Genomic DNA, 58,632 nt, shown 5'->3' on the forward strand with positions numbered 1-58,632 from the left:
TTTATCTCAGATAAGAACACAGAGGCGCTAATTACCCCAAAATTGTATTAGATTGGGCTCGGTTCTGTAATGAAGGCATGCAGTACATACATTTAAGTTACAGCCGCGTTTTAGGTTCCGTCAAGTAGCTTCTACTCAGTGACGAATCTACTGGGGGGGAGGGGGGTAGGGATTTAAATTCCCCGTCCAATCCTCTGGCCGCAAAAAAAAAAAAAAAAAAACATAAGCAAAATAATTAGCACGTGCCTAATATCTTTACAGCCCGGCCTGGAAAAGCATCAGGTTAATACTATATCAGTACAAATTGGATATAAAAGTCGAGCCTAAATATTGAGGCGATGGGTGGGCGGCTCCAAACTTGGGAAATATACTTCAACTCCCCCCCCCCTCATGTATGTAATTATGAGCAAAAGCAAGTTGGGCCCAGTGCTATCACATTATGCATTCAGCTGTCGTGTTTACGAGAATGTAGTGCGCATTATTTTTCAATGACGATGAAGCCAATTTTATAATTATGCTTCTTATTATACCGAACCCCATTCCCGCCTGTATCTGTATCTGTATTATTATAGTCGGTACAGCATCCCAGGGGAAACATCACACCAACTTAAGAGAGAAGACAATGTGAAGAAGTTACAGTTTTAGATGTGGAAGGAAAAGCCCAGAAGATATTCTGGCGAACACCCACGGAATCAGGTATAGGACTGAAAACCCAATCCACATATTGGCCCAGGCGGGATTCGAACCTGGGTCACATACTACACTGCAAAAACAGTAGTGTTAATTTAACACCATTCGGTATCTATATAGGACCAATCGTGTAAATTTAACACTGCAGTTTTTGCAGTGTACGCCAACCTGACTCCTCGATATATTTGACGTTATTTGTTTTGGCAGCCCGAAAAATCTTATCTTAGCGACAACTAATTACTACAGATAATGTGAATCTGTAGACTACGGTGGCCCACAACTGTCACGGCAAAAGCAAAAGCGCCACGGCAAGCGCAAAAGCGCCGCGGCAAGCGCAACAGCGCCGCGGCAAGCCCAACAGCGCCACGGCAAGCGCAAAAGCGCCGCGGCAAAAGAAAAAGCGCCACGGCAAAACAAAAAGCGCCGCGGCAAGCGCAAAAGCGCCACGGCAAGCGCAAAAGCACCACGGCAAGCGCAAAAGCGCCACGGCGAAGCAAAAGCGCCACGGCGAAAGCAAAAGCGCCACGGGTTTATTGGGAAGGGGCGTAATCATACATGCCGCTACTACATCAAAAAATAAAATGGTAAGGAGAATGGCCGCCACCAGGAATTCTTTTTTAAGCACAGAATTTAATTCTTTGAGAAGTGATTTTATGGCTGAGAAAATAGCAAGGAAAACCGGTCAGTGAAGCAACGTTCAGGGACTGATAAATCGTCGATATTAATTTGTTGTAGGATGATTCCAAGATTATTCCAAGAGAGTTCCTGCCGTGAATCAGAGTTTATAAAGGAGAGGGAAAGTAGGACTCGCTATATCAGCACCATCAGGGCCGTTCCTCATTTCTTTACATTTCGTGGGTTGCAAACAATTACGAGGACGGGAGGCTCTGTGAGCTGATGCATTTTTGAAGACATTTTTTCCCCTTCCGACTAGCATGCAGAGAAGAGTTCCGTTAATTTGAGCCTTTTTTTCACAGGTGTGTATACCAGTGTAGGCACGCAAGTGAGCTGCCCAGAGTGTATGAGTTAATTTTTTTTTCTTTTTCAGTATATCATACACATCTAGGAAGTCGATTAAGGCTCTCCTGCAGGGCTGCGGCAGTGGGTGGGTAAGGCTTGTCAACACGTAACTCGCCCGCGGGCCCATTAGGTTAGAAATTCCCAGAGAGCGGGAATTTCAAAACTCTTCGCTGAACGTTGCTTGCACTGACCGGTTTTCCTTGCTATTTTCTCAGCCATAAAATCACTTCTCAATTCATGGTGGCGGCCATACTCCTTTCCATTTAATTTTAGATGTAGTGGCGGCATGTATGATTACGCCCCTTCCCAATAAACACGACTGAGTTGAAGATAACTCACAAATCGAGAAATGGATCGTTCTATTAGACAGTTGCAACGCTTTCGACAGAGGAGGTTAGGTCGTGGATTTCATGTAAGGAACGTAACACAGGCGAAGACTTTGGATATAGAATAAGAAATAAATAAATTAACTTAAAAAAAAGGGGGGGTAAGGGAGAGACACTAAACAAAGGAGAAGTGTTATCGTTGAGATGCACAGTTCTAAGCTCTTCTATGAAAATTTGGTGGCTCTAAAAGAGCCGTTTGCTTTGTTTCGAGTGAATACGGAACTCTTTGATGCCGGAAACAAGCCCTCTTTCTGCCCTGCAGGCTGATTCTGCGATGATGTGGAAGACTGTCCACAGGGCAACTCATCATCGCTATCGCTAAGCATCATGAGGTCTTGTTCGGCTTGTTGGTTTCTTGAGCCGGGGGTGGGTGGGCCAATGAGTTCTAGGTTCTGAGTTAATTTCTTTCTTTCTTATTCTATATCCAAACTCTGGGCAGCTCAATTGTGTGCCTACACTGGCAGGCGCGGTTGTACGGGGGGGGGGGGGCTAGGGGGGGCTGTAGCCCCCCCAAAATTTTGTCTAGCCCCCCCAAAATAAATTCCGTAAAAAAAAAAAACTGCATTAGCATAAAGAAGGATTGTGATGTACATGCGAACGGTCTCCCCCTAAAGAAGAAATAGCCGTGACAAGGGTGCATTAGTTAATATAGTGTGAATGAATTTAGGATTTTGTTGGCGCTCCCCATTGAAAATGTGGCATGAACCCAAGGGCGGATCCAGGGGAGGGGGGGGGGGGCCAAAGGGGGCCATGCCCCCCCCCCCTCAAAACGAAACCATTTTTTTTTTTTTATGTGACATCGCAATAAAGGCAGGCAATGAGTACACCACAGTCTTTTCCTCAAAAAAACATTGGTTAAAGTGGTCAGAAATTGCCTCAGATCGCACCACAGAGCATCTAGAATCCAAATTTTTTCGGGGCCCTTAAGCGGGCCCCGAACCCCACGCCGTATTTTTTTTGACCCACTTTTTTCGGGGACCCAAATTTTTTTTTGGCCCCCCTCAAAATTTTGTTTTGGATCCGCCCTTGCATGAACCCCCCCCCCTCCCCACCTATTGATTTTCGGAGGCCTAAGTGTCTGGAAAAAATAACCGGTCAACATTTCAGCACGCCTTCCTGAAAAAATTCTGGATCCACCGTGCTAGCCCCCAAAAATATTGGTTCTAGAACCGCGCCTGTACACTGGTATACACACCGGTGAACTCATAGGCGTCGCCAGGATTTTTTCTAGAGGGGGCAAAACATATTTTTCCCAAAAAATTCTTGTATTTCTGAACAAATTCTCGATTTCTCAGTTTTAGACGGGGGCAGGGACATTTTGCCCCCCCCCAACTCATTCAATTTACACCACTATGACTTCGCGCCTCTTTTTCTTTTCTTTTTTTCTCTTTTTTCCCCTTCCTTTTTTGTGTGCTATTCCGGGGGGGGGGGGGGGGAAAGCGCCCCCTTGCCCCCCTCGCGACGCCCATGGGTGAACTAAGTCTCAAATTAACGGAACTCTTCTCTGCATGCTAGTCGGAAGGAAAACAACTCTTCAAAAAAATGCATCAGCTCACAGAGCCTCCCGTCCTCGTAATTGTTTGCATCCCACGAAATGTAAAGAAATGAGGAACGGCCCTGATGGTGCTGATAGTGAGGTCCCACTCCTTTATAAACTCTGATTCACGGCAGCAACTCTCTTGGAATAATAATTATCCTACAACAAATTAATATCGACGATTTATTTCCTGACCGGTTTTCCTTGGCCTTGCTATTTTCTCAGCCATAAAATCACTTCTCAAAGAATTAAATTCTGTGCTTAATAAGAATTCCTGGTGGCGGCCATTCTCCTTCCCATTTTATTTTTGATGTAGTAGCGGCATGTATGATTACGCCCCTTCCCAATAAACCCGTGGCGCTTTTGCTTTCGCCGTGGCGCTTTTGCTTTCGCCGTGGCGCTTTTGCGCTTGCCGTGGCGCTTTTGCGCTTGCCGTGGCGCTTTTGCGCTTGCCGCGGCGCTTTTTGTTTTGCCGTGGCGCTTTTTCTTTTGCCGTGGCGCTTTTTGTTTTGCCGTGGCGCTTTTTCTTTTGCCGCGGCGCTTTTTGTTTTGCCGTGGCGCTTTTTCTTTTGCCGTGGCGCTTTTGCGCTTGCCGTGGCGCTGTTGCGCTTGCCGCGGCGCTGTTGCGCTTGCCGCGGCGCTTATGCGCTTGCCGTGGTGCTTTTGCTTTTGCCGTGACAGTTGTGGGCCACCGTAGTAGACTAGACCCCCGGCCATCCAACCCTGTGCAACTAGGCCTAAAAAAAAAAAACAATTCAGAAATGCCTCCGAGTCAATCCAAGAAATAATCGAGGTTTTCTTCACGCTCGAATGGCCAATATAATACTAATGATTCGTAGCGTACTCATTTACATTTGTTTTGTCCCTATTGTCATGCTTTACCGTGGGTAGAATTCTCGCCTCACGACACTAGGGCTTTCTTAGTTTGACATTTCCCGCCCCTATTACGTAACACATTGCCCCCCATATTGAGTCCGTCTTTCAGTCGATTTAATTCTGCCTGTCGGAAGATGTTCCCGGGAGCAAAGGTCCTCAGGCTCCCCCACTAGTACGTACCGTACTACATTTGTACTTGCATGATCATTCGGCCGGACAAGATGCGCAGCGCAAGACGCTTGATCGGTAAGCCTTGAAGTTGAGTAATACGGCAACTTTTGCGATATTTATTTTGTAAACAGTGTTGTTGACAAGCCAAGCGTTATTGCTCGCCCGCTGAGGCAACTTAGAATGGATTTCAGTTCAAATTTTGGATGGATTTTTTTTTTTAAGTTCCTGTCATATCTCATGTTCAGACTGGGACCTTGAGTGCAGAAACATGCATGCAGAAACAACTTTAGGGACCTACTCACTATTTAGCTGACAAAATTTTCCAAAATGTTCATGAGGCAAAGACAAGGTCCTCATATTTCACCAGCCAAGTTTGAAGTAATTAAGTCTCAATTCAATTTTTAAGGGAGACTTTTCTTCAACATTTTGCACCTGAGAGTGAAGACAAGCGATTTCAATTTGAAGCCTATAAGACTATATATGGTAGGCCTACATGTCCAAGTTTTTGAAAAGACTAACCTCTTCAGTAGTCTAGTGGCAGACTTTGGATAGATGTGTAGAAATAGAGACCGGTACCAGATGTTTCCTTTTGACACAGTTGACTGATGCAGTACTTTAGGGGTGGTGGACTGGTTGTTTCATGCGCCAGTCTATTTCATATACGTTGCATGAGTACCTTAATTTGGGGACACCATGGAGAATGGAGGACACAATATTGAGAGTCCCAAATTTTTGGACTAGGCATGGGCCGGGGTAGCCCCATAAATGTGGCCTATTTACTGGACTGCCTCCGTAAACATAGGCCACACATCCACATGTACAAAAATCGTGTCGACGGAGCCAAATTTTGATTTTCACATTTAGGCTTAGTTTGTAGGGTTTTTTTGCTTTAGAAGCATACTCACCCTCTTTACAGGCTAATCAGAAAGTGCTGCCTTTTTCAGATGTCTAATTTTTGTGAAATTTCATGTTGAAATTTTGATACGCAAACGTGTAAAAATGAATCTGGAAATTTCACGAAAAATATACATCTGAAAAAGGCAGCACTTACTGATTAGCCTGTAAAGAGGGTGAGTATGCTTCTAAAGCAAAAAAAACCTACAAACTAAGCCTAAATGTGAAAATCAAAATTTGGCTCCGTCGACACGATTTTTGTACATGTGGATGTGTGGCCTATGTTTACGGAGGCAGTCCAGTAAATAGGCCACATTTATGGGGCTAGGGCCGGGGCTGATTTATATCGGTTTTGTCTTGCGTCCGTGACTTTTATTTGTATCCCTGTGGAGACAATCGGATGCCTTTTAAGGAAAGCAAAATCCCTCAGCTTCGATATCTGCCACGAATCTTATGTGAGAGATTTTATATTGAGTTTTGCCCTCCACTTTTTGTGTAATCACCGTATATACTCAGTGACAGCAATAGTGTGGCGGAATCTCCCGAGGTCAATTGAAACCAGAGGTCAGGGAAGGCAATCACCGACTGAGGCGAAAGTTCCCCTAACCCCAAACTATGTTTTCTGCCTCGAACCTAGGGAAGTTTTCGAGCAGCCTCTAGGCCCAGGGATGCAAGCTCGTTTTGGTGGAAATCTACCGCCCAGTTGGATACTGATTACCAGGCCCTGTTACTCTAGTACAGAACAGAACAAACAGACGAAGAAACTGCAGAAATATTGGACACTGGGATACACAATTCTCTTTGTGGAAAGGAAATGATTGGTTTATTTAATCACGGACAATTCTGACTTGATTGGGAACTCTTTGATTTATAAGGTTATTATCGTTGGATTGTTATGATTGTATAAGTTTGAGCGCCTTAGCTGATCAGTATGCGACAAAACCCGTGTGACAATAAACTTGACCGAGTGCAGTTATTGACTACCTGTGACTATTCCTCCCAGGCCTCTATGTCAACCTCTGGGTCGACCCTCTATGTTATCGCACGTCTCTGTGAACCCACGACAACAATCCTTATGCCTGTACTTAGTCACCCTACTCTGTAAGTCAAACACTCAACTGCAACAATGGTACAAAAATGCACTGAATTACACGATAAAGCAATTCGGTCCTACCAGGCTAACTGGGTCACACCACGGGGCTCTGCGCTCCGTACAATCGCTCAACCACGGTACGAGAAGTCAGGCCGAAACAGCGTCAACACCGGTACACTGCACCACACACGGCCTCGCCAAAGCAAACGCTAGCTTCGTCACGGACAATGGCAATTTCACTTGTACACTACTACTGAACCCGCTCCATACACAGAACTGAGGAACAACTTACGCAACTCACGCAACTGAACTACGCAACTGGACTACGCAACTGAACCAACTGAACTCCGCAACTGGACACTGAAGCACGCCCGGCCGACCATGCGCTCAAGTACCACGGCAAGGGTAGCGGGGCCACGCCCAATCACGCCGTGATTGGCCGCCAACCTTTCACCTCTGCCCGGTAACACCAATCGCGCATACGCGGATACAGGAAAACACAGATTGCAGTGCGGTCACGGCCTGCCTCGCCCCGCCCAGCAACAGCGAGCGCGCTCCGATTGGCGGCCACTCCCGCCAAAACCACGAGACATTGTCCGCTGACACGACCTGACTTCCTTGCCAAGAAATTACAAGTAAACACTACCAAATAAGGGGAATTAGACTGGTGTCGGCCCACCCCATCACGCCACACAGGACCGAGCAGAGCTTGGACTGTCCCAGTCCAAACCAGCTCAAACCCAGTCACGAGATGGGTGACCGGCACCAGTCTAGCTAATTAAATATGCACAAGCTTTTTAAACTTCACGTAAAATTCACTCTTATGTTTTTCGTTATAGAAAACTAAACTTATGATTTCTCTTTATACAAAACTAAACTGATGTGTTCTTTTATACAAAACTAAACTTATGTGTTCCTTTATACAAAAATAAACTTAATGTTTTTCAGTTACACAAAAACCAAACTATGTGTTTCTTTGGCACAGAATGAAGCTTATGTTTTCCTTTATACAGCATTAATCTTATGTTTTCCTTTACACAAAACTAATGTTATGTTTTTCTTTACACAAAACTAAGCTTATACATGGTAAAGTTTTCCTTACAATGAATTTGAACCACACAATTTATTTAGAAATCATGAATCCTCGGCAAAGATAAAAGCACTTTTCCTGATTGTTTTTCTTTTCGTACAAGGAAATGTTTTGTATCAACAGATTACAATTTATGCAGATAATTTTAGGGATAAGACAGATGGAAAATCACACTTAAACTCGAATAGTATCCAAAATTAACTGGGAATCATTTTAACCAATGGACGGATTTCTTTTCAAACAAGATGAAGGCAATAATCACTGATTTTAAAACTGTAAAGATAAAAAAATAACTTCTCTTTTACACACTAAATAGCACCGACAAAACTGTTAAAACTAAAAACAACTACTAACACTAGATAAACTTTAACTGGCCCTAAGGACTTGCTAGTTGGGTCCCGTCCTCCTGAGGATCATCCAGTGCAGCGTCCAGCTCTGTCTCTCGCAGATGCTCGATGACCTCGTCGTTTCTCTTAACGACCCTGTTGCGGTAGATCACTTCGGTGGTCGTCCTTACTCGGATTGTGACGAGTCTCCTCATCTTCAACGGAGGTGAGTCACGACCACTTCGGGAGGGGGAGGGGGTCATCTCTTCTAGGGGTGGCATAGATGAGTCAAAGTCTGCCACTCTAACGGTATCTTACAGGCAGGCGATGCTCTCTCCTCGGGTTCCTCCGAGACATACTGGTCCTCTCTGGCACTCTGATGGGGTCAACCTCTATCTGAACATCCCCATTTTCTACCGGAGCTTCTATTTCCGGTTCTTCTTGCTCTATTTGCTCTGTTTTCTCTGTTTCCTCAACATGAGGAGTCTCTTCTGTCACTTCGACTCGAGGGTTTTCTCCTGCTCTATCAATCTGAGGAGCTTCTTCACATGCTTTTGGAGAGTGACTCCAGGGTACCAGTTTCTCACCCTGGTATGGCTTCAGTCTGTCAGAATGCACCACTTTCATTTTTCCCCCTTTCCGTATCTGTATTCGGAAGGTCACATCTGACAATCTCCTAACTATCAGCCACGGTCCCTCCCATCTCAACTGCAATTTGGGGGACAACTGTTTCTTCTTAGCCGGGTTGTGCAGCCAGGCAAACTCTCCTTCTTTCAACCCTTTATGGGTGGCTTTTCTGTCATAGTTTCTCTTCTGTCTTTGGGAGTTTTTTCCTAGACAGTCTCTAGCCCTCTGATGTGCACTCTGCAAATTTCTTCGCAACTCTTCTGCAAAGTCTGTCCGAGTGTCAAACCCTGTCTCTGGACTACCGGTGACCAGGTCAACTGGTATACTGACTTCTCGCCCCAACATCATTATATTGGGGGACTCCCCTGTGGAGTCTTGTGGGGTGCATCTATACGCAAAGGTTGCATAAGGGAGGAATTTATCCCAGTCTCTATGCCTCTTCTGTGGGTCAATCAGCACAGCCACCATGTTTACTAGTGTCTTGTTAAACCGTTCGACCATACCATCCGATTTAGGATTGTATGCTGTCGTTCTTGTCTTTGTGATTCCTAAGACCTTGCACATTTCTGTGAAGACTTCTGACTCAAAATTGGTGCCCTGATCAGAATGGAGTTCTTGTGGTACTCCAAATCTACACACGAACTCTTGCACCAGTTTGAGTGCTACTGTACCCGCCGTTGCGTCAGGCAATGGATAGGCCTCCATCCATTTTGTACAGTAATCACCCACTACGAGAATCCACTGGTTCCCACTCTCTGTTTTGGGCAGTGGCCCGAGCAAATCTATGGCCACTCTCTCTACAGGCACTCCCACTCTATATTGTTGCAAGGGTGCAATCCCTTTCTTCGCAGGGGACTTTCTTCTTGCACAGAGGTCACAACCCCTTATGAAGGAGCGAACATCTGCGGACATACCTGGCCAAAAATATCTTCTCTTTACTTTGGCAAGGGTTTTCTTTATGCCCAAATGACCACTAAGCAGTCCACCGTGCACCTCCCTCAGGGTTTCTTTCCTCAAACTCTGTGGCTTCTTGTTTACCAACACTACATTGGCTGCCCACGGACTATCCGAGGGTTCTATCACACCTCTTTTCTCCAGGTCAATGACCTGTCTCTGTATCTCTCTCTGGACACAGTCGGGGTGTCGTCTCGGTTTCTCTTTTATTGGTCTCGCTTCTCCAGTATCAATGTGATGCCTCACGGCATCAGTTGCACCAATATCCTGCTCACTGCTGGAGAAAACATCCTGAAACTCTATCAAGCACTCCTTAACTTGACCATGATAGTTGGTCTCTACATGGTTTCTACTCCTTGCATACAAGTCTTGCAAATATGTGGGCAAGCCCTCCTTTGCCTTTTCAGACTCATGTGCCTCACCTCTTATTGTCTCAGGGTCCACGGTGGAAATTAATCCCACAGTGGTCCCTTTTCGCGCCACTCTTTTCTCTTTTCCTGGGTTGAACAGCCGCAACGGAACAATTTGGTTCCCTGACTCCACTAGTGACCTGGCCAAGACCAAGCCTTTCTGGGCTAAATCTCCGCCCCCCTCTAGCGGTTCCACTATGGCTGGGCCAGCCCACTCTTTTCCTCTGTGAGCAATAGTGCCAGGCACTACTGCCTCAGAACCAGATGGAATCACGGTTGCTTCAGCAATTACCACTCTCCCAACAAATGGCTCTCCAGCACTACTAGTGCATTTAATTCTCTCGCCATTTATTCTCCATTCTTTGGTGTGGAAATCCAAGTTACCCCCTGTGGGCAACAAGAAATCCATCCCCAGAATTCCGGGATACTTCATCTCTGTAAAAATCGCCCTGACTGGGTGCGTTGTTCGTCCAGCTTGAACTTCGACCCAGGCGACTCCTAACACCGACAGGGAACGTCCATCCACCTGTCTCACTTTCACATTGTCTGACTCTAAGACTGGTCTCTGTTCCTTGGGTATCTCATAATACACTGTGCTACTAATTAATGTATCTGTGGCACCAGTGTCAACCAAAAATTGGCACTTGGTTTTTCTCACTACACCCTCTACAAACAAACCAAAGCGGGCATCACTATTTGGGTTCGGTAACGTAATTACCTTTCCCTCCTCATACTTTCGCCGCTTCTCTCCTATGGCCCCCTTGCAATCTCTCCATCGTTTCTTTGCCCCTCTAGCACTTCCGAGGTGCCTACGGGCCCCTCGAGCAGCTGGCTCGACTTTTCCTGCCCCAGGCTCTCCCCCTGAGGGTCTGTTACAGTCTCTGGCAATGTGGCCGTGTTCTCCGCAATTGAAACACTTCCAGCCATCACGCTTTGGACTACTCTTCTTTGGTTTCTTGCACTCTCGCGCAAAGTGACCTCGCTCCCCACAATTGAAGCATTTCCTAACACTTTGCTCACTCTTTTGTGACTTCTGGTCAGCAGGTTTCCCCACTAGGTCACTCTTTTCCTGGATTTGTTTCGTTAACTCTGTTAACAGTCCAGCCAAACTTTTCATTCCATTCTCCAATTCGTGGATCCTCTGTTCCACCCCGGTATCTAACACTCTAGCCAACCTCGGAGGCTTTCCATCGAGCATTCTCTGTTGCTCGACTTTTTCGAAATTCTCTGTTTCTATTGCAGCTCGAATGGCCTCATCTAAATTTTCAGGACGAGCCCTGTTTATGCCCTCCCGAGTTGACCTACTTTCGACCGCATCTAGAAAATGGTTCTTAGCCAACCGGTCACGTGACTCTTCCTGTATGTCAGGGTACGCTTTAACCGTCAACTCTTGTATGGCTTGGCCTAACTCTTGCAATGACTCTTTTGGGCCTTGTCGGCGATGCCGCAACTCGACAAGGTAATTTTCACTCTGGCGGCCTGAGCCAAATCTCTGTTCTAACAACTTCAACAGCCCACTGTAGGACTGTGTCTTTTCAGTGGGAACGTCACCCAACAATCTTAGGGCATTGCCTTGCAAACTAGCTACCAAATATTTAGCCGCTTGCTCTTCGCTCCACTGATTCACCAACCGGCAAGACTCGAAGTGCCTGAAATACTCTTTCCATAGCACCTTGCCATTGTATCTATCAGGAGTGATATTTGGCCGTCTACTAATTGGCCGCTCGACACTCCTCTCTTTCTCTGCCACTACTTTGGGCTCACTTGTCGGCGTTAAGGGCCCTGCTGAGGTCTCTAAACTACCTGCCAAACTGTTGGCACCTGTGCCCACTGAACTCGGGGCGAAACTCAGCAAATCTCTATCTACTTTCTCAGGAGAAACTGTTTCTCCCCTACTCGGGTTCTCTACAGTGCTATCCGTGCTCAACAGAAAGGACTGGAGCTCCTCTATTGCACTGCTCCCCGTTAAAATCTCTGGACGGGTACTTCCTACACCACTACTCTTAAGGGGTGTACTTTCCCCAAACTTCACTCTTTTTCCCATCCTTGGTCCAAGTTCAACTTCAGGCGACCGTGCGGTCACCGAGGGACTCGCCCCTCCCTGGGAAAAATAACCAGAACTCTCTCTTGGCATCAGGAACTCGATTTCCGAATCGATCCGCACTGGCCCCTGTTCTTGGCTCTTTTTGTCTATACTTCCCACCGGGGAAGGTTCCTCATAATTGGCTCTCATGGCTTCTAATTTCTTAGCCATCAACTCTTTCTCCCATTGCAAAAATTGAGCATCTAATCTCAGCTTCTGCAGTTCACTCTCAATACTCGAAGTATTCTCTTGACTCATGTTTGTCTCTTTCTATGATTACTCTTCAACCACAGAAATCACTGTACTCAAAATCCTGCTTGATTTCTAGAACAAGACGCAATTTGTTTCTACTGGCCAACTCTTTAATCAGTACCAACTATCCCACTTCTGACACCATTTGTGGCGGAATCTCCCGAGGTCAATTGAAACCAGAGGTCAGGGAAGGCAATCACCGACTGAGGCGAAAGTTCCCCTAACCCCAAACTATGTTTTCTGCCTCGAACCTAGGGAAGTTTTCGAGCAGCCTCTAGGCCCAGGGATGCAAGCTCGTTTTGGTGGAAATCTACCGCCCAGTTGGATACTGATTACCAGGCCCTGTTACTCTAGTACAGAACAGAACAAACAGACGAAGAAACTGCAGAAATATTGGACACTGGGATACACAATTCTCTTTGTGGAAAGGAAATGATTGGTTTATTTAATCACGGACAATTCTGACTTGATTGGGAACTCTTTGATTTATAAGGTTATTATCGTTGGATTGTTATGATTGTATAAGTTTGAGCGCCTTAGCTGATCAGTATGCGACAAAACCCGTGTGACAATAAACTTGACCGAGTGCAGTTATTGACTACCTGTGACTATTCCTCCCAGGCCTCTATGTCAACCTCTGGGTCGACCCTCTATGTTATCGCACGTCTCTGTGAACCCACGACAACAATCCTTATGCCTGTACTTAGTCACCCTACTCTGTAAGTCAAACACTCAACTGCAACAATGGTACAAAAATGCACTGAATTACACGATAAAGCAATTCGGTCCTACCAGGCTAACTGGGTCACACCACGGGGCTCTGCGCTCCGTACAATCGCTCAACCACGGTACGAGAAGTCAGGCCGAAACAGCGTCAACACCGGTACACTGCACCACACACGGCCTCGCCAAAGCAAACGCTAGCTTCGTCACGGACAATGGCAATTTCACTTGTACACTACTACTGAACCCGCTCCATACACAGAACTGAGGAACAACTTACGCAACTCACGCAACTGAACTACGCAACTGGACTACGCAACTGAACCAACTGAACTCCGCAACTGGACACTGAAGCACGCCCGGCCGACCATGCGCTCAAGTACCACGGCAAGGGTAGCGGGGCCACGCCCAATCACGCCGTGATTGGCCGCCAACCTTTCACCTCTGCCCGGTAACACCAATCGCGCATACGCGGATACAGGAAAACACAGATTGCAGTGCGGTCACGGCCTGCCTCGCCCCGCCCAGCAACAGCGAGCGCGCTCCGATTGGCGGCCACTCCCGCCAAAACCACGAGACATTGTCCGCTGACACGACCTGACTTCCTTGCCAAGAAATTACAAGTAAACACTACCAAATAAGGGGAATTAGACTGGTGTCGGCCCACCCCATCACGCCACAATAGTATAAAAACATTACGTCAGTGAAGAGCAAAACCGCGGCATTTACGTCTTCGAAGCTTCCGATGGAATACGCTATGCAATTGACGTTCACCGACGAAATATAAAAGCAAAACGGTATAGACTCTCAATGATACTCACTTCAAATCAACTTTTGTCGTTACAGAAACTCGACTTTAAAACAATGGTGTCGTCTACATATCGGCGCAATGAATGAACCGCCTCAAGACCGACAGGATCCGCTGGACCATTTACCGGTGGAGGTGATTTCCACAATCTTAAGTTTCCTTTCTGCTGAAGACCTGTGTCACCTTGGTGCTTGCAACAAGGCATGGCAGCAGATCACCTCCAACGACAACTGCTGGTCCAGTCTATGTAAGCTGAAGAACTGGGAGCGTTTTGGTGTAGTACGCTCAACTTCCGAAGCCCCGTGTGCTACGACCAGCAATTGCTGTACCGTTGCACCATTCTCGCAAGCTCCTTCGGTTGACGGTTTTGACGAGGCAGAGGGACCAACTACCAAAAGCTGTGACTGGAAGGAGGTGTACGTGAAGGCCTGGCACCTGGAGAGGAGCTGGTCCCGGGGTCGGCGCCAAGTGAAACACATCACCGAGTCGTTTGTCGCGGAATCGGGAATAACTTTCGTTTGCAATGACTGTAGCAAGACCATCGATCATTTGCCAGAGTTGTAACGAGTCACTGATTTTTGTGACTCGAGTCGAGTCGAGTCATTTTAAAGAAATGACTCGAGTCGAGTCGATTTGAGTCAAGTATTTAGCTCGAGTCAATTCGAGTCACAATTGAACACTATGCAATAAATAAACACAAGAGAGAAAGTCATTTTTGGGGCTTTTTTAATTTTGCATTCGGGCTACTACATGTGGTGACACCACATTTGACTCTTAATGAAAATACAACGGGGGTGCCAGCTGATCGCCATTCAACTAATGGAGACACTGATCAAACCACGTAGGCCTATGTATACATTCTAACGTGACGTGAACAAAAACCGGCACCAGCATAAGCCATTGCAAATAATTTTCGCAAAGCCACCTTCCAATAAAAACAGACGAGTGTCGCCAAAAACCAAATTACACAATATAGACCAGCCTGAAGAATCTGCTTTGAAAAGTCTACGCAACCACGTGATTTTTAAAGCATCTATATAGGCCCGAACATCTATCATTCGCAGCCCCCCCCCCACCATAATCTTGGATCATTTGGTTTCTAGCGACACGATCGTGACCTTTCCAAATAAAATTGAAAAACATAGTATTTAAATCCTTGATCATAGTACAGGGGGGATCAGGAATGGTTAACACCAGGTAAGTAAGTTTGGACAAAAGCAATGATTTCACAACAGCAATTCTGCCTAGCACAGTCAAATGTCTTAGACCAGTTAAAAATTTGACCACGTAAGGATGGAATAATCTTATTGTAATACTTTAACAAAACCATTGAGAATTAAGATCTGTGGAGAACTCAACACCAAGAATGTTAAAGGTATGCTCGGCCTCAACCCAGTTCACGTTAATCTCTTCGCAAAGCTTCTCCCTACAATCCTTCATTGAACCAATTCAAATGGCATTCGTTTTATCAACGTTAATTTTCAAACCAGACATACCAGCAAATAGGCCAAGAATTCTAAAAGCCGCCCGCATTGACTTCTCGGTACCATTTAAAAAGAAAACCGTATCATCAGCGTACTGGGATAATCGAAATTCCGTTCCCTCGACCTTTATGCCCTTAAATTCTTTGTCATTACATACCATCATGGATAAAACTTCTGCACACAAAAGGAACAAATAAGGGCTTAACCCATCTCCCTGCCTACAACCTCGCCCGATCTGGAATGATTCAGAAAGGAATCCATTGACTAAAACTGAGGAGGAGGCTTGGTTATAAAGTACCTTGATCCATTTTTTGACTGATGGACCAAAATTGAAATTGTCCAGAACTTTAAAAATAAAACTATGTGAAATAGAGTCAAATGCTTTTTCAAAGTCAATAGAAAGAAATAAACCCGGAATATTGTTGGAGTCAGCGACATTCAGTAAATCATACATTAACCGAATATTTTCGCCAATAAAACGATTAGCCATGAAACCTTTTTGTCTTTCATGAATAATATACGGGAGGCATGATTTAACTCGCTCTGCAATGCAGGCGGAAGCGATTTTATACGACGTGTTTAAAAGCGAGATAGGGCGCCAATTCTTCAAGTACTGACGAGGCTTGTCCCCTTTTGGTAGAAGAGTAATAATTCCATATCTCTGAGTGACCGAAAGTTGACCAGAAGTATAAGCACCATTCAATGAACGCAAAAGGTACCAGGAGAGTTCTGAGGCAAAACAATTATACAATTCAAAACTGAAGCCATCAGAGCCGGGGGACTTTCCGTTCTTTGCTTTTTTTAACACGTGCATAAGTTCATCATGGGATAGAGGCCCCTCAATGCTATCTCACATGGTATCGGAAAGGATAGTCTTATCAGCAGCGGCAAAAATTGATTGAACATCAATATTATCATCTACTGTTTGTGTAGAGTAAAGCTTCTGATAAAAACTCCTAGCCTCTTGCAAGATATCATAGGAGCTAGTATATCTACAGTTAGCATCATTAATCGATTTATTAACAAAGTTACGCTTTTCTAGGTTTAAAAAATACTTGGAAGGTTTTTCACCTCCCTCCATCTATCGAGTCTTGGATCTGATTAAAACTCCTTCCATTTTAGCTTTACGGAGCTCAACAAGATCTGCTTGCTTGGCATTTAAATGATCAACTGAGTCAAAATCACCCTCAAAAATCTTATCAGACAAAATACTTATCACCTTCTCAAGCATAGACTCTATTTTTCTGGTATTTTTCTTCTTCCAGGCTGAGTAAGAAATCGTAAGTTTTGCTTTTATCATTGGGACTCGAGTCTTATTAGCCTGAGTCGAGTCGAGTCGAGTCATTCTGATGAGGGACTCGAGTCGAGTCGAGTCATTTGCTCGCACTGACTCGAGTTGAGTCAATATAATATACAAATGTGAATTATGGATGCACGTCTTATATAATACCGAAAATATGTAGATTTTTTAAAGATATCTTTTGAATCTATGCACAGCCCGAAAGAAGGGTATAGGTGTAAGCTGATTCCAGAGAAGGGGGCCTTGGTGTCTAACTATTTTCATGAATGATGCAGTCCTAGCCTTACCAATGTGAATTTTTTTGGCTGATCTTGTGTTATGTAAATGGACATCTAGATTCCTCACAAACATGGACCTGATATTTGTAGGTAGTAGGTTACCTTCGAATTTAAACATAATGATTCCTAGATGGTATTACAGTTCAAAAATAGTCAGTGTTTCATATTGTTTGTATGTAGGTATACCGGGGAGGATCCACACGTCCTACAATCAGAAACTCAACCCCTGTCCATAACCACGGACGTACAGCTTGCGCTCACTATAAGCCCACATATTTTACTCTCTGCCTTTTCCTATAAGAAACATTAACGACTTGGTCAACATCGATCCGTTGTACCCTAGGAGAAGATCATCCCCTCCATTGCCCTTTGGTACGAATTAGGCTGTTTTAGTTAAATAAAATCCAGTTTACTCTCTACACCCAATTCACTGTACCTAAAAAACTTTAACGACTTGTTGGTCAGCATCCAGTCAGGCCATTGAACCTCAGGTTTTAGGGTCATTGTGTTTAAATGGTGATATTCTTTGAACGGATTGCACAAAGCTTTTATGCGGCTCCACGACTCCACGGTCGATTTTCGGAGGTAGGTCGACTGCGGCTCCACGCCTCCACGCAGCCGTACGGAGGCGTGGATGTAGAGTAAAGTGGCCCTGCATTCTATAGTTGTACCCAAACGAAATATCAACAATGGGTGCGTTTGATTCTACGTCACCTCCATTACGTAACTCCGAGACCATATGAGATAGCGCCCGCCGCCCAGCAGATCATTGTGCTTGAAACCCAGCCGAGGATCAGACGGACGTAATTGTTCCAGCGCGAATTTCAATTGTACTTAGCACACGCTGCGTTACATGTACATACCATGACTGAAGCCTATGGCGACAGCGTGTTGGAGTTGGATACCTTGTCTGCTATGTCAGACTTTTCTCCGCATGCCACACCTACTAAAGGTGAGAGAAACCAACCTACTATGGAGAAATCTCCGGACAGTCACCCAGTGCCACCCGCTGTTAAACAACAAGGTGGTAAAGGCAAAGGCAAGGGTACTGCAAAAGGTAAAAAACCTGCACCTAAAAGGACTTGAGGATCGCGGGCAAATGCCTCAGATTCATTATCTACTCAGCAAGGCGATAATTCGCTTAATAATGCTGAGATGTGGCAGAATTTAAATGATTCCTTTATGGCTAACATGCAACAAGGTTTTTCCCAAATAGCGGGTGCTATGACAGCTCATATTGCGGGGTTAAATAACCCAAAACGCAAAGCTAAAACCGAAAGCGGTAATCCTGTGGGGAAAAAAGTAAAATTGCAGGAAAGTAGTGCTGAAGAAAATTCTGACGCACAAATCGATGATTTACTGATTTCTGCCAATGAAGCATCAGATGAAACTGATTTTCTAGGGGACATTCAGCAGGAGTATGAGGCTGAGGACAACACTGGGCCAAAGGTTAAGGACAAACTGGCAACACTAGTGGACAGAATTTTGAAATCAAAAGTTTCTGATGAAAAACTAACAACAAAGCAGAACTCATACCCTCGCCCACAAAATTGTGAAAATATCACAAAAACTGTTGTTAACCCAGAAATCTGGTCGCAACTAAAACCCAGTACAAGATCAATGGACATCAAATGTCAAAAAGTGCAAGGATTACTGATAACATCCTTTGTACCACTTGTACAGCTAACTGACAAACTCTTGACTAAAGAAAATTCTAAGGAAGAGGTTAAACTTGCAATTGATGCAATGACATTGGTAGCACATGCCAATTTTGAGTTGAATAATCGCCGAAGAGAATTGATTAAGCCAGATCTGAATTCATAGTACAGGCAATTATGCACCCAAAGCATTTCCCCAAACAAAACAACTGTTCGGCGATGACTTGCCCAAGAAGGTGCAAGACATCAGTGCAACTAACAAAGTTGGAAATAAAATTGGAAGATTGAATGCACAACATGGCTTCAACAAAGCAGCATCTACATGGCCACCCCGTAGAGGGCAATATTCTCACTACTTTGCTGCAGGACGTGGCTCCTCGTCAAAAAACTGGCGTGGCAGCAGCCATTACAATGCAAATTACCAAAGGGGCAACTACTCATGCGGCCGAGGCAAGAAAGGCCAAGGATACCGCATGTAAATGCAATGCCTTATTGAAGCCCAGGTGAGCACTCACAATAATACTAGTGCACAAGCAACCCCATTTGTAGCGGGTAGGCTGAATATGTATCTCCCAGAATGGAGGAAAATAACCTCAGATCCCTCCATACTGGACATAGTTCAGGGATTACACATTGAATTCGAAAACGCTCCTTTTCAAGTGGAGGTACCAAAGCAATTTGCTTTAAGCCCTAAAGAATGGCAGATTATAGATCAAGAGGTCGAAAAACTCCTTAACAAAGGAGTGATTGAAGAAACCACCCATGATTATGGACAGTTTGTTTCGAACATTTTCGTTCGACCAAAGAAGGATGGATCTTATAGAATGATCCTTAACTTGAAATGTTTAAACAGATTTGTAAAATACCACCATTTTAAGATGGAGACTTTTCAGTCTGTCATTAATCTGATAACTACAGACTGTTACATGGCATCTGTTGATTTACGTGATGCTTTTACCGTAGCCATTGCACCAGAACACAGAAAGTATTTGAAATTCCAATGGTGGGACACTTTGTATCAGTATACTTGTCTCCCGAATGGACTTGCTTGTGCTCCCCGTATTTTTACAAAGCTGATGAAGCCTATTTATTCCTATCTGAGGGCTCGTGGTTTAAAGTCAGTAGCTTACATAGATGACTCACTTTTGTTTGGTGACTCCTACGAGAATTGTTGCACAAATGTGAATGCAATTACAAATTTATTGACCCAAAAGGGGTTTATTGTACATGAAGTTAAGTCAGTATTCAAACCTGCCAAAATATGCACCTTCTTGGGATTTGTGCTCAATTCAGAGAAGATGACTGTGTCATTAACAACAGATAAGTCAGCCAAACTTCAGGAATTATGCAAAAATCTGCTCCTGAAGAAATCACCCTCGATCCGAGAGGTGGCCCAAGTAATTGGAAAATTAGTGTCATGTCTTCCAGGACTTTCTTATGGCAAACTATACTATCGCCATATTGAATGGGATAAAATTGAGGCACTTAAGAATAACAACAATGACTACGATACTTCAATGAGGTTGTCATTAAATGCAAGGAATGAGCTGACATGGTGGATTGAAAATATCGAATCCAAACAAGCTTTTAAATGCTTAAATATACATTCCCAGCCAAATGTAATTGTATCATCTGATGCATCTCAAGTAGGATGGGGTGCAGAATGCAATGGGGAAGCTACTGGGGGGGCATTGGACCCCGCAAGAATTACGAAATCACATAAATGTCTTAGAACTACTTGCTGGATTTTTGGCTTTAAAGTCATTTTGCTCGAAATTGGAGCAAGCACATGTCCGATTACAACTGGACAATGTAACGGCAGTGACTTACATTAATAATATGGTTGGAATTCACTCTAAGTCTTGCAATGATCTCGCAAAAGAGATGTGGCTTTGGTGTGTTGCCAGAAATATCTGGCTGTCAGCATCGCACATACCCGGCAAATCCAACGTGCAAGCCGACATGGAGTCCAGGCGCACGAATGTCGATATCGAGTGGATGCTTAAGCCGCATTTGTTTCGGCAATTGACAAAAATATTTTTCACACCAGATATGGACTTATTTGCCTCAAGATTAAATTATCAGTTGAAGCCCTATGTTTCTTGGAAACCAGACCCTGAAGCTCACGCAATTGATGCGTTTTTATTACCGTGGAATAATTTCCGTTTTTATGCTTTTCCTCCATTCAGTCTGATAGGCCGTGTACTTCAGAAGGTACAACAGGACCAAGCGGATGGATTGCTTGTAGTCCCGAATTGGCCAACTCAACACTGGTTTCCGAATGTGATGAGTATGTTGGTGGCACAACCGGTGCTGATACAACCATACAGGACACCACTTTATTTACCGCAAGACCAGGCGGCAGTACACCCCTTACATCAGAAGATGTCCCTTCTGGCATGCCACTTGTGCGGAGACGTCTCCAAAGCTCAGGCATTTCGGACCGCTCTGCAGAACTCATCCTGTCCTCTTGGCGGCCAGGAACGCAGAAACAGTATCGAACATACTTACTCAAGTGGCAATTATACTGTAGTAAAAGAAACATTAATCCAATATCGCCATCTATAAGCGAGGCTCTGGATTTTTAACTGAATTATTTGAAGCAGGGTTAAGTTATAGTGCTATTAACACCGCCAGATCGGCAATAGCCACTATTGTTGAGTTTCCTAATGGAATATCATTTGGTAGTCACTCATTAACTTGTAGGTTTATGAGAGGAGTATTTGTAAAGAGACCCTCCTTTCCTAGATATCGAACAATCTGGGATGTAAGCATTGTCTTACGATATTTTGATTCATTGGATATCAATTCAACATTGTCACTGATGTATCTATGTAAAAAAGTAGTAACGTTGTTAGCATTGTTATCAGCTCAGAGAGTGCAGACTTTGTATCTACTGACACTCAGTGATATTAATCTAACAGCCAATGAGTGTCGTATTTCAGTTCACAAACTACTGAAACAAACACGCCCAGGAGTACATTTGTCAGATATTATTTTGCCTGCGTTTCCTTCTAATAAGAAGCTTTGTGTGGTTGAAGCACTGAACGAATACTTATCTCGCACTTCTACACTGCGAGGAAATCAATGTAGTGTTTTTATTAGTTACAGAAAGCCGTATAAGGCTGTTTCTAGAGATACCATCTGTCGATGGATTACAAATGCGTTAAATGACGCAGGCATTGATGCTTCTGTCTTCAAAGCACACAGTGTACGAGCAGCCTCAACATCAGCAGCCAGTAATTGTGGTGTTCCCATTCAGACCATACTGGCCACGGCTGGCTGGTCTGGATCTGCAACTTTCGCTCGGTTTTACAACAAACCAATAGAGAAGCTTGCTGCATTTTCAACAAAACTTCAGGAAAGTTTATCTTAAGACTTTACAGACTTACAATTTACTTCCTTTATTTGTATATGGAACAAAACGGTCTGTATTATAATATTTTTTATATATTTTGCAGTTATGTATTGTGTGCTGTACAACAATAAATATTTATGTGCAAAGATGATCTAGCCATGGTTGTTATATCTTGATTAAAGTTTCGTTTTACCTGGCTCTAAATATCTCATATGGTCTCGGAGTTACGTAATGGAGGTGACGTAGAATCCTAAAATTAAACGAGTATAATTACGATGTTTGATTGAGATTCTACGGAACCGTAATTACGTAGCGAAAGAGATCATATGCCCTCCCTAATTGGTATCCAACCCCATTCCCTTGTTTTCTTCACAGGTAAACTCAACTTTGCGCTAAAGAATGATCTGCTGGGCGGCGGGCACTATCTCATATGATCTCTTTCGCTACGTAATTACGGTTCCGTAGAATCTCAATCAAACATCGTAATTATACTCGTTTAATTTTAGGATTAGATCACATCTATATATATAAGAGAGAAGTTTACTCGCCCCCGAGACGATGTTTGCTCCTGAAAGGATCCGAGACCGCGGGCTCACGCGGCGCCAAAATCGCTCCACGTTCGTGGAAAAATGCGGAGGGTGTCTTCCGCCGGGTCGGACGCTTCGGGTCGTCCTTATTTTCCCGTACGGACCGGCGATCCGTTTCGTCGTTTTTCGTGACTGCATTTTGCGCAGGAATTTGCCGTCGTGTGCGCTTTCACGTTGACTGCCTGGCCGCCCCCCGTGCTGGCTTTTCTGCGTGTCTAGACTGTGCGAGGTCAGCGAGGCCGACGTAGGGGTTTCGTTTACGTGTTCTACTCGGCCGTTCGGCAAAAGTGTTCACCAAACGTTAGTAAGGGGTGACCTTGGTAAAATATTTTTTGTCCATGGTGCGTGGCCACCGAGTGTCCCTATTCTTTCATATGCTTCGCTTGCCGCCCCTGCGCCGAGTGCAACGAATACTCAGAAGGACTATACATTAGTATGCCTAGCGCGGTCTGACCAATCGAAAGTCTACACTGCGTGGTACTTCCCGGCTATGCGTAAAACCGTCACTGGCAACGCGTACTGCAGCCTGCTCCACACCCTGGAAACGAGGTTGAGTCTACGGTGCTCGCTATTTGAAGCGCAAGCATGTGACGTCGCGTGATAGTGCTGTTGCTTCCATAATGTGTTTACAGCTCCATGCTTCCACTAGCTCTGAGCGTTGTGAGTTCGCTGCACGTCACAGTCAGTGTCGCGTTATAATTTCGGGGGCCTGTTTGGGATCAACGAAGGGTCGATGCATTGCCTCAAATATTGCGATCTTGAACGCAGTCACAAAAAAATCGACAAAACGGATCGCCGGTCCGTACGGAAAAATTAGGACGACCTGAAGTGCTTGATTTGGCGGAAGAAATTCTCCGTATTTTTCTATGGACGTGGAGCCATTTTGGCGTAGCGGGAGACCGCGGTCTCGGAACCTTTCAGGAGCGAACATTTCTCGGAGGCCGAGTAAAACTTGCTCTTATATAGATGGTTGACCAACTTGAATAAATAATTATCAATACATAATTATCATGTGCGTAAATCGGTGGGGAACAGGGGACCCCCCCCCCCCCCCCACACACACACATTTTAAAGCGGGGACATTGTTGGGTCCCCTCCCCACTTTTTCTTCCCCGAATACAAATTGTAGCCTACTATAATGATTCTATTGCTTAGAATACCGTGTAGCTGATTCCATTACCCCAAGCTCGAAAATGATGTTTAAAAGATGATCTTTTGCTGCCTCAGATCACACCACAAAAATTGTTTTTCTATAACTGCATGTCTCCTTACGAAAGCCCATTAGCGCCACTGCAAGTATATATGTTACAGATTGTGTAATTCGTTATTACGGATTATTAATTCGTTATAACGGATTATTTAATTCGTTATTACGGATTATTAATTCGTTATTACGGATTATTAATTCGTTATTACGGATTATTAATTCGTTATAACGGATTATTAATTCGTTATTACGGATTATTTAATTCGTTATTACGGATTACTAATTCGTTATAACGGATTATTTAATTCGTTATTACGGATTATTAATTCGTTATTACGGATTATTAATTCGTTATTACGAATTAGGTCTGATGTTCTCACACGTGGAGAGCACGTGACCAGGGGCCTGTGTATATAGCGCCGCTAGGCGGCGCTATCTTTGCATACAACGTTTGCACTCCTGTGCCATACTTGCCGAGTAATGACTCAGAACGTATGAGTAATTCGTAATAAAGAATTAATAATCCGTAATAACGAATTTAATAATCCGTAATAACGAATTAATAATCCGTAATAACGAATTAAATAATCCGTTATAACGAATTAGTAATCCGTAATAACGAATTAAATAATCCGTAATAACGAATTAATAATCCGTAATAACGAATTAATAATCCGTAATAACGAATTAGTAATCCGTAATAACGAATTAATAATCCGTAATAACGAATTAAATAATCCGTTATAACGAATTAGTAATCCGTAATAACGAATTAAATAATCCGTAATAACGAATTAATAATCCGTAATAACGAATTAGTAATCCGTAATAACGAATTAGTAATCCGTAATAACGAATTAATAATCCGTAATAACGAATTAAATAATCCGTTATAACGAATTAGTAATCCGTAATAACGAATTAAATAATCCGTAATAACGAATTAATAATCCGTAATAACGAATTAGTAATCCGTAATAACGAATTAATAATCCGTAATAACGAATTAAATAATCCGCAACATATATACTTGCAGTGGCGCTAATGGGCTTTCGTATCTCCTCAATGATCCCCCATTTACATTTAACTGCCCACATTTTCATCCCCAACACTACGCCCTACCCGATCTATGATCGGGTAAATCAGCTTGTCATATATACACGGGTTATGGGGATCCGGGAAGCCACGAAATGGAACGCACCCAAAATGTGGTATGGGAGAAAAAAAAATCGCGCACCGTACGTGCATAAATCTCCCACCCGTCTTAAATCCAAGTGGTCACTTGAGGGCGCTTTCAGGTCAATGTTTTTGTTTACCACGAGTCACGACGTCCACGAACAACACGACTCGAGTTTACTTGCCTAAAATTAACTAAATATTAATTAACTAAATATTTTGTTGTGTTGGTACTGCTGGCCTGAAAATTACCGGATAACTAGACCTATTTCCTGTGGTAAATAGCCAGGTGAGTTTTCTTCTTACTCTTAGACAATTGTTACTTGTTACTTGTTACTTGTTACTGTTGTTAATCGTTAATGTTATCGCAGTGGCTATTGTTACGGCAGCCGTAACGCATTTCCCATTTTCTATCGTTACGGTAGACTGCAACCTGGCAACTTTTATAAAAAAACATGACAAGAAAATATAAAATTAGAAGGAAAAAAGTGAATTTGAACTTTATGAAATTCGGACTTTATTTCCCTTTTAAAAAAAATCCTCCAAAGCCTCAGGTTAGAAAAGGAAAAAAATTCGAGTGCAAAACTGAGATTCGAACCCGCAACCTCGCGGTGCAAAATCCTAACCTCTATCGGCTGAGCTGTCGCACTGCTCGATAAAACATGTGGAAACAAATAATTATATACCTGCGTGCGTATCAAAAAAATATCGTAGAGGGCGCTAAACAACGAGTGCCGTAACGATAGCCACTTCGTAATGTTATTGTTAATGTTAGGCAGTGTATATTTTGCCGGAGACGGCAAACCTTTAGTAAACGTTAGTTTACCGGATATGCTCTGAACATGCGCAGTTACAGTTAAACATTTTCCGGTGACAAATTTTAGTCTGGCTCCATGCCAAAATTATCGTTGTAACCTCGTATTCACAAGATGGGATTCAGACATGTCAGACCAAATTATAATTTCGGACTTTATTTCCCTTTTAAAAAAAAACCTCCAGAGCCACAAATCTGAAAAAGAAAATGTAATACTCTGCAAAAAAATGTATGAGACATGTTAAAATAATAAAAGAAGAATATTCTTATTTATTTGGGGATGAGAAAAAAAAACTTAAAAAAGTGCTGCGGTCGGAAACGAACCAGAGTCATCTTGCTTACTAGAGCCTTTGCTTAACCACTACACCAAACGTGCTACACAACTTTTGGTGGGAATTTAATACATCTTATAATTCAGCCCTATCTTAAAGAGTACAGCGCCCTCTGTTGATATGGATTGCCGCCGGCAAACCTTTAGTAAACGTTAGTTTGCCGTCATTACCTCCGGCAAAATATCCACTATCTAAAAGTGGTAAAAAAGTGCCGTAGATAGATTTGGTCTATGGACATGATGGAGTGAAGTCCGTAGTTGTAGACTAACACTATATCTATCAACAGCAGGAATGAACTGTTGACCCGAGTTATTCAAATTTTACCCAAAAATACTAACCAGATGATCTGCATAATAATAATAATAATATAATAATGTGTATTTATAAAGCGCACGTATCCTACAGTATTGGTGCTTAAGGCGCTACATCATTATTACCCTGCTCATTGGGCTAATGAAACATTCCAAATACCATCTCAGCTCCCTGGGGAGTATACAGCTCGATGCTGCCATTTCGGCGCAAAGCAGCTTAAATCAGCCACAATAACCACCTCTGCCCTCACTGGTACCCATTTACTCCTGGGTGGAGAGAAGCAATGAGTGACAAAGTGCCTTGCTCAAGGGCACACACACCATAGCCACTGGCTGGACTCGAACCCACAACCTGCAGAATTACCCGAATTTGATGCTCCAGACCATGAGGCCACGGGGTCGGCTCATAAGTCCGACGCCTCATAGGTCCGACGCCTCATAAGTCCGACAAAATCGCATCCCCTAACCAAATAAAGGCCCATAAGTCCAACGCCTCAAAGGTCCGACGCCTCATAAGTCCGACGCCTCATAGGTCAGATGCCTCACAAGTCCGACGCCTCATAAGTCCGACAACAGAAAACGAGGCGTTTAATTTGTCGGACTTATGAGACATCGGACCTATGAGGAGGAATAAATAAATTTTATGCCTCATAAGTCCGATGCCTCATAAGTCCAAAATTTCGGACTTATGAGGCGTCGGACCTATGAGGCGTCGAACTTATGATACGGCCCCGAGGCCATGGCGCTCCACATACTGCACTCCACTCCTGCAAACATCGGATTAATATTTTATTATTTGCCACAAGTCCCAGACTCGCCCTTGAAAAAAAAACAGACCAACAATTTTGTGATTTTCAATTAATCCATATAGAAATGGCTAATTTTTATGGATGAATGGTTTCATCAAAGCCACATTTATTTATTTCTCTGTATTTATTTATACCAAATAGGAGCAGCTATAAAGATCAAGATGGTGGAAGCAGAAATTATCCCACCTGGTTCCTTGTATAAAATAAACAGGCTGGCAACAAATGAAGGAGCAACGACAACACAAACCTTTACTCCGAGACAGTATCAGGTGAGATCTTATCTTGCCTCTTTTTACAAGTTGGTAAAAAAAAAACGAAAACAAAAACTAGAGATTTGTATTTGTTGAGTTACAAATGCAGGGTGATCGGGCAGACAGCTATTTCCATTAGACATTGCCCATTGAAATTGTGAATATTTTTATGTCAGGCCATAAGAAAAGGATCATGAAATTCTGCCTTTCCAGTAGAACCATTTGTTTTAATTTGAACCCCCCCCCCCCCGCATCTTTTGGATTATGATAAATTTCAGTTTTATGTACACGTACATGTTATTTCCGGTTTGATGACGCCATCAGTTAAAATGTACAAAACGAATACATTGTGTACAGTTTTAGTTCAGAGAGGGAACATGTTCATCATGAAGTGAAAAGAACTGAAAATATGGAAATTGTAATGAATGTTTAAATGTACATGTATGCATATATGTATGTATGTAATAACATTACTTCCAGTTTGATGATGTCACAGCATTTGGAAGGCCAAGGTCAACATTGTACGGGATATCATTATTTGTGCTACGAACATACTCATTAGACACGTTCAAATGATGGATTTAAATTGAAAAAAGAAGAAAACTGATCATTTTCAAATTTTCCCTACAATAACTTTACTCTTGCCCGTCCATGTGATACCAAACCATTGCCTTCCAAGTCCGCCTTAACACCATAAGGTCTGTTGAGATTTGATATTTCCATTGATTTGCCGTGGTCACAACTTGAAAGAGCCCCTATGCTAGAACTTAGCAAAATACCTCCGCTGTCGCTTTTTACACAGTTCGACAGTTGTACTGTAGACTATAGTTACGTTTGAATAGGGAAAGGGGTCCATATCCAGCTACCCATGTTCTGTCTATCAATTTGGGGTGTTATAGTGGTCAGAAAGCTGTCACTTGAGCTGAGCTGACTGTCTTGTCCACAGGATGATTGATTATCCATGCCGTGAGAACAGCTTGACCAACTATAAGGATTTTATTACACAAACACAGTGGCGTATCCAATGGAGGGGGGGGGGGGGGGGCAGAGGGGGCAGTCTGCCCCCCCTGGCAGATTTTTGTCACAATTTTTTTTGTTCAGCAATTATTTAAATAAACGGTTAACGATCGAGTGTTGACATCAATCCAAAAAACGAAACCCCCTCAAAAAACATTACCAATGCTCCGTGAAAAAGGATATATACTTGCAGTATGCATAATAATGGTCATATTTGAAGAGTGTCCCCATTTTGAAGGTGGGTACCAGCCCCCCCCCCCCCGAAACATAATTGTTTACTCAAGAATTGTTTTGGGCAGTTTAGTGAAAATTAAAATTTGATATCATCTTAACTTGTCAAGAGTCATTTGGTTGATGGTTGAATAATTTGAAACAAATTTTCCAACTACTTTGTACTACAAATTAATCAACAAATTCTTTGTGAAAGTTTTGTCATCCTGCATCATATTTGCACCATTGATTCTTGTCTGTTAATTTGTTTATGTTTGTTTCTTTTGTATTGAAATAAACAGTTCCAGTTCCACTTGCAATCGAATGAAATTCATTTGTCATTCATAATATGCAGTAATGCAAATTAAGATTGAATAATGCATTTATTTATTTTAAACACAATTAAAACAACCTTATTGTGTCCTGAGCTCAACTTCCGTTGTAACCCCTTCCTTATACATGTACCTAAAACACAGCCAATTGGAAAAATGCTTTTAGTCCAGCATGAAAATGTTATGCCCCAACGATAGCAATGCCCCTCCATGCCCTACATGTGCTACATTTTGTAGTTTGGACAGATCAAACCTTGAAAGTTTCGATGGTCCCAAGCAACAGTTGGGACCATGCTATTGGGGGTACATAGCCACTGCATGGGCATTAACCCTAACTCCCTAGCATCTTTTACTAGGATTAGGAACTGGACCAAGTCCATCAAAATCAAAACACTGTGCTTCCAAAGTTCCAATACAAAACTGTATTAATGGAATCCACCACTTACGCATGGATTTGCTACACATGGCTTTTATCACAATAGCAGTACAGGAAGCTAGGCAAAATCAATCAGATACCCCTAGCACTGCTTCAGCCCATTAGGCCCAAGTCCATCATACTCCATCATTGTTTATATAGTCACGCTAGGCCTCCTGGACCAAGACCCCTCAAAGTCCACCAAAATGGGGGGGGGGGGGGGGGGGGGGGGGGGGGGGGGGGGGGGGATGATGTTGATGGAGTTGGGGTGGTTAGGGTTAAGCTGTTTGCCATTATCTGCTAGAACGAAAATGACCCTCTCTTTTTGTATACTAATTTAGTCAGAAATATAGGCCTATTTTCTTTTTTGGGACATTTTAATGTCACCACATTTTCTTCCAATTCAAGTGTGCTTCGAAGGGCAGTGAAACAACAAAGCTTATGTTTTAAGAAAAAGAGACGGAAATTGTTGCCAGAGTTTTCAGTCCTTTAAAATTGGTATTGATTTGGTTGTGGGTAGGTAGGGCCTAATTGTCATTTGGGAGGGTGGTTTGCTGGAGAAGAGTTTCTGAATGTTTTGGTCTTCGTCTCAGTGCAAACCCAATTTTAAGTAATAAGCAAGAGTAGGTCCCTTAATGTCCATTACAAAAGCGACCCTGACCAAAACACATTTCTCACGCTTGTCATCGGTCATGAATTAATACAGATATCCAGCCCGAGGGTCGGTGATTACATGCGTAAACCAAAGTGCCCAAAGTAGCCTGGCATATTGCACATGCCTCGTGCCTTCCAATCCTCGACCGACGGACCTTGGTAATTTTTTAATCGGGCCTTCTTGTGAAAATGTTTGAACAAGATTTAAGCATTTTGAAGTAAGGTTCGAGGTTTTTACTACAAAATCAGCCCCGCGCTGATTTTGACCACAATTCGTCGGTTGCTCAACATGTAATCTGATTCTGAGCATTACATTTTTAGTAAACTTCATGTTTTATTCTAAAATGTAATGCTCAGATTAGGCCCTACGTGTTCATGATGTATTGACCATACGCATTTTTTTTTTACACTACAGTCTAGGGTATATGTACCCGTACCTAGACCAGTAACTGGGGCGCTAGAACTCCTTTTTTTTTTCGAATTTTTACTTTCATAGTACGACCTGACCAAAGTCAAAATTCGAAGGAAACAGTTTTAGCGCCCCATAATCCGTACGTGTTCACAAATAGCGCGGCCGGTGTCATGCCACATTATGCAGTACGTGCATGCTTAGTTTTTCCCTCGAAAAAAACAACGTGCACGGAGGCTCTACACATTTATCCCACTTGTTTCGAAAGTTCGTGAAGACAAAATGGTTTACTTCAAAAGCGCAGCGGGCATTGTACGACATGACTCAGACTCGAATAAAGTCTAGTCTATAAATCGCGATGTGCGACTGGTATCCGGCAAGCGAGTCAGAACGATAAAAGACGAACGGGAACCAGTCTAATTTGAGTCGGACGATGTTGGTGCATTGGTGGCTTTGGGATCGGAAAATTGGATATAATTTAAGACAAAGATATAAAATTAAGTTGAAATCGAGACAACACAAGCATAATGAAAATAAGAAAACCATTTTAGAACACGTCCTGATGTTACGGCGACGAAACATTGTTTAAATAATTTACATTCACCACTTTTGATCGTGAGCGTTGGTGGTATAGTGGTTAGAATAGTTGCCTTCCAAGCAATTGACCCGGGTTCAATTCCCGGCCAACGCAATTTTTTATCTTTTTAAAATTTTTCCTTTAAATTTGTCTTTTCTTTAAACAAAAATTACACATCTTCACTTTATCAGCCCACACTGTAAAAGTACTGTTACTTCCTTCCCATAATTTTCTCTTATAATTTTTTTTCCACAAAAAGGGTTTGGAAAATTGGGTGCTTCACCTTCAGTATAATTATAGTAGGCCATATATTGTGTGTGGTTTATAAACGGACCAGAAACTATACCTTAGAAATAAAGCTCAGTTGATGTTCAACTTTTCTATACAAAAATTGAAAACAAAAAATCCACCTTTTGTGACTTACAATTTAATTAGTAAAGTAAAAAGGAGTATATTTGTTATCAACTTTATTAATAATGATGTTTAGATTATCATCACTGATAATTTATCATATTTTGTTTCTGTGTTTAAAATCGTATTTTATTGAACCCTTCAAATTGATTGATATATCAGTCTACTTGCAGTTGCACCTTCTTTTAGAAACTGTTTAGTGTACATGTGCATGTTATGCAACATCTTAAAGCAAGGAGTAGTTGGACGCACATGACCTGATGACGGATATACTTTTGACTTCTATACATGTGTTTTTGTATTGTTTTGTTTCAAAAGCTTAGCTTTTTTCAATTGTTAAATTTTTATTTATTATTTGCTTTGCCTTCACACTACAATTGTATATCACAACCTAAAAAAAAAAAAAAAAAAAAAAAAAAAAAGGCGAAAGAAAATTTGGTTGTGATGTCTTAGTTTTTTCATTTTATTGTGGATTGCTTGTTGTTTTTTCATTTTATTGTGGATTGCTTGTTGTATGTTTGTACTTTGTTATTAAAAGGCCAAATAAATAATAATTAAAAAAATAATAACACCTTGGGAAATAAAAAGTAATTTCATAAAAGTACCTTTACTAGGGAACAGCATATAACATCAAATGGAAAATAACAAATGAACAAAAAGTGCCAAAGAAAAAAATATGTTAATGAATACTCTTAACCACGAAATAAATAAAGAACATATCCCACAATCTCATTAACACTCAACCACAAAGTAAACAAAAGAGATAAAAGTTATATCTTATAGTGGAGAAGCTGCTGTTTTGTCAATTTGTAAGACATAAAACCCCCAAGTTAGCACTTTTTAAAAAATGGCCTGTATGCAGAAGTTTGCAGTTGCAAAACTCAAACCCTCCTTGGCAATTTGAGTTCAGATAAGGCCTAAAAAAAGAAAGAAAAAGGTCTGCTTCCGGTTTCCCTACCTACCCTATTCTGACAGCCCGTACCCTAATTTTTTTATGGGGAAATGAAAAACAAACCCCCAAAACCATCAATTTCTACCTTTTACCCTTGACTACACGCAGACGCCTCCATATGATCGTAGACAAAAAAAAAAAATTGGCCAAAAAAAAAAAAAAACCCCTACCTACCTACCCTATTTTGGAATGCCATGTAATGGGAAGCAGAACTATTTTTTGTTTGGCCTAAGATAAGTATGAGGGTGGGAACAAACTGAACATCTTCTAGCTTTATTTCAAACTGCACCATTGTGCTTACAAATCGTATCATTGAAATGTCATGAATAAGGCAAAGTAAAAAAAAAAAAATTTTGTCCAGGCTTTTTTGAAAAATGGGATGAGGGAGCCTGGTTTTTTTTTTTTTTCAAGATGGCGGATTTTCCAAGATGGATTCTGCTGTCTTTTCAACTCTTTTGCTGATTCTTTTGTGTCCATACATTCTACCAGCTTTTGAGCTTGCATACTTAGCTAAAATTTTGCTGGAACCACACAAAAAGACGAATTCAATAACTAAATGTAACCTGGAAAAATGACACACCTGGGGAACTCGCGAAAACTACTACAACTAAACTAAACTTGGGATCTTTGAAGGGAAAAGTCGCGAGGAGATTGAATTTATAGGGACAAAGGACACAAATTCTAGATTTCGAACAAAAAGGACAAAAAGAATGTATTGACAAGAACTTTCAAAATGACCAGATAATTAAAACCAAGACCATGAAAATCAAGACTAAGAGCAAAGACTAACCCCTAAAACCAACAACTTAAAGAAACATAAAGAAACTTAAACCCTAAAACCAAAACTTAAACCTAAAAAAACAAAGACTCAAACCAACACAGTGTTGTATAAAGTGGACCTTAAAGACACTTCTGGCAGAAATCAATAACTCGAGCAGATAAACACTCACACAGGGCAAGGCCCACCCAAGAAAATCAAGGGAAAAGAAAAGGAAATATAATGCACGGTCCTCTCTCTACTGCCGCTGGTCTGCTACTGATCATGAGGGGTCTGTGGTCTTACAGGGTGGCAGGGCACATGGTCTTGGGACAGGGGGAGCCAATGGCATGGGAACAGTTTACATACAATGTGGACTGTTACTGGGGAAAGCTAATCAGGGGGAAACACAACTATGAAAGGGTTGGGGACATCTAATAAAAAACACTGAAATGGTCTTCTTTTCTAAGGGGAGCTACTCCTATTCAATACACTATACATTACATACATGAAAAATAAACAAGATAAATTTGGCCCTGCCACATAAACATGGGCCGATTTTTTGTCTAGACGATGCCTCATTCAAAAGTGAACAACTTCTGTAGTGCTAGAGAAATAACAATTTTGAAAAAGAAATATATTTTTTTTCGGGATAAAAACTGGAAAATAGCACAGGGAATGCAAGTTGGAATGATACACACATTTTTCTATTTTTAGGTGGAATTACTTGATGCTGCTTTGGATCACAACACAATTGTCTGTCTGCAGACGGGGGCCAGCAAGACATTTATTGCTGTGATGCTGATAAAGGAGCTATCAAATGCCTTACGTTTGCCCTTGCAAGAAGGCGGAAAGAGAATGGTGTATCTTGTCAATGATGGTACGGTCTAATTTTACTTTTTCCTTGTTCCGCACGGACACTTGGTCCATTTTTGGTGAACACAATCGGAGGGCGCTTTTTGGTTTGTGTAAAAATATTTTGTATTTACCCAAATTTACCAAGACCAAATAGAGGCCTCCTTTTGTGTCCGCCGTGTTAAAAAAAACAAAGGCTTAGCATGTTTTAAGTTCCCTAGGCATATTAACAGTGAACACAGAGATTTCCCCAAATCTTTTTTTTAAATGGGATTAACAGTGATTCCTTACACAGTGGTGCTTAAATGATCAGGAATCAATGAAGTTATGTCTGCCTCTCTTTTGTCTTTAACTTTCTTGAGGCTTGAAGGTCAAAGTGTTTTTTTTGTGTGCATTTTTGGAGGAATTCTCGGGTTCTTGCCAAAGAGAATAAAGTAATTAGAAATAAGCGCAATAAACACATCAGTAAAAGAGGTTTGGTATTTTAACAAATCGTTCATATATGACTTGAAGCTTTGCATAGCAGATGAGATAAAGTAGAAAGATTGCGGGTAACACCATGTGGAAACTGGAAAGTAATCTTTTCTTGAAAGAAGTGTGGTTCTGAAAAGAACCGGTTGGTTGAGTGTAGAACTCCATGCTTCGGACAGTGTGCTTTGTCCGTCCACTGTTACAGTGTGCTCTGTCACTCACCCTCCTGAGAACGGACAGAGCACGGCCAAAACATTGAGTTCTACACTCAACCGGCCAGTTCTTTTCAGAACCACACTTCTTCCAAGAAGAAATCGTTCATGTGCTTTTCTTTGTAGTGAGTATCGTTACGCAGCAAGCAAGCGTGCTCTGTGAACACACCGATCTAACTATTGGGGACTTTGTGAGTTGTGTTTCTGATGACGATGATAACTCCAATCTGGCGCTATGGAAACAAAAGTTTGTCCAGAGCCAAGTCCTCATCACAACTGCCGAGCTATTCTTGAAAATACTCGAACACGGCGTCGTCAGTCCTTATCAAGTCAATTTGTTGGTATTTGACGAGTGTCACCGTGCCACGGAGAAGCACCCATACTGTGAGATCATGAAGTGCCTTAGTGGATGGAAGGAGTCGTCCCGCTTGCCCCGCATTATGGGAATGACGGCCTCCATTCTCCACAGCAAATGTGAGCCGCAGACTCTGGAGAGGAAACTTGGTGTCCTTGAACAAACTCTTAAGAGTGTTGCGGAGACCTACTCCAGTGGATGCCTGACCAGGTATTGCACCAAGCCCAAGGAGGCAATCATTGTCTGTGAGATGCAGCAGGGGTTTGAAGACATCATTACCCAGGTGGAGCATGTTTTAAATGATGCTCTGGTCTTCGTACAAGAGTGCTGCATACCATATGATGCAATAGAAGGAGATCCTCGGGTGGCTGTGATGCAGGCTTTCAGAGAGTGCCTCATGACCTTTGTGGCTGTAGGGCCACTGGGGTTGAGGATAGTCGTCCCCTTGCTTCTCAAAAGGCTTCAGAAGATCGAAAAGCGCGGGTCGCATTCCGCGAGTAAGCTCATGCTGCAGTACGGTTGCACCCAGCTACGCTTGGCGAGAAAGATTTGCGAAAACGCCATCATGGAATTAGAGGATCCACTTGATCTGAGACTCACGACCTCGAAGGTGCGCCGTCTTCTTGAAGTACTGAAAGAGTTCCAACCAAGCGAAGAATCAAGTAACATCAATGCTGCCGTTAAAAGTCAGGATACTGTGAGACGTACCGAGAGAATACTAGGGGGTGGAAGTTCGCAGAAGGTCCACCATGAGAGGTTGATCAGAAACAGACGGCTTCTCGTATACGATGAAGATGATGACAGCAACTCGGACGATGAAGAAGAGGACAAAGACGAAATGGCCGATGCACAAAGCGAAACCAACATGTACGGCATCGTCTTTGTGAATCGTCGCTTCCTAGCCATGGTTCTAGACAAATTGGTCCGGCGGTTGCAAAAGAAAGACCCTGTTCTGGGCTTCATCAACAGCAGCTGCATCATGGGACACAGCAGGGGAGGCCTTGACGCCCTAAGTGTGACAAAGGAGCTACAGTTTAAAAAGCAAGAGGAAATTCTGAGGAGGTTTCGACGTCACGAGATCAACCTGCTGTTTGCCACAAGTGCTGTTGAGGAAGGTGAGGATTAAATGTGTAAAATGATTCATCAATATATCTTTTATCGCAAGACAAGAATGCCGTACAACAATATTTGGAAAATTAACAAAAGACACACTATTTCTAACTTCATTGCAAATTAATATTGCAAAATTTGCATTGCAGGTTTGCTGTGTGTTAGTTTAACTTGGCAATGTGATTATTAATATTTTCTCATGTTTTCCAGGTGTAGACGTTCCCAAGTGTAACTTGGTTGTGCGCTTTGATATTCCCGATCACTACCGGTCGTACGTTCTGTCCAAGGGTCGTGCCAGGGCACCCAACTCACATTACATCATGCTGGTTGAAGAGGCTAGCCTAGGTGCTTTCACCAAGGAACTTAGCAACTTTCAGGAAATTGATAAGGTGAGATAAGGGATCAATTTCACAAGTCATTTCAGTCTCAAGTCAAGTCACGAGCTATTCAACAGAACTGCGACAAAAGCATTCCTATGTCCTTGTTTGTGCCCTGTTAGTTGTAACTAAACTTGTGATTTGTAATGACTTGGGATGGACTCGACAACTGTTCCGTGCGCAAAGCATTGTTGTAGTCGAGCCCATCACAAGTCCTCACAAGTCCTCACACGTCCTCACAAGTCCTCACACGCTTACACATCCTCGGAAGTCCCCACAAGTCCTCACAAGTCCTCACACGCTTACACGTCCTCGCAAGTCCTCACAAGTCCTCACAAGTCCTCACAAGTCCTCACAAGTCCTCACAAGTCCTCACAAGTCCTCACAAGTCCTCACAAGTCCTCACAAGTCCTCACAAGTCCTCACAAGTACTCACAAGTCCTCACAAGTCTTCACAAGTCCTCACAAGTCCTCACAAGTCCTCACAAGTCCTCACAAGTCTTCACACGCTTACACGTCCTCACAAGTCCTCACGAGTCCATCACAAGTCCTCACAAGTCCTCATGAGTCCATCACAAGTCCTCACAAGTCATCTAGTCGTTTTTTCTGTTCAAATGAATTAAGGCATTCCTTTGTTATTGTTCATCCCCTGTTACTTGTGACTGGACTAGTGAAAGGACTTGTGATTTACATGTGCACAGTATTTAAGGGTCGAATGTATAACAATTGTTGACTTCTGTGATGTTGAATTTTTTACTCCCGTGGGACGCATGGCACCAGAGGTGAAGCCGAGGGTTCTGTGCGTCCTCGAGGGATTAAAAAAATGCAATGTCCATAATCACAGCAGTCAACAATTCGTCAGGTGCACCAGAAAGTGACGTATCATCTGTGGTTGCAGACCAGTAAATCGGTCCGAAATTGCCTACGCCGGCCAAATCACGATTTGCATGCCCTCAAAATCTTCAGTATTTGAGCATGCTGTGGGCCATGAACTTGAGGGTTTGTAAAAAATGAAATTGGGGCCCTTAAAGCACTCTATTTTGCAATGGAGTGTAGGCATCGTTTTTCAAAATGGCGATGGGTTTCAGGACTATTTTCAGGGGTGATCATCTTCGGATGGAAATTTCCCCTAAAAATCATCAGTTGACCCCCCGAAAATTGAAAAGAAAATGAAAGATGATGAAATAAGCTTTAATTTGATGTGTGTCTCGAACACCTTGGAGAGTTGTGAGTATTTTTCCTGAATTTCTGAAGTGGGAGCATTTACCATTGGGGTCTATGGAAGTTTATTTACTGGTCTGTAACCTCTATAGACTTTGTGCACACAATACATGTACATTACTTCGTTGTGCGACCAATGAATTGTTTTGTTATATGGTGATAAAAAAAAGAAGATGAAAGTCGTGATTTAGTCTTCGAGAAATAAATTTAATCACCGCACTTAGCTGCCGAAGTTGCTTTATTAGTGAACGATAGTTCTGATACGCTGTATTGGTTGCATTGCTCTGCGTGTCGTGTGCGCCCTGCACACATATTGGACTCACGTGCATGCGAGGTAGTTTATATGCAATGGGGTATATATGAGGTATTTGATATTGCAGCGCGGTGTGTATGAGGTAATTTGTATGCGACGCAGTGTAAATGAGATTTACTGTAATTTTTATATACTGGGCATGTAGCTGTTTTAAACCAATGAAATTACAGTATCCAAAGACACGATATAACAATTCAATTTGTCAAGCGAATACTTGTATGTGGAGTCCATATCATTAGGTGCAACATTTAGTGATTGTGATAACATTTTTTTCAATTCCAGATCCTCCAACGGAAATGTCACCAGAGGGAGCAGCAGTCTTGGGATGAAACTGATCTACAGGAGGCAGATTCACTGTGTCTCCCATACAAACCAAGCAAGGGGGAAGATGCGGGCATGGTAACCATGACAACAGCCATCTCACTTGTCAATAGGTTGGTCTGTGGCAAGTACCATGGTTTGATAGTAAAATATAAGTTTGCACTAGTATTTTTAAAATGTGTCATTCTATAAAATTTGGGGTCCACTTCTTAACTGTCCCTGTTACATCTGAAATGCATTGGTTTGTAAAGTCTTAATGCATTACTACGTGCATTATTATGGAAAGCAAATTACCTACCAAACAAATGTAGAATAGTGATTTTTTAATTTCAGAGGTAACAGGGACATGAAAAAATGTCACACTTTGGACCAAAACTTTATATGATATGACCCAAAACTTTAGGAAAGCTTTCAATAATGGTCATGCGAAATATGTCGCGTATTTTCATACTTCGCTGCGAATGGAGATTTTATGCCAATCAAATTTTTATGTCATGAAACATTTGTGTTAGCACTTGTTTTTTTCTTCTTGCCAATAAAATGCCAAATGTGAACGAGATTTTAGAGTTATACTTTGTCGAAGCAACATTAAAGTTACATTGTTACCTTACTTTTTCATTTCTCCTTTTCAATATCTTTTTACCAGTCAGTTGGTAATTACTGTTTACAAAGTTGTTGTAACCTTTTCCAACTACACTTTAAATCTTAAAACTCTTAGAAATAAAGTATTTTGATATCTTTGCAAACATTCAAAGAAAATTGCAAAATTGTGTGTGCAATTGTTTGGGTTGTTAATAATGATATATTACTAAATGTACTATTAGGGAGACACGTTATCGTAATTTTTCAATAATAGGGAGACACCGGCTTTTAGGGAGACACACAACTGTCTCCCTAATTGTGCAGCCCCCCTTTAGAGGCAAAATTTTACTGTCGAAATTAGGTTATATTTGTTGCTCGTGGTCTAATTAGTAAAAATACCGAAATTTGTGGAAAAAGGACAAGGGAATATTGGGTTAGGGCACATTTAAATTGGAAAAATTTTGTGCACAAGTCTATGGGAAAGTCTCCCTAATGACCCATTCCCGGTAATTATTATAATTATTATTATTACGGGAAATGGTACCTTAGGGGGACATTCCCATAGGGTTGTGCACATAATTTGTCCAACTTTAATGACCCCTAACTACGGGTGTGCATTTATGGATAGTACAAGAACGGGGTACCCTATTGGAAAAAAAATACGGGTACCCAGCCCAAAAATTCAAATCTGAAAACCTAGCCCAAACAAATTCAAATCTGGGAAGTTGCTGTTGAGATTGTTCATAAAGGTCTGCACGATAATACTACTACATCAGTGCGTCAATACGGCAAGATACAGGTGTGTGCAGTGAGCTCCCATGTAGCCTGTTTTTCATATTGAAATTTCCCCACCAATGACATTTGAAACCTTCCTTTTTCATTGTCTGAGAAGTTACTAAGTAATTTCAATTTGTACAGTTTGTTGCGGGTACTTGATTCCACAATCTGGATCCGTTTCCTGACATTAACGGTACTCGGGTACCCGGTTCAGATGCACAGTCCTACCCCTAACCCTAATTTCCCTTATCCTAGCCCCACAAATCTGGTATATTTACGTTTTGGACCATGAGCAATCGACCTAGCCTATTTGCGACAGTACATTTTTGCCTCTAAACAGGAGTTGTGACATTAGGGAGACATTGAAATGTCTCCTTAGTGTCTCCCTAAGGTATGACTTATGACGAAAAATGTCTCCTTAAGGCCAAAAAAAAATAGTCTCCGGTTTCTGGTATGCGCGCGCGTCGGCAAAATGAAAAAGTTTTTTTCAATAAAAGATTATGTCTCAAAACCGCCAAACTCACTGGTTTGACTGGTATCCTGCTGCTGCAGAATTTTAACGTGTTTTTAGATGGGGTTATGATCGAGAATAAGCTTTATGTGGCCTCTCTGGACTCCCATATATTTGCACTAAGTTTAGTCGGGCACCATTTGCAGTCATCAGCCGACATTTGAAGCAAAAAAAACAGGTAAAAAAAAAAAAAAGCCGCGTCGCCGCACCACTTTTTGGGCAAGCTCCAAACCAGAAACCGGAGACTTTTTTGGGGGGGCCTAAGGGTACATTAACAGGAATTATATAAAGTGTTTTGTGATCAAGAAATTTACCCTTTTTTTCAGATATTGCTCCAAGCTTCCCAGCGACACCTTTACTCATCTGTCTCCCAAGTGCCAGACAGCCACCATTCAAGATGGTTCAAGTCCTGTCATGTACCAGTCTCGGATATTCCTACCAATCAACTCGCCCATCAGGGACTCCATACTGGTGAGCTTCTATGAGTTCTATTCATTTATTCATTCATTACTTAATCTACCTGTTATTATTTACGGAACTCTTCCGACTTATTTTCATTGGGGTCCCTTGGTAGAAGATTACGAAGGAAATAACAGTTTTGGAGTTGAGAGGAAAACCCAGAAAGACATTCTTGGGAAACCCATGGAATCAAACTAAGCACTGAAAACCCAATCCATATATTGGCCCGGGTGGGATTCGAACTTGGGTCACAGCAGTAGAAAGTGTGGGGTGCTTTGGTCCAATGGTTACGGTGTTTGACTCGTGTGCCGTGGTACATGGGTTCGAATCCTGACCGTGGGAACATGTTACTTGTGCTCTTGAGCAAGGCACTTTACCATTATTGCTTCGTCCTTCGGATGGGACGCAAAGCCGTAGGTCCCGTGTGTTGTGTAATTCACTTTAAAGAACCCAGTTACACTTATCGCTAAGAGAAGGGGTTTGCCCCGGTGTTTCTGGCAGTGGCTGCAATATGCGCCGCAGCACCTTGTAAACCCTTATAAAGGTGCTACATAACGGGTCTCATAGTTCTCATTAACTTGAGGGCCTCCATGGAAAGCAGTGCCTTGCACTGATCGGAGTTTACCCTCATTAAAGATGACGTAAAAAAAAAAAAAAAAAATTGTTGATTTTCGCCTTAACTTTGTTTGTATCCTTATTCATCTAAACAGCTTTCTACATTGTAATAACATTCATGCACTGATCTCTATATAAAGACTGGATAGTGGATAAAGAGCTGCACAATGAATGAATTTGACGCCATATTGGTGAGACCGGCTGGTGATCTACAAAGGACAAGTTGCCGTCTTAATAGACAACATTCTTTTGTAACATCGCGGTTCAGTTAACTTATATTTTTACCACGACCACTGTCCAAGGTTTACAACTTTTCTAACGTCGTGGTTGGCTGTTTTCATGCCGCCGCTCACTTTTTCGGCGTTTTGGAAATAATAATCACTACGGAAATTTGGCCTTTTTAGAACACCATAATATGTGTATGTGACCAAAATGCGCGTCAACTGTGGATACAACGCGCGCTGTATATACGAGTAGAACATTCGTATTATACGCGGCCATCTTCGTGAGACCAAGGACGAATTGGTCAATATGCAAAGTCTACTGTGTGACTGGTGTATGGATATCCGCTATCCAGTCTTTATATAGAGATCAGTGGGTTCATGAGATGAAGTTTTCTCAGGAACACATTTTGTGCAACTTTCTACTCCTTTTAAATGTATGAAAACTATTTGACATTTCTTTTTGGTTAATGAAAAGTGCACTTCTTTAAACATTTAAAAAGTTTCTATGCTTTTCCGGACAACTGAGGGCGCTACTGCTGTGATGTCATTTAAGGAAGTTACTGTTCAGTTTAGGGGTTTCTGTTCAAATTATGAACCCCAAAGTGTGTTCATTAAAAACTTTTGTGAAAAAGTTTTGCTCAAAATTTCAAAACAAAAATTGAAAATAAGGTTAAATGGAATGCAACATTTTTTAATGTTTGCATTAAACAAAACCTACATTGCATGGGCTCAACCAAAAAAGAAAGTACCCCCTTAATACATTTTTGTCTAACTCAAAAACTACTGGGCACATCTTGCTCAAACTTCGACTGATCAGTACAGAAACTCCTTAGCAATCCAACCATACTCATTGTTTGGCCCAAAAATGTGATAATGTGTATAAAATTATGCAATTTTTGACAAATGGTGCAAAAAAAGTTGCACTTTTGTATACGTGCAAGGCGAGTGTAAACCACAACTTGCACGTATACAAAAGTGCAACTGTTTTTGGTATCATTTGTCATAAATTGCATAAATTCGTACACATTATCACTGTTTTTTTGCCAAATAAAGAGTACGGCTGGATTGCTAAGGAATTTCTGTACTGATTAGTCATTATTTGAGCGAGAGGTGCTCAGTAGTTTTTGAGTTTGACAAAGAAGTATGGGAAGGGGGGGGGGAACTTTCTTTTTTGGTTGAGTGTATGTGTTATTACTTCTGTTGTCCACTTTGCAAAGATCGAAATGAAATGGAAAAAAAAATCAAATGCTGAAAGTTCAAAAGTCACCCACATGATTGGGTTGTGATCCAGCATTATAATTTTATTCGTTAAACTTCTTAGCAGATATTGCTTAATTTTTTTACCTTTTCTTGTTTTAAACAAATGTCGTCTGTTCATAGGGCCCTCCGATGCCAAAGAGAAAGTTAGCTGAAATGGCTGCTGCACTGAAGACATGCGAAACACTTCACAAAGCTGGTAAGACACATCAGACTTGAAATCTTATTTTTTTTTGGTTGAAATTTATTTCAAAACACTGACTTTGATGTTGGAATTGAGAACTAAATCACTAAATTGAGAACTAAATTTGTAAAACAAGATTTGAATTCCAGTAGTCTAATATGATTTCAGGGAGAAAATGTGTAGAAGGGGGATGTAAAATGAGCATCGATGTGTTTACATTTATTTGGAAATTGTGTGTTTGGGGAATGTTATGGATGTGACAAATATATTGTACACACATTTTCTTTACAAATTTCTGTGTCATGCACTTTCACACTCATTTTTTCCCATTAATAAAGGAATAGATATGTTCTTGGCTAGTTTTAAACAAGTACATTTAAGACCAGCTTGGGGCCTGGACGCCAATAATGGCCCTAGTCAAAGACGAGGGCCATTATCTGTGACCAGGCCCCCTAGCTGGTTTCAAACATACAGCCAAGCATATTCCCATTCATAAGTACGTTTTTGGTCAAAAAGACAAACAAGTAAAAAACTTTTAAATTTCAAACGATTCTGTTCAACACTTTAACTTCATGTTTTGTGACACACCCCCAAGCTATGCTTATGGTATGTGCCTCACAGGAGAAGTATTAAAATCCCCTTATATGGCGATTGGTGTGCGCATAGTGCGTACTGTGGGTTGTGACACAGAACGCAGCGGTGCCAATGTAGTGCTAATTTTAGACTCTATGAAATACTGGCAGCGCATACCTAAGTGAAGATAATTAGGAGAGTGACTGGTCACGTGTGAGGGTTCAACCAATAAAAAGGGTAAAAAGGCCAGATTTCTAGGAACCCGAATGTCATGTGACACCAGAGAAAAAGTGTTTAAAACCAGTCGGTATTTTATCAATGGGTAAACTGTCTTGGGTATTTTTGAATTTGGGGCTCAGCTGTGCAGACATACTAGCCTGCGTGTCAATACAAGCATACTAAGTGTCAGTTAAATTTTTTTTTTGGCACTGCTAAGATCTAAGAACTCAAAGTTGCCTGTCTTAACTGATTTCTATTTGGGTGGACTTATGTTGCTGTAAACTGGAATGGAATGCCAATAATCTGAAAAGAGCTTTACACTCTGAATTTGTTTCAGGGGAATTAGACGACAACCTCCTCCCGGTGGGAAAGGACACAGTGCTCCTGATGGAGGACCTTGGCTATGATCAGGAAGTAGTGGAGGAAGGGCAGGGCAGACCAGGGACGACAAAGAGAAGACAGTACTATAATAAAGAGGTAATGGAAAGTCTTTGACTGTCAGTGAATAACCCAAGTCCTCACAATTCGTCATGTGTCAGTCAGTCTTCAAATGAATGAAGTGGAAATTTTTCTACTTTTCAACTGTTGATTTTCTTTAGTGTCGACTGATGCCGACTGTCTAAATATCATCGTAGTTACACTCAAGTTGCAAAAAATCGCCAACTGATATGTTCCCCACGCTCGTAGCTCAGGCACAGCTTGATCCTAAGAAACCAGTCGTCGACTGTTCTGTGTCATCGAAAGGTTGACCTAAGGGCGGCCTTATGATTGACTCAAATTACAAATCTGATTGGATGTTTGTCAACCATGAAGAATCTTGTTTTTCCTTTCATCCTGATATAGATATTCTTTTCCTTGTTAGTTATCTTGGTAGTTTATTTGGACGTAGGTTGAAATAATGGTATTCACAGTTGACAATAATATGATCTTATGAATAGTTAAATTGCGGTACCCGCTGTTACATGTACATCAGATTCAAACCAGCCAACCAGTCCAACAAGCTCTTTGGTCGATTGGTAAGATGTCTGCACTTGAAAGCAGGAGGTCGTGGGTTCGAGTCCCACCCGAGTGATTTTTTTCCAACTTTCACTCGGGACATAGCACACTGCGTTTTACAGTGTTTATACATCAATGTAGGGCAAAACCTAACATTGAATAATAACTCTGTTTGTATCAACAGGTTGCAATGTGCCTTAAAGCTTGTCATCCCATGACCAACCAACCATGTCATCTGTATGAGATACATATGGGTCTTGCCTCACCTTTGCCTGAGGTACTCAATGTGCGGGATCGTAGGCTTCATGTTCCAGAGGAGACAACGAGATCCTTTGGGATCCTCACCACTAAGATCGTTCCAAAGGTGGGCTAGGCTTCATTTAAGTCTTTATTTCTTTGGTTTTTCCATGTGATGCTAACTAAATTGTATAACTGCATAGTTTTATATAAGGGCATGTGTGGTCTAGCAGTGGAGTACAGGATTCATGATCGTGAGGTTGTGGGTTCGAGCCCCACCGTGGCCATGCGTGTTGTGCCCTTGAGTAAGGCGCTTTACCTCAATTACTTCGCTCAACCCAGGTGTTAAATGGGTACTGGCATTATTCAATGCTGGGAAGGTAACAGACTCCCTGTGGAGGAGGTGTGGCGATCCCCCACAGCAGCATAATGAGTCTGGCCCAATCGCTTCAAAAGAGAGATGGGCACTCCGTTCCTGTGCACACAGGTTAATCCCATTTACCTTTACCGAAACAAGGTTTCTGTTCTTAAATTGGCAGGTTCTTTATCAGGTAATTGCAAATGAACGTACGTGGCTTTCAATCTTACCTGTAAAGATTCCAGGTTTCCTGTCTACACACGAGCGGGCGAGCTGGCCGTATCGGTTGACCTTTTAACCTCTGACATCACAGTGACCCCTGACCAGTTGAAACAGCTGCAGCAGTTTCACAGCTGCATCTTTGCGGAAGTTCTCCGGCTTGAGAAACCCAACCTGGAGTTTGACCCCCAGAAGGCCGAGGCCAGCTACCTCATAGCGCCTCTCAACAAATGTGAGTATCACAAGGAGTGTTTAAAATTTGTCAAAGTTGAACAGAGAAATTGACTGGAGTGGGGTTTGAACCTGCGACCTCCGGATTGCCGTTCCAGTGCTCTACCAACTGAGCTATACAGCCCTAAGTTGGCGGTTCCCTATTTTGTCAGTGTCTTTGTTTCAAGGGAACTGCCAACTTAGAGCTGGATAGCTCAGTTGGTAGAGCACTGGAATGGCAGTCCAGAGGTCGCAGGCTCAAACTCGGCTCCAGTCAATTTCTTTGTTCAACTTTCAAAACCTGTTTTATATTCCACGTAGTCAGTTGCCCGTCGTGGTTTATTTGAAAAAATTGTAATAAAAAGGATTCCCCCCCCAGAAATCTGAGGTTTAGAGTTGGTAACCAATTGGTTTCTCTCTACGGCAATACCCTATCCAACGGCACTGCTGACCTCAAATCCCTTTCACAAAAATGTGTGAAGGAAATGTAGCATAGCAAAAAAAAAATTGACAAAAATGGTCGGTCGGCCATCGTTGAAAATTGATACAAAAGTTCCACTTTTCTTGAAAATGACTGCACACACCAGGTGCCATGATTTCACAGGATGCTTGAGACAATCATTAACTTAGAGTCAAGAAAGGTATTTCATAATAATTTGGTAGTTTTGGTTTTTGATGTTTGCAAATGTTGTATATTACCTTTAATCCTGGTGCTTGCTACTTATGCAAAAAGACCTGCTGTAGGCTGCTTCATATCAATTGTCTAGGTCTTTGACAATTACATGCTGACTGTGGACATAACTCCAAATGCCTGTTTGGGACATGGCCTTAATTAACTCTTGCACTCTAATACTATTGAAAAGTGTCTTTTTTTTGTAATTTTTTTCTTAGGTGATGAAGAAGAACAAATCCACATTGACTGGAACTTTTTGAAGACTGTCAGTGAAAGTTCTGGAATGCTAGACAGGCCGCCAGTCCTTCCAGACTACAGCAGGAATCAGTTTGTCTTCACAACCGAAGCCTTTGCCGACGCCGTGGTGACACCAATCTATCGCAACATTGACCAGCCCCAGAGGTACTACATAGCCGACATTTTGAGCAATCTCCCCGTGACGAGTCCCTTCCCTTCGGACAAGTACGAGAAGTTCATCGACTACTACTTTGAGCGGTACGACATCCAGGTGTCCAACTACCAGCAGCCTCTGCTGGACGTGGACTGCATGTCGTCCAGGCTGAATCTGCTGACCCCGAGGTACCTGAACCACAAGGGGAAGGCCCTGCCGATCAGCAGGATGCAGAGCAAGAAGAACTACCTACAGAAGAAGCAATACCTGGTCCCGGAGCTCTGCTACATCTATCCGATTCCGGCGTCTTTGTGGAGGAAGGCGGTGTGCCTCCCCAGCATCCTGTACAGGCTGAATTCGTTGCTGGTGGCTGAGGAGTTACGAGTCCAAATCAGCCAGGAGGCAGGAGTCGGCATGGCAGAGCTGCCGGCAGACCCTTACCCTTTTGCCAACATGACCTTTGGATGGGAGGGACTGGAATTGCTGGACCTTGAAAACCAAAACAAGGAACCTGAAGGCGGGAAGGATGGGAGTGCAGTCACAGACAACACTGCTTCAGGAATAGTGACCGGCCAAGAGAAGGCTCAAAATTCAGAGGAAAAGGAAGAAAACCACTGTTGTGTTGATCCAGAAACCTTGGGTAAAGTAGAAAACGTCACCATGTTAAAGAACACAAACTTTGAAGTCAAAGGCCGGGAAAATATTGACCAAAGCACTGCAGATAAAGACGGCAGTGCAGTGGTAGAAACCGAGCAGGATGCAATGACAGCTGAGATGTGCAATAAGGATGGCTACGATGTCGACTCCAAATCTGCTGCCCCTCCTCAGTTAAATTCAAGCAATAAAGGGACAGACACAAACCAGATGAACTGTGAAAGTAATGATGCACTTGCAAGAGATCAAAATCTTGGAGATAACATTTATAGCAATCCTGAGAAGAAATTTAATGTCAGTACTAACGTTTCTGGAGAGGAAGAGTGCAGAGGCTTGCGAGAGGAAAGCCAAGGTGATTCAAGTCAGGTTTTGAGAGGCAAAGAAGACTGCTCGTTGAAGCTTAGCATCTTAGATGATCAAGGTCATGACCCAGCCAGCCTGCCTGGTCCAAGCCCCACGACCATCCTCCAGTCCCTGACCATGTCCAACTCCAGCGATGGGTTCAACTTGGAGAGGCTTGAGATGCTTGGCGACTCCTTCCTCAAACAAGCAGTCACCATCTACCTGTATTGCACCTACCCCCGGCGCCACGAGGGCAAGCTGAGCTACATGCGCAGCAAGCAGGTCAGCAACTTCAACCTCTACCGCCTCGGCAAGCGGAAGGACATCGGGCGGAAAATGCAGGTAGCGCTGTTCGATCCCGCTATCAACTGGCTGGCCGCGTGCTTCTCTGTCAAGGAGAACGTTCACCCCGATGAGCAGCGGTCGTATCAGTCCTACCAGAAAGAAGGTAGTGATGTTTCCTCAGATGATGGCGATTTTGCCATTGATACGTGGGATCCAAGCAGCGTGGACATGTGGGACCCCAACATGGTTGTGGAAGAGGAGACTGCTCCGGATATTGACATCCCTATGATGACTCCCGGGGACATGGATAGCGATTTCAGCGATGACGATCCAACTTACCAGTACCCTAACGGCAGCTTCCAGACTCTAGACCCTTGGTCCTTCTCCCTCGAGGATGCTGATAATCTTCCTGGGTTAACCTACACTGGCCGAAAGCCAGTCGACATGGGAGACCTCCCTGAGTTGCCCTACGAAATCCACACCCAGCACAGCCTCTCTGATAAGAACCTAGCCGACTCTGTGGAGGCAATCATAGGTTGCTACCTCATATCTTGTGGTTTTCGGAGTGCCCTCATCGTGATGTCTTGGTTTGGTCTCCGCGTGCTGCCGCAGATTCCAGACGATGAATCTCGTGGACTCAAAGGCAACACAGCTGATGATAAAACCACAACAGGTCAATCAGTTGTAGATCTTGGTGATACAATCACTCGGAATCAAAATTCCATCAAGGACGACCACCAATACACCAATCAGGCTTACTGCGAGAAACCTAGGTCATGCTACGGTTACCTGAAGCAGCCGGAATCCCCGTTCTTCAGGAATGCCTCAGATGCTGAAGAGAGGTTAGCACATCTCTTGGTCGGTATGGACAGCTTTGAGAAGACCATCAATTACAGCTTCAGCGACAAGGCTTACTTAGTGCAGGCCTTCACTCATGCTTCCTACCACTACAACTGTGTCACTGATTGCTATCAAAGGTAAAGATTTTCTACATCTTTTCTTGTTTTATTTTATCGTCAGTGTCGTAATCAAGTCTTCGTAAGGCAATCAATATTCAATCACAAGTCATTCAGTCTCAGACCAAGTTGCAAGATTTCCAAGTGAACGATGATGAGACATTGGTTTCTCATCATTCAGCCTCTGTTACTTTGTGACCTGACCCGTGACCTAACTTGTGATTGACTTTCAACTCTGATTGTACTGTTATTCCACGCTTACAATACATCCTCTTACATCTGTTGGGTTGCAGAATGGGTCTCAAAACACAACATTTTGAGTTCCATTCTGCAAAATAGATTCCTTTTCTGATCTGTTTTATTTCTAGCATTACAATAGTTATGCAGTTTGAATGAGAAACTACCGAAAAGAATCGGCCCATGAATTACAACCTCGTGCCCCGTGGGTACGATCTTGCAGCGCCATGTTGTTTCCCATCATGCGTTGCCCAATCGTAACCCCTGGAATTGTGTAATTTAAATGTGCCAAAATACGGTATATTATAATTAGGGCTGCAGTTTATCCGTTTTACGTGCCGACGCCATCTTAAAATGTTAAAAGTTGTGATTTTGAAGAATCAATCCTTTCAAACACAACGTTTGGACGTTGTGTTAATTAGCAAAGATTGTACGTACCCCTTTCGTGCCTTTACAACCACAGATACAGGGTTTTTTTAGCGAAAAACGCGGCTGACATAATCCATATCGTACAGGCATTGCGACTTTTGAATCCTAATTTTTTTTTTCGTACGTGACGTTAAGTGCAAAGCACGCGAGCGCATTATGGGCGCGCCCGGCGTGCAATCTTCGAAATGCGCGCGCAGTACGCTGTGAGTAGCCATTCAGCGTCATTTACGTCATCATCACAGCCAGGGGTTAGTGTAAGGAACGAGCACGCGCCCCTGGAGTCGAGGCTGCATGAATTATTACTTTGCAATTTCTTATATTGGCTGCCAGACAATAATTCTGTTCTCACAGGGTAGGCTGGTTCCCACCCTATAATCAGTATCGTTAATGCACGGACGGGGAGCCAGTCTGCTCACAAAACAGATCTGTTTGTTCCAAAAAAAACCCACCTTTTTTCAGAGAGTCGCAGACGTCCAAAAAGGGGAAAAAAGGTTTTTGGTTGAAATAAAACATTCAAGTTGAAAATTTGTTTATAGAAAAAAGTGTCTTATACACCATCTCTCCACCTTAATTTTCCCAGGTTAGAGTTCCTTGGTGACGCCATCTTAGACTACCTGATCACCCGACACCTCTTTGACCATCACCAGGACCTGTCCCCGGGCGCCCTGACAGATCTGCGCTCGGCCCTGGTCAACAACACCATCTTTGCCTCCCTGGCCGTCAAGTTTGGCTACCACAAGTACTTCAAGGCGCTCAGCCCCGAGCTCTTCCACGTCATCGACAACTTTGTGACTTTTGTCAAGGAGAAGAAGGAGGCTCTTGGCATGGGATCACAGGTAATGTGTTTTTTCTTGTATCGATGGAATTAAATCTCGAGTTGAATCTTCCATAATCTGAGGTTTTGAAGAGAGGACATTCAGATTTATTTTTTATTGAAAATCGGTGTCGATACCCTGCTTTGAAGCAGAGTTAGAAGGACATTAACAGGGATGTAGTCGCAAGTCCAGTCGCAAGTCCAGTCGCAAGTCCAGTCGCAAGTCCAGTCGCAAGTCCAGTCGCAAGTCCAGTCGCAAGTCCAGTCGCAAGTACAGTCGCAAGTCCAGTCGCAAGTCCAGTCGCAAGTCCAGTCGCAAGTCCAGTCGCAAGTCCAGTCGCAAGTCCAGTCGCAAGTCCAGTCGCAAGTCCATTCCCAAGTCCAGTCGCAAGTCCAGTCGCAAGTCCAGTCGCAAGTCCAGTCGCAAGTCCAGTCGCAAGTCCAGTCGCAAGTCCATTCCCAAGTCCAGTCGCAAGTCCAGTCGCAAGTCCAGTCGCAAGTCCAGTCACAAGTCCAGTCACAAGTCCAGTCACAAGTCCAGTCACAAGTCCAGTCACAAGTCCAGTCACAAGTCCAGTCACAAGTCCAGTCACAAGTCCAGTCACTAGTCCAGTCACAAGTCCAGTCACAAGTCCAGTCACAAGTAATTCTCGAGTCCATTCACAAGTCCATTCACAAGTCCAGTCACAAGCCCAGTCACAAGTCCAGTCACAAGCCCAGTCACAAGCCCAGTCACAAGTCCAGTCACAAGTCCAGTCACAAGTCCAGTCACAAGTCCAGTCACTAGTCCAGTCACAAGTCCAGTCACAAGTCCAGTCACAAGTAATTCTCGAGTCCATTCACAAGTCCAGTCACAAGTCCAGTCACAAGTCCAGTCACAAGTCCAGTCACAAGTCCAGTCACAAGTCCAGTCACAAGTCCAGTCACAAGTCCAGTCACAAGTCCAGTCACAAGTCCAGTCACAAGTCCAGTCACAAGTAATTCTCGAGTCCATTCACAAGTCCAGTCACAAGAAACAGTGGATGAAAAATAACAAAGGAATGCCTTTGTCAAAGCTCTTTTGAATAGCTTGTGAGTTGAATTGGGACTGGAGGACTTGTGATGGACATCCCTGGAATTTAAAGAAACACGATGCCTCAACATTACTGAGTCTTATATTCAGCTTATATTATATACACTCTGATTTAGTGAGCCAGGGACGTGACTCATTTCTCTTTCTCAGCACAATTTTTTTGTTTAATGTTCGTGCCTACGATTTTGTTTTATTGAAATTATTTGGATACACTGTTTAAGACCTCTCCTACAGAGCTTTTACATTTTGTTACTCATGCATATCTTTCTTGATATTGGATTTCATTTGTCTGAAGTTACAATGTCGAGAAATAGTTTGTTTCTTGAAGAAAACCGAATTAGGTGTAAACACTGGTTAGTTTTACATCTTTGATCTTTGCTCTTCACTTCTTCAATCATTCTTCGTGCCCTGTCTTTTTCCCCCTCATTTTAAACAGTAACGGACACCATTTGCAAAAACGTATTTTTGCTAATTCAAGGAACAACAATACAATAAATCTGAAGCAGCTTATTAACAATTAACCTGTCGAAAGTTCAGCCAAGTAGATTGTACACTTTGGAGAAAACTTTGAAAATGCATCTTCATTTTTCTTGACGCATACCAAGCTTCCATTGGAAGCCCTCCCTTCATACATGTTCATTAATACGTTTTGACTTCCACCCTCTAGTGGTATGATCCCCAGATGGTCACTTGAGAAAACTATATTCTCATTCACGGATATGTAACTAATTCCAAACTAAACTAAATTCGGACAATTTGGGACATTATTTGAAAAAAAGTCATTTTTTACTTGCAATGGTTTGGTCTGGAGCATTGTGAGGTGATGGCAATACCTCGTTTCTCGAAAATGGCGGCACACTAGGCGCAACGATTTCATGGGATGCTTGATCCTATTATTTACATACATTCAAGGAGGATTTTTCATAATATTTTGGCAGTGACTGCAATAAGGTGGTGACTGCAATCAAGAAATAAAGAAACAAGTTTTCAAACTGAAATAGGTCTAGACAGCTCATTAGGTAGAGCACCCATACCGCAATCTGGAGGTTGGAGGTTCAACCCCGCTCCCCGTCGATTTTAGAGTTCAACTTCAAAATTAATTACAAAACAAGTTAAAGAGCGAGGAAGAATCCGTTGATATTGTGCTTGCACTGTGATAAGTTGTAAGAAGGGGGAATGGAAGATCTTGGCAAGGAGTTTTAAGTGAGGCATACAAGGGTAGAAGCTTGAAGAGTAACTTCACCTCACCAGCCCTTGGACCACATGCAGTGTATGGAAGCAGTATTGTGAATCATCCCAGTTGTCTCTTTGTTTGTCACTCTTTCAGTTGAAAGTGCTAGATGTGGAAGGGCTTCCAGGTCGCGAGGATGAGAGTGAGGACATAGAAGTACCCAAAGCTCTGGGAGACATCTTTGAGTCGGTAGCTGGGGCAGTCTACCTGGACAGCGGCATGTCCCTGGACACTGTCTGGAGAGTCTACTATCCACTCATGAAGCCACAAATAGGTCAGTTTTGTTATTGGGGTGATCAGTTTTATTCTCTGTTATATCAGTGGGGAGTTGGGTCAGCGCAGTAGTCCTTTCCTCGCCGTCCATCTCTATGGCCAGGGTCCGATTCAGTTTCGCCCATAGGTCCGTATGTGGAGTGGGTTTTCAGCCCCTACTAGAGTTTGAGAATGTTCTTCTGGGATTTTTTGTCCCACCTGTAAAAGTGATATACATGTGCATACCCTTCTTTTCATGATTAATCTGTCGATACTGTAGGGTCTTTCGAGGGAAAAAAAATCATTAATTTTTTTTTCATTTTTTTTTATTATTGTCTTTTATTACTGAAAATAAAAATTCATTCATTTTTTTTTTCATTATTTTTTTTATTAATGTCTGTATTTGTTTGTTGAAATCAAATAAATAATAACAATAATAACATGTGCGCATATTTTTCTGAGATGCATGCTATCGATGTTGAGTTTCAAGTTTGTATGTTTTTACACACATTTACATTAGTTCCACCGTACGTGATAGAAATATCCCGCCGACATACCTTGCAAAAACGCATACTGATTTATCTTTTCTGGATGTTGTGATAAACTCATTCTCCTTTCAATATTTGTCTCCATAAAATTGTCCCCTTTATGTTGTCTTGGAAGTCATGATGATGTGACATTAAGTTCAAAAAATGTTTCGTGAATACTACGAACATGATGAAAACTTCAGACTCACATGGCAATCCTTTGGGCGCCATCTTAAAAAGCGAGTGTATGACACACACGCTGGTTCCAAGTCGTTTGCACACATGTATTATACAAACTGGCTGGTGCCCGGCGGTAACATCGATGTCCGAATTACTTGGCTCACTACTTGAATTACGTCCCAAAGACTGGTGTACAATTTCAAGCCGTAGCCGATAATTCGGACACGGAGTGAGGATTAAAAAGTAAAAATGACAATACAAATTTCCTTGTAAAAACATCTTTGTTTTTGATGACCACAGAACAATATGCTGCCAGTTTACCCATTTCTCCTGTGAGAGAGCTTCTCGAAATGGAACCAGAAACAGCAAGATTCGGGTAAGAACAGGTGTCCATGTTGAACAAAAATAATTTCAGTCTTTCAGAGCTGTAGTCTTTTTCCCAAATCCACCAAGAATACTGAAATAACAGAAAGGTTTGCTATGTCACCTTCATACGGCCGATTTGAGTGATTTAGGGGTAAGGTTAGCAAAAACGGCTATAGCGAGCCCAATTTTCAAGACAGAAAGCTCATCAACCACTCATACATTAAAGCTTATGCTCAAAGTTAACTATGAATTCAATAAATTCAAAGTTTCGTTGAAATCATTTCCCTTATGCTCGTTTTGAATTATTGAAATGGTAAGAAACAAGGTTATAGTTGAGCCCATCACAAGCCTATCACAAGCCCATCACAAGTCCATCACAAGTGAATCACAAGTCAATTTTCAAGGCTAGTCACAATAAGGCATGAACAACATAAAGGAATGCCAATGTCACATCAAGCATTAAAAAAGCTTGTGAGTTGACTTGGGACTGGAGTACTTGTGATGGACTAGAATACCGATAAGAAGTAAAATTAATAAAATTGTTTTTGTTTTTCAGCCCACCGGAGAGAACAATGGACGGCAAGACCCGAGTGACTGTCAATGTCGTCGGCAAGGGGAAATTTAAGGGCATAGGCCGTAACTACCGCATTGCCAAGGCAACCGCAGCCAGATGCGCACTCAGACATCTCAAGAGTCAGAAGAAATAGAAGACATTTTCATATCTTACCAGATCCTGTAAGAATTTTTACATGCAGTAGAAATAGCATAGTGTGCTCTCTATTCCGATATACATCTCTTAGTGTGAAATACATATTTAGGTATGCAGACATTATGTTAGTATACAAAAATTATATTATTTGAGGGTGGATAGTTGATACTAGCTCTTCAAGGACAAAATAGTTGTCAACTTCCGATACCTAGGGGAGCCAATATTTACTATCCACCAGACACAAACCATGTTATAGTAAGAGTTAACTTCCAAGACGCGATACACGCCATTTTATTTGTCCTTTAGAATCCTGCTCTCTCCTGGCTGCCCAAAAGTAAGTTCGACGGCCGTTATAAACTTAAACACGACTTAAGAATACAATAAGGCGAAAAGTGAAATTAAGAAACAGCTGTTATACTGTTTTAATTCTTTAAAGTTTCATAACCGTGCACAATTTTCCCTTTTTTTCAAATGGATATGTCGTGTTTTGGAAATAAACCCTTCATTTCTTTTACTGTGCCTCATACATATTCACCAAACTTTCGTCTAGTTGCGCATCAGGTATCTTGGCAGAACATTGCTTTACGTGTGCAAGGGCAGATCCAGAACGAAATTTTTTTTGGGGGGGGGGGGAGCCCAAAACATTTTCTGGTCCCCCCAAAAATGGGTCAAAAATTACGGCTTGGGGTTCAGGGCCCACTTAAGGGCCCGAAAAATTTTTGGATTCTAGATGCACTGTGGTGTGATTTGGGGCAATTTCTGACCACTTTTCTGTGCCGCCATCTTTTCATGAAGATAGGGCAATATCCGCACATGCGCACTACCGCCGTTCGATAGTTCTACGATTATTAGTTCGTGCATCGTAGACTCGCATTGGTGACCCATGGGATAGTTGACTGCGCATGCGTATTTACCCTGTACGCATGATGACAAATGGACGAGTAAGAATTCGGCTCTCGCTCATGAATATGTATGAGGCATAGTAATAAATGTTTACTGTACCCTATCGATCACCATGGTGCAAGATTTGTAGACCTGTTACTTAAATATACCGGTAGCTGAACATTGCGATTTGTGGCTGATTTTGTTGAGTTTGGTCAAAGATACATCAGTCAAAAAAAATAAAGACCATTTAAAAAAAACCCGACTCATCCATTCCTGATGCTTTGAATCATTTGCAATACATATGTTATTATCAAGTGTGATTTTGAACACGCCTACATTTTGTTGACCACATAGGTATTTCACTTAATTTTTCTAGGGATATTTGCAATAATGAGTGTTAAACCTTGACAATCACTGAATTATTCACAATTTTATAATTTTTATATGCCAAAAGTTTCCTCCTTTTTACTCCTCAAATTACTGAAAATTATCCTGGATTTCCCGACAAATGTAAAATTGCTTTTGTATGCACTGCATTGAAATACTGTCGTAAGCTTTAAAAGCCACATTTCTAGTTGGGAACAATGATGTTGTCACTATGATTTGTTTCACATGTTGAAAATTTGAACATGTATCATGCAAATTTGTACTTTTTGTTACTTTGTGCTATGTGTAATATGCAGTCAAGTATTGCAAGTACAAGTACATGTAGTAACTTCAGTCATACACGTATTTTCAAATGTACTGACTAAAATGTTAAATATAACATTACAATGTGAATATTTTATGCAGAAAAGTAAACCCTTGAAGAAGTTATTTGCATTTGGAATTTAAAACTGATTTTAACTTGTCTTTGGGTCTTCAAAAGTAACAAAAGTGGCAAGAAATGTAAAGGTGTGACTTTTAAATTTTCTTGTTTTCTTTTTTATATGAGTGGCTGGCTACTGGCTAGCCAAGTTTTTTTACTCATAAGCTTCTGTTTATGGTGACAAGAAATACTTGACATGTGTAGCCTTGAAACAATAATTGATAAAATCCAATATTAATTTAACCCTAAAGGGGCCGGGTTATTTTGACCATCTCTCAGCCGGGGGCGGGGCGGATTCCGCCCCCCCTAAGATCTCGGCCATCGAGTGACGAAAAATTTTGAAACTCAGCACATGCATAGAGCAACTCTTCCTTAACATACCCAAGAAATTTCATGACTATAGGTCAAAGGGTTTTGGAATTATAGCTAATTAATTATTCATATGTACGAATGACAATTCTGCTCTGTGTACATGACGTCTCTATTATGCAAAAAATTAAGTTTTCACGGCGCGTAGCGCCGGAAAATTTTTTGCTACCCAGCAACCGGTGGTCCGATTTTTATGTTTTTGGTATCAAAAGATGCGCAAAGCTCGAGGCTAAATAGTCATAACAGCTCGGGTCGCGAATTTTTTTTTTTTTTTTTAGAGGCTATTGCCAAAAATGTTGGGGGGGGGGGCGGATTTGGCCCCCCCCCCCGGCCCCTTTAGGGTTAATCATTTAAAAGTTCATGGTATCGTCATTGCATCTTCCATAGCTGCCAACTAGTACGATTTTTTCGTAATTATTACGAATTGTTTGTTAAATTACGAAAATACGATTTGCCACTAAAACATTACGAATTTCCCATTTTCTACCTAATGAAAAAAAAAAATGTAAAGTATCGTTTTTGACCGAAAACTTCTGGCGAAATGTCGCGATAATGGATGGACTGGTGACAAGTCTAATAAGAATGCAGTCAAGCACCAGATAGACATCAATGCAGTGTGCGCAGTGGAGTACTTGAGGACCAGACTAAAACTATTTTTCAATGGTGTGTCATTTGTGTGCATCTCGTGGATGTGTGGTTGTGTGTGCTGTATGTGAGTACTTTTCAGTGACGATCGTGAGCACATTTGGTCGCTTTTTGCCGGGTTAAGACCCATCAGTGCGACAATTTAATCATGGAATTTAATAAGAGTATGGTTGGAATAATTGGTATTACAGTTTGAGTTTGTCACAACGTCCAGAAAAGATAAATCAGCATGCGTTTGCAAGGTATGTTGGCGGGATATTTCTATTGCATACGGTCATGACGGTGGCCCTAAATCATTGTGTAAAAACATTGATACGAACTCGAAACTCCACATCGATAGCATGCATGTCCAAAAAAATATGCGCATATTTTATTATTGTTATTATTTATTTGACTCCAACAAACAAATAAAGACATTAAAAAAAATTAATTAAAAAAAAAAAAAAAAAAAAAAAATTAAATTATCTTTTGGCCTACATTACATTATTATTCACAAGAAGAAGGGTATGCACATGTATGTGTACATGTAAACCATGTACCTGTACTCGATGTTGGTAAAGCTTTTGATAAAACGAGCAGTTGAAAATGACCGTGCGGGTTGATTACTAATTGGGATTTTGAAATGTTGGCAGCTATGATCTTCTAACAAGCATTTTTCACTTAAATGTGTATATTCAAATCACGAGCATTTTGGTTACTTGCTTATTATCCTGTTGAGTATTTTTGTGTGTGTCTTAAAGATATTCTGTCTGTGCTCTTCAAGAAAATTGAATTTTTTTTCTTTCAACCAGCTTTGAAAAAGTGTATTTTACTTTAATGAAATATAAAACTGCTTTTCCCCTCTTTTGCATGTTTTGGGATGGGAATCAAACCTCCAATTAATTTCATCAATTGGAAATCAAAAATCACACT

The 58,632-nt window shown here is 42.2% G+C and overlaps 2 protein-coding genes and 1 non-coding gene across 3 annotated transcripts; all 3 read left to right on the forward strand.

Annotated features, from left to right (window-relative positions):
- Nucleotides 1-4,604: 4,604 nt before the first annotated feature.
- On the forward strand, nucleotides 4,605-14,634 carry LOC119746172 (F-box/WD repeat-containing protein pof1-like). The gene is made up of 2 exons (XM_038222981.1): nucleotides 4,605-4,755; nucleotides 13,979-14,634. The coding sequence occupies exon 2, from the start codon at nucleotides 14,022-14,024 to the stop codon at nucleotides 14,502-14,504; it is 483 nt and encodes a 160-aa protein (XP_038078909.1). The 5' UTR covers nucleotides 4,605-4,755; nucleotides 13,979-14,021; the 3' UTR covers nucleotides 14,505-14,634.
- A 10,391-nt stretch (nucleotides 14,635-25,025) lies between these two features.
- On the forward strand, nucleotides 25,026-55,616 carry LOC119745396 (endoribonuclease Dicer-like). The gene is made up of 16 exons (XM_038221717.1): nucleotides 25,026-25,277; nucleotides 27,396-27,523; nucleotides 33,957-34,119; nucleotides 34,904-36,247; nucleotides 36,453-36,631; nucleotides 38,436-38,587; nucleotides 40,671-40,815; nucleotides 43,023-43,098; nucleotides 44,213-44,352; nucleotides 45,056-45,239; nucleotides 45,705-45,917; nucleotides 46,787-49,217; nucleotides 50,443-50,698; nucleotides 53,076-53,253; nucleotides 54,239-54,314; nucleotides 54,861-55,616. Exons 2-16 carry the CDS (start codon nucleotides 27,416-27,418, stop codon nucleotides 55,009-55,011), a joined length of 5,796 nt encoding a protein of 1,931 aa, XP_038077645.1. The 5' UTR covers nucleotides 25,026-25,277; nucleotides 27,396-27,415; the 3' UTR covers nucleotides 55,012-55,616.
- On the forward strand, nucleotides 31,162-31,233 carry Trnag-ucc. The gene has a single exon. It is a non-coding gene; the product is annotated as a tRNA-Gly (tRNA).
- Nucleotides 55,617-58,632: the final 3,016 nt, after the last annotated feature.

The sequence above is a fragment of the Patiria miniata genome, unplaced genomic scaffold, assembly GCF_015706575.1.
Source record: "Patiria miniata isolate m_02_andy unplaced genomic scaffold, ASM1570657v1 HiC_scaffold_7, whole genome shotgun sequence".
NCBI lineage: Eukaryota > Metazoa > Echinodermata > Asteroidea > Valvatida > Asterinidae > Patiria > Patiria miniata.

Excerpts from the sequence above, each read along its gene's own strand:
- LOC119745396 (XM_038221717.1), top strand. The coding sequence starts at position 27,416 with ATGGTGGAAGCAGAAATTATCCCACCTGGTTCCTTGTATAAAATAAAC. Across the intron at positions 44,353-45,055 it reads GACAGTACTATAATAAAGAG|GTTGCAATGTGCCTTAAAGC; the intron begins GTAATGGAAAGT and ends TTGTATCAACAG. Across the intron at positions 45,240-45,704 it reads TAAGATCGTTCCAAAGGTGG|ATTCCAGGTTTCCTGTCTAC; the intron begins GCTAGGCTTCAT and ends TTACCTGTAAAG.
- LOC119746172 (XM_038222981.1), top strand. The coding sequence starts at position 14,022 with ATGAATGAACCGCCTCAAGACCGACAGGATCCGCTGGACCATTTACCG.